The sequence below is a fragment of the Pristiophorus japonicus genome, chromosome 14 (genome assembly GCF_044704955.1).
Source record: "Pristiophorus japonicus isolate sPriJap1 chromosome 14, sPriJap1.hap1, whole genome shotgun sequence".
Taxonomy (NCBI): Eukaryota; Metazoa; Chordata; class Chondrichthyes; family Pristiophoridae; genus Pristiophorus; species Pristiophorus japonicus.
The window spans coordinates 107478457-107550545 of NC_091990.1; the positions used below are offsets into that span (position 1 = coordinate 107478457).

Sequence of the window (72089 nt, forward strand, 5' to 3'; positions counted from 1 at the left end):
GAGGGAGTGCTGCACTGTCGGAGGGGTAGTACTGAGGGAATGCTGCATTGTTGGAGGGGCAGTACTGAGTCAGTGCTGCACTGTCGGAGGGACAGTACTGAGGGAGTGCTGCACTTTCAGAAGGGCAGTACTGAGGGAGCGCTGCACTGTCGGAGGGTCAGTACTATGGGAGCGCTGCACTGTCGGAGGAGCAGTACTAAGGGAGCGCTCCACTGTGGGAGGGTCAGTACTAAGGGAGCGCTGCACTGTCGGAGGAGCAGTACTGAGGGAGCGCTGCACTGTCGGAGGGGCAGTACTGAGGGAGTGCTGCACTGTCGGAGGGGCAGTACTGAGGGAGTGCCGCAGTGTCAGTACTGAGGGAGTGCCGCAGTGTCAGAGGGGCAGTACTGAGGGAGTGCCGCAGTGTTGGAGGGGCAGTACTAAGGGAGCGCTGCAGTGTCGAAGGGGCAGTACTGAGGGAGTGCCGCACTATTGGAAGAACCGTCTTTTGGATGAGACGTTAAACTGAGGCTCCATCTGATCTCGCAGGTGGACATAAAACATAGAATCATAGAAAATAGATGCAGGAGTAGGCCATTCAATCCTTTGAGCCTGGTCCATCATTCAATAAGATCATGGCTGATCATTCACCTCAGTACCCCTTTCCTGCTTTCTTTCCATACCCCTTGATCAAGAAAGCAGGAATGGGGTACTGAAGTTGCATGTTCAGCCATGAACTCATTGAATGGCGGTGCAGGCTTGAAGGGCCGAATGGCCTACTCCTGCACCTATTTTCTATGTTTCTGTTTTTATGATCCCTTTAGCCATAAGGGCCATATCTAACTCCCTCTTGAATATAGGTAATCAGGAAGGCGAATGGAATGTTGGCCTTCATTGCAAGAGGGATGGAGTACAAAAGCAGGGAGGTCCTGCTGCAACAGTACAGGGTATTGGTGAGGCCGCACCTGGAGTACTGCGTGCAGTTTTGGTCACCTTACTTAAGGAAGGATATACTAGCTTTGGAGGGGGTACAGAGACGATTCACTAGGCTGATTCCGGAGATGAGGGGGTTACCTTATGATGATAGATTGAGTAGACTGGGTCTTTACTCGTTGGCGTTCAGAAGGATGAGGGGTGATCTTATAGAAACATTTAAAATAATGAAAGGGATAGACAAAATAGAGGCAGAGAGGTTGTTTCCACTGGTCGAGGAGACTAGAACTAGGGGGCACAGCCTCAAAATACGGGGGAGCCAATTTAAAACCGAGTTGAGAAGGAATTTCTTCTCCCAGAGGGTTGTGAATCTGTGGAATTCTTTGCCCAAGGAAGCAGTTGAGGCTAGCTCATTGAATGTATTCAAGTCACAGATAGATAGATTTTTAACCAATAAGGGAATTAAGGGTTATGGGGAGCGGGCGGGTAAGTGGAGCTGAGTCCACGGCCAGATCAGCCATGATCTTTTTGAATAGCGGAGCAGGCTAGAGGGGCTAGATGGTCTACTCTTGTTCCTAATTCTTATGTTCTTATACCCAATGAACTGGCATCTACAACTCTCTGCAGTAGGGAATTCTACAGGTTAACAACTCTCTGGGTGAAAAAGTTTCTCCTCATCTCAGTCCTAAATGGCTTACCCCTTATCCTTAGACTATGTCCCCTGGTTCTGGACTTCCCCAAGATCGGGAACATTCTTCCTGCATCTAACCTGTCCAGGCCCGTCAGAATTTTATATATTTCTATGGGATCCCCTCTCATCCTTCTAAACTCCAGTGAATACAGGCCCAGTCGATCCAGTCTCTCCTCATATGTCAGTCCTGCCATCCCGGGAATCAGTCCGGTGAACCTTCGCTGCACTCCCTCAATAGCAAGAACGTCCTTCCTCAGATTAGGAGACCAAAACTGAACACAATATTCCAGGTGAGGCCTCACCAAGGCCCTGTAAATGAACCCACGGCAGTATTTCACAGAAGAGCAGAGGAGTTATCCCCGGTGTCCTGGGCAAATATTTATCCCTCAATCAACACCACTAAAACAGATTGTCTGGTCATTGTCACATTGCTGTATGTGGGAGCTTGCTGTGCACAAATTGGCTGCCACGTTTTCCACATTACAACAGTGGCGACACTCCAAAAGTACTTCATTGGCTGTAAAGAGCTTTGAGGCGCCCGTTTGTTGTGAAAGGCGCTATAGAAATGCAAGTCTTTCTTTTCAAGTCTCTGGAGTGAACCCACGGCCTTCTGACTTGGAGGCGAGAGTGCTGCCCACTGAGCCACGGTTTAAATTTAGATGAAGTAATTTTCTCTCTCTCAGCAAGAACTTCTGTTAAAATATTTCAGTGGGTTTAATTATCTCTGCAATTGGCCTTGTAAGGTTGAATATTAGAAAACATAAAGAGCTGTGATTTCTGTGTTGTGTTTTGGGCTGTACTTGGTGGTCTTATAAACACCTCATAAACCAGGTCTTAAAATGTTCTGAACTGCAGTGAAATTTAAGCTGCAGCACATTTTACATCTGCGTCTCAAGTTTGTGAATGCAACTTCAACTGATTCATTTTAAAATTCCCACTGGGGAAATTAAAAATGAGAATTTGGGCTGAAGTAAATCTCTGTGTAAGTACACAAAGCGCTTCCCTCGGAAGTAGTGGAGTTTTTCACACTTTTCTTTCCTCGGTGCCATTTGGGAGCCACACTTCGTCCTGTAAAGTTAAATGCCAATGTCGCTTGAGAATGCGGCAAAATACTACCTGTAACGGTCCATGACACACATCCTAGCTGCCAAGCAGCGCACAGAAATTCAAACATTGCAGAACTCGGTTTCCTGCGAGCTTCCCCGGTGTCAGCAGACAGCTGCAGAAGTGTTAACTTTACAACTGAATCCAAAGCGGGAGAGGTGTGGGAGTACCAAGGAGGAAAATCGCCTCTGTGTCCTTCTCTCCGTAATGTGTGCACCTGGGAGTATGCCCACAGATTTGTGGAGCTGTTGCACACCCAGTGCGGAGGGGAGCGGGCAGGTCGGAGGGCCTCCTCGTAGGACTGCTCCTGGGCCTGGCCAAGGTGGCCATCAGCCAGTCAAGGCAGCGGGCGGTCGAGGGGGTCGTTCAGCCTGATTGCGTGCCTCTCTTCCGCGGTTACATCCGAGCCCGGGTATCCCTGGAGATGGAGCACGCGGTGTCCATCGGTACGCTCACGGCCTTCCGCGAGAGGTAGGACTGAAGTGCATCATAATCCCCGGCAACCAAATTTTAATTTGAGTTAAGTTTCTGTTAAAAGTTTTATTTGGAAATTTGTGGGTTCTAGTGCCCTTGCCAAAAAGGTGCACTTGATTTAAATTGTTGTAGAGCTGTTGAGTTGTGAGTGGCTTAGCCAGTCACGTGATGTTTACAAGGCTCAATAAAACCCCAGCCAGTTGGGTTCGGGGGATCCACGATGAGGCACCTGGTTGAGAGCCTGGTGGTTGAAGTGGTAATGTGTAGTGTGATTGTTAAACCTTTGTTAATAAACAGTGTAACTATTTGTAGTGCATTTTTTTGACAGACATGTGTCTGCCAAGCCCCGCCCCCTGTCAAGCTGCCCCCGCCCTGGTCCCAGCCCCGAATCATTCCCTCCACATGTTGCCGAGAAGCTGGACCTGAGGCCCGAGACTCCGCTCAGGTCCCGACTCTTTTCCCCTCTCCCTCCGATTCTCCCCCCCCCCAACTCTCCCCCCGACTCTCTCCCCCATGACTCTCTCTCCCCGACTCCCTCCCGATACCCTCCCCCCACACCACACCACCCCCCCGACTCTCTCCCCCCGCTCAGGCCCCAATTCTCTCCCCTTCGACTCTCTCCCCCCCTGACTCTCTCACCGCGACTCTCTCCCACCCGACTCCCCCCCCCCCCCCGATACTCTCTCCCCCCGCTCAGGCCCCGACTCTCTCCCCCTCGACTTTTTCCCCCACCCCGACTCTCTCCCACCGACGCCTCTCGGGGGGCCGAGAAGACCGGCAAGTGGCCAAGAGGGGGGTGATAGAATGAGACTGGGGGAGGGAGAGAGAGGGGCTGGGAGAGAGATGGCAAGAGGCTGGGGGAGAGACACTGTGGGAGAGTGTGAGACTGGGGGGGGGGGTGGGGGAGACTGGGGTGGGGAGGAGGAGAGACATGGAGGGGGGGATCAGAGGGGAGTGAGGGAACTCAGGGAAGACGGATTACATTCTTATAACCCCCTACAAGGGACATCGTTGGAGTGGATGATATCCAGAAGTCATGACACTGTCACTATTCACTTCATACCCAATAACCTGTTAACAATCTGTATACAATGCCTGCCCCATCTATGGTGGGGTGGGCAGGGGGGAGGGATGCACTTGGACTGGGGTAAGGCACTGTGGCTGGCCCTTGCTGTCTTCTAGGGAGCTCTGTCCTCCGTCGCTTCAGGAAGTCAAAGTGGATCGAGTTACAATTTGCAAAGTCAGTGAGACCTTGGGCTGGGCGGTTCCAGTTACACATTCCTGTGAAACTTCAGCGTGTGACTTATCCTCCAAGGGGACCAATTAGAAACAAAGAGTGGAGCATGGTGGCCATTTTGGCAGCACAAATAACCACATCCATTAATAAACTAACTAGTTCTTTATAGCAATGTGTTGCTATGCATTCTTAAGGAAGGATCCATGAAGCAAATAAATTACACCATCCAGTAACCTTTCCCTCTGATTCACCGAGCATCGTCTATTTGCAGCATGGAAATGCAACCTGTTGTAACAAGCGGATTGCGAGGGCGGGGAGATGTGGCAAGGCAGCCTAGTTAATGGGGTTGGTACTGGACTAGCTTGGGGTGGGTTCCAATCCCACCAGTAAATCTGGAAATGTGTGGACTGGCAACCGGAGAATGATTGTGAAACCTTGCCGGATTGTTGTTGTAAAGGAATGGTGTAAGACAGTTCCTTTCAGGATGTCGAAGGTTTAAGATTGTGACTCGAGAGTTGTAAGTGAGTCATTGACACCAATGCGGATTCGATGTAACTCAGCTTTATTGCGATGTCAGAGATCAAGGGTTACAATACAATGCCAAAACTAAAGAGTGGGGCCGAGTAGAGACCATAAAGGTAACCTGTGTGTGGAGGTGGAAGATGTGGATATGGTTCTTAATGTAAACTTTGCATCTCTTTTCACAAAAGAGAGGGGCGATGCAAACTTTGCAATGAGGGAGGAGGAGTGTGAAATATTAGATGAAATAAGCAGAGTGAGAGAGGAAGTATTAAGGGGTTTAGCAGCTTTGAAAGTGGATAAATCCTCAGGTCCAGATGAAATGTATACCAGGCTGTTAAGAGAAGCAAAGGAGTAAATAGCAGAGGCTCTGACAATCATTTTCCAATCGACTCTGGCTACAGATGTGGTGCCAGAGGACTGGACGATTGCTAACATTGTACACTTGTTTAAAAAGGGCGAAAAGGATAGACTGAGTAATTACAGGCCAGTCAGCATAACCTCGGTGGTGGGAAAATTATTGGAGAAAATTCTGAGGGACAGGATAAATCTTCATTTAGAAAGATATGGCTTAATCAAGGACAGTCAGCATGGATTTGTTAAGGGAAGGTCGTGTCTGATTAACTTGATTGAATTTTTTGAGGAGATAATAAGGAAGGTCGATGAGGACAGTGTGTACAATGTAGTGTATATGGATTTTAGCAAGGCTTTTGATAAGGTTCCACATGGCAGACTGGTCACGAAAGTAAACGCCCATGGGATCCAGGGCAAAGTGGTAAGGGGAGCCAAAATTGACTCAGAGGCAGGAAGCAAAGGGTGATGGTTGATGGGTGTTTTTGTGACTGCAAGGCTGTTTCCAGTGGGGTTCCGCTGGGCTCAGTGCTGGGTCCCTTGCTTTTTGTGGTATATATCAATGATTTAGACATGAATGTTGGGAGTATGATTAAGATGTTTGCACATACCAAAATTGTTTGTGTGGTTGATAATGAAGAAGAAAGCCGTAGGCTGCAGGAAGATATCAATGAATTGGTCAGGTGGGTAGAACAGTGGCAAACACAATTCAATACAGAGAAGTGTGAGGTAATGCATTTGGGAAGGGCTAACAAGGAAAGGGATACTGAGAAATGTAGAGGAACAATGGGACCTTGGAGGGCATGTTCACAGATCTCTGAAGGTAGCAGGATAGGTAGATATGGTGGTTAAGAAGGCATACAGAATACTTGCCTTTATTAGCCGAGGCATAGAATACAAGAGCAGGGAGGTTATGCTTGAACTGTATAAAACACTAGTTCGGCCACAGCTAGAGTACTGCTTGCAGTTCTGGTCAACACATTACAAGGAAGATGTGATTGCACTAGAGAGGGTACAGAGGAGATTTACCAGGATTTTAGCTATGAGGAAAGATTGGATAGGCTGGGTTTGTTTTCTTTGGAACAGAGGAGGCTGAGGGCAGACCTGATTGAGGTGTATAAAATTATGAGGGGCCTTGATAGAATGGATACGAAGGACCTGTTTCCCTTAGCACAGGGGTCAACAACCAGGTGACATTGATATAAAGTAATTGGTAGGAGGTTTAGAGGGGATTTGAGGGGAAATGTTTTCACCCAGAGAATGGTGGGGGTCTGCAACTCACTGCCTGAAAGGAGGGTAGAGGCAGAAACCCTCACATTTAAAATGTACTGGGACGTGCACCTGAAACGTCGTAATCTACAGGGCTACAGACCAAACGCTGGAAAGTGGGATTAGGCTGGATAGCTCTTGGTTGGCTGGCGTGGACATGATGGGCTGAAATGGCCTCCTTATGATTCTATAATTATGAGCTCAAGTCTCAGGAGTGGGACTTGAACCCACGACCTTACGACTGAGAGGCGAGGGTGCTGCCCACTGAGCCACGGCCAATATTTGGTTCCCGAATCCCACACTTGCTGTTAGTTGAGTGCACACACCAACTCCTCCCAATGGTCCAAAGAGTGTCCCAGAGAAACCGGGGAGTAAATTCCAAGCTCAGACAGAGAGACAGACAGAAGAACAAAAACCAACAGAGTAGCAAAGTAGTCTGTGCAATTCTCTTCGGCTTGATGGCCGTCAGCTTGGCTCGGTCAGTGGCCTCTGGGAGTGGTAGGTAGGTTGGAGCTCCATTCTTGGACTGGAGCCCGCCCACCCACACTCTGGCACCTGTCCTGGGGAGTTCGGCACTGGTGGGGAATGCCGATGTATGGTGCGAGACATTAACAACTTGTATTTACATAGCGCCTTTAACGTAGTAAAACGTCCCAAAGCGCTTCTCAGCGGTGTATTAAGAAAAGAAAAAATTTGACACCGAGCCACATAAAAAGAAATTAGCACAGGTGACCAAAAGCTTGGTCAAAGAGGTAGGTTTTAAGGAGCGTCTTGAAGGAGGAAAGAGAGGCGGAGAGGTTTAGGCAGGGATTTCCACAACTTGGATTCTAGGCAACAGAAGGCATGGCTACCAATGGTTGAGCGATTATAATCAGCGATGCACAAGAGGGCAGAATTAGAGGAGCGCAGACATCTCCGGGGGTTGTGGGCTGAAGGAGATTAGAGAGATAGGGAGGGGGCGAGGGCCGTGGAGGGATTTGTAAACAAGGATGAAAATGTTGAAATCGAGGCATTGCTTAACTGGGAGCCAATGTAGGTCAGCGAGCACAGGGGTGATGGGTAAGCGGGATTTAAGAACATAAGAAATAGGAGCAGTTGGCCATTTGGCCCCTCGAGCCTGCTTCGCCATTCAAGATCATGGCTGATCTGATCACGGGCTCAGTTCCACTTCCCTGCCCACTCCCCATAAACCTTTACTCCCTTATCGCTCAAAAATCTATCTCTGCCTTAAATATATTCAATGACCCATCCTCCACAGCTCCCTGGGGCAGAGAATTTCATATATTTACAACCCTCAGAGAAGCAATTCCTCCTCATCTCAGTTTTAAATGGGCGGCCCCTTATTCTGAGACTATGCCCCGAGTTTTAGTTTCTTTTAAGAGTGCAAATATCCTCTCTGCATCCACCTTGTCGAGCCCCCTCATTATCTTACGTTTCAATAAATCACCTCTCATTCTTCTGAACTCCAATGTGTATAAGCTCAACCTAGTGAACCTTCTCTGAACTGCCTCCAATGGAAGTATATCCTTCCTTAAATACGGAGACCAAAACTGTACACAGTACTCCAGGTGTGGCCTCACCAACACCCTGTACAGTTGTAGTAGGACTTCTCTGCTTTTATACTCTATCCCCTTACAATAAAGGCATTTGTCTTCCTGATTACTTGCTGTACCTGCATACTAACTGTTTGTGTTTTATGCACAAGGACCCCCAGGTCCTTCTGTACTGTGACTTGTTGCGAGTTAGGATGTGGGCAGCTGAGTTTTGGATCACCTCTAGTTTATGTAGGGTAGAATGTGGGAGGCCAGCCAGGAGAGCATTGCAGTGGTCAAGTCTAGAGATACCAAAAGCATGGATGAGGGTTTCAGCAGCAGATGAGCTGAGGGGGCGGCAGAGATAGGTGATGTTATGGAAGTGGGAATAGGTGTCTGTTGCCATGCTCAAAATAATATTAACCAATCTTTTATCAGGGCTGTTACTCAATGCTTCTTTGTGTGAATAATGAGCAGGTTAATAAGGCCATTAAAAATAGCAAACCTGGCACTGGGGTTTATTTCTAGAGGGAAAGAATTGAAAAGCAGAGAAGTAATGTTAAACCTGTATAGAACCTTGGTTAGACCACACTTGGAGTATTGTGAAGTTCTGATCTCCATATTATAAAAATATGGGGAAGGTTCAAAAAACAATAAATCTCTCAGTTCTGGTATAAATATCAGCAAAGATTGAACAGACTGGGGCTCTTTTCTCTTGATAAGCGAAAACTGAGGGGTGATCTGATAGATTATGAAAGGATTCAATAGGGTGGACGTAGAGAAGATGTTTCCACTTGTGGGGGAGACCAGAACTAGGGGCCTTAAATAAGATAGTCACTAATAAATCCAATTGGGAATTCAGGAGAAACTTCTTCACCCAGAGAGTGGTGAGAATGTGGAACTCACTGCCACAGGGAATGGTTGAGGTGAATAGTATCGATGCATTTAAGGGGAAGCCAGATACCAAGGAGAAAGGGATGGAAGGATATGCTGATGGGGTGAGATGAGGAGGCTGGTGTGGAGCAGAAACACCGGCACGGAGCAGCTGGGCCCAATGGCCTGTTTCTGTGCTGTAGATTGTGTGTAATTAGGAACATAGGAACAGGAGAAGGCCACTCTGCCCCTCGAGCCTGTCCCACCGTTTAATGAGATTGTGGCTGATCTGTGACCTAAACCCACCTTTGGCCCTGATCCCTTAATACCTTTGGTTAACAGAAAGCGATCAATTACAGATTTAAAATTAACAATTGATCTCACATCAATTGCTGTTTGCGGAAGAGCGTTCTAAACTTCTCCCGCCCTTTGTGTGTAAAAGTGTTTCCTAATTTCACTCCTGAAAGGTCTGGCTCTAATTTTTAGACTATGTGCCCCCTGGTCCTAGACTCCCCAACCAGCAGAAACAGTTTCTCTCGATCTACCCTGTCTGTTCCCCTTATTCTATGAATAAAACACCAGGGTAGTGCCCAATGTCACAACCGAGAGGTATTACTTTTATTGATTAATGCACCTGCTACACATACAAAAAAATAAAATTTTCATTTGTAAAAGCAGCAAATCGTTGTCAGAAACATGTCTTGCACTTGGAGACCTGGAGATGACAGGGTGGTTTCTGCGCTCAATACATGTCGGAACTGGATTGAGCCCTTCGATTAGCGGTAAAAACCGTGTTAATTCGCAGCAAAGGGAAGCTGCTGACACTCTGCGACACTACAAATATGACAAACCCTCCACTCGCGGTGTCTCAGTACGGCGATAAAGAGTGGGAACTCCAGACCGAATCATTAACACCGACCGGACAAAGTTACTCACTGCCCTCGTCACTACAGAGAGAAGTTACACAGAGTGAAGTGCCAAAGAGAACTACACATTTTTTTCCCCCCAATAGATTGTAAAAATAAATCCAACTATTAAGCTTCTAACTATTTCTTGCTTTCCCCATTGCACAGAGAGGTCGATTACAGAATGGGCACGGTGGGCGAGGGCTGTTCAAAGATGTTCATCAGATCTGGTTCCCTTCCGTCTCTGCCCTTGCCCTCCTGTGGGACGTCCCACTCGATGTCGTACGGTTCCAGATTTCCCTTGTCATAGAGGCTTCTTAGCGCATCCAACGCCGCGCTCTCGATAGCTCGCACCTCTTCCATCCCTGGCTCCGCCCAGTCGAAAGTCTCCCCGTCCCCAGGGTCTTCCCCGGCTACCAGACTGACGAACGGCAGGTTGCCCATTTCCACGTACTCGGGGGGGTCAGTGGTGACCTCACCCTGCTCTGCATCGGTGTCTTTACACACGGACATCAGGGCGTTACTGAGGGGGAGGGGTGGGGTTGGATGGAAAGAAGAAATATTTCAACAATCTCTCTGCGTAATATATACAAATGTAGCATATTATAAATCGACAGATACACAGACATAGTATCTGGTCCGGTGCACGACAATGTTCCCTGTAAGCTGCACTTTGTTTTTCGGATGAGATGTTAAACCGAGGCCCCGTCTGTCCCCTCGTGTGTTATATGTGCAGACTATAGATATACTCTCTGTGTAGTCACTGTATAGTTGCATAAGATGGAGACTTGTTTAACTGATGTACTATCAATAAGGTTTACACTGTGTATATACATGTTGGTACCACTAGAGGGTGCAACTGGTGGAGACCAGGGTTTCCTGCCCTGATGGCAGGGGCTGTATAAAAGGGTAGCCACCATGCGGCTGCCTCGCTCTGGAGTTACGAATAAAGGACCAAGGTCACTACAGTTTGAGTACAACACATTGCCTCGTGGAGTCATTCATAAGTACATTACAGACATAACAACTGGCGATGAGTCTACGGATTTTCACGCGATTATGGCTACCTTTGGCACACTAAAAGCCACCACAGTCAACCTGCAGAAGGCCATCAGCATCAGTCAGGCGTTCATAACCTCAACCTGCAGCACCAAGCAAATTATTCATCCTGTGGACTCAAACCTGGCAAGTACTGTAGACAGAATGGTGCCTTTCACAGGCAAGACTGTAGAACGTGGCTCTGCCCAGGGCAGAGAGCACAGACCTCAGGGTCCCAGAACTCAGAGTCCGCCGAGGGGTGCTAATCGAGTAGCACCATGCTGGTGTTGCAGAGGAAACCATAGGGCTCACCAGTGTCGGTTTGCTGAGTACGTATGCAAAGCCTGTACACGAAGGGCCACCTCCAGCGTATGTGTAAAAGAAATATGACTCACCATCTAGCAGAGGAGTCGGTAGATGACTTTGAATCCAGCAGGGAATATGATGATTTGGCCAGACAGGCAGCTCAGCCCCAAGAAGTATATGGAGTGTACACCTGCACCACCGATTGTCCTCCAGTGAAGATGGAAGTCGAGATAAACGGCGTTCCAGTCTTCATGGAAGTGGACACGGGAGCGAGCCAGTCAGTGATGAGCCAGGATGCCTTTGTGAGGCTATGGAACGAAAAATGACCTGAGCTGGTTCCAGTACAGGAAAAGTTGCGTACCTACACCAAGGAGCTGATCCCAGTCCTTGGTAGTGTGAATGTAAGTGCAATCCATAATGGCGTGGTGCACAAGTTATCTCTGTGGATTGTTGCAGGTGATGGTCCAACGCTACTAAGAAGGTGGATGGAGAAGATCCAGTGGAAATGGGAAGACCTCTTCACTCCAGCAATCGATGTCACCCGTGCTCAGAGGCAGAGCAAAACCTCACCTTCGCTTGGGCCAGGCACCAGAGAACAGACCAGTGTAGCTCCTGAGGCACAGACTGTCCATCATGACTGCATGGCAATGATCCAACCCGAACGACCTAAAAGTACCTTCCCGGCTCCAGTGGCAGGACTCCTGGCGAGGAAGATCGAATTCACAGCACTCTTCCAGCTTTTGTGGCAGAATCGTGGGAGTGAAGGATCAAGGCAGTCGACCTCGAGGACAGAGGAAAGATGGCGTCCCTGCTGCAGCGAGGTGCAGCATGGCTGAAAAAAGATGGCTGCGGCCATACCACGAGGTGCAACACTGAGGGACCAACATGTGGTGTCTAATAAAGGGGTAAAGTCAGCAGGGTTCTCTTAAAGGAGACCTGCAACCAACTGAACTTAGAGACATTGTATGCATGGCAATCAATGTAACGAACAGATTAAGATTGTGAACAAAATGTTGTTGAGAGATGTCGGTACTATTCCTAATGTAAAGGAAAAATGTTGTTGCGAGATGTCAGGAATAGAGTGTCCCCAAAAGTAGCAAGAACATAACATAAGAATTAGGAACAGGAGTAGGCCATCTAGCCCCTCGAGCCTGCTCCGCCATTCAACAAGATCATGGCTGATCTGGCCGTGGACTCAGTTCCACTTACCCGCCCGCTCCCCGTAACCCTTAATTCCCTTATTGGCTAAAAATCTATCTGTCTGTGATTTGAATACATTCAATGAGCTAGCCTCAACTGCTTCCTTGGGCAAAGAATTCCACAGATTCACAACCCTCTGGGAGAAGAAATTCCTTCTCAACTCGGTTTTAAATTGGCTCCCCCGTATTTTGAGGCTGTGCCCCCTAGTTCTAGTCTCCTCGACCAGTGGAAACAACCTCTCTGCCTCTATCTTGTCTATCCCTTTCATTATTTTAAATGTTTCTATAAAATCACCCCCTCATCCTTCTGAACTCCAACGAATAAAGACCCAGTCTACTCAATCTATCATCATAAGGTAACCCCCTCATCTCCGGAATCAGCCTAAGAATCGTCTCTGTACCCCCTCCAAAGCTAGTATATCCTTCCTTAAGTAAGGTGACCAAAACTGCACGCAGTACTCCAGGTGCGGCCTCACCAATACCCTGTACAGTTGCAGCAGGACCTCCCTGCTTTTGTACTCCATCCCTTTCGCAATGAAGGCCAACATTCCATTCGCCTTCCTGATTACCTGCTGCACCTGCAAACTAACCTTTTGGGATTCATGCACAAGGACCCCCAGCTCCCTCTGCACCGCAGCATGTTGTAATTTCTCCCCATTCAAATAATATTCCCTTTTACTGTTTTTTTTCCCCCCCCCAAGGTGGATGACCTCACATTTTCCGACATTGTATTCCATCTGCCAAACCTTAGCCCATTCGCTTAACCTATCTAAATCACAAGCGAGTGAATTCGGGAGGGTAAAGACGCTGATTCTGATGCCCTGCCCCAGGTGTCCCCACAAGTTATAGGCCAGCGACCTCAGGAGGGTGAAGGCACTGACCCTGATACCCTGCCCCAGGTCTATCCCACACTGCAGGCACCCGATAGCACTATTCGCCTCAGACCTGGAAACGAAAACAGCGCCAATACGCGCAGTCGGCCGCCGTTGCCTACCACCCGGGTGGAGACAGCACAGCCCCCAGACCCAGTCACTACCTCGGCCATGTACGGGAGCGAAAGGTCAGAACCAATGAGTTCCCCAAACAGGACCTAGAACAGCCGTTAGAGAGCAGGCAGAAGATTCTGCAGCCCTCAAAGGAGGACATGGAGGCCACACACATCTGTGGCTCTGCCCACCACTAGGCAACGGCAAAGGCCCCGAGTCCTGGCAAGGTGAGCGAACCTAGCCCACCCCGCGAGCAGGGGTTGCAGCGCCGCCATCAGACGACTAGGACCCGTCCGGTTGCTCTGGAACTAGCGTCCTCGCATACCTGTAGTGCTACCTCAGTACTGACCATGACTGAACCATGAATGCAATCTACCAATCCTGGCGTACAATCGTAAAATATAATGAATGTAAGTCATTGAACCAAGGTGTCACGATACAAACTACTTGCACTGTGTCTGATCCTGTATGTTAATGTAACGGGCCAGCTGCATGATCTCGCTGTGGTGGCGGGGGGCGGAATGGATGTATGTAGCCATGGACACACACATGGATCACACCCAGGACCCACTGGAACCTCCACTGCATCATCGAACCATCCAAACTGGTAACCACTACCCAACGTGTGGCAAAAGGACTTGGGGGTTAACAGGGAGAGAGCCAAGCCAAAGCACAGTCAAGGTGCAAGTCTGGGGAGAGCTAAGCCAGAGCACATAGTGCAAAGGTAATTGGCACAAAGGACTTTGGAGAGAATGTTATATATACAGACTATAGATATACTCTCTGTGTAGTCACTGTATAGTTGCCTAAGATGGAGACGTGTTTACCTGATGTACTATCAGTAAGGTTTACACTGTGTATATACTATGCTGGCACCACTCGAGGGTGCAACTGGTGGAGACCGGGGTTTCCTGCCCTGGTGGCAGGGGCTGTATAAAAGAGTAGCCACCATGCAGCTGTCTCAATCTGGAATTACGAATAAACAACCAAGGTCACTACAGTTTGAGTACAACACATTGCCTTGTGGAGTCATTCACAAGTACATTACAGACATAACAATGTAGATGTAAAAGTTCCCATGGCACTATTCCGAAGAGCAGGGAAGTTTTCGCCCAGACAGTGTGGCACTCCCTCAGTACTGCCCCTCCGCCAGTGCAGTGCTCCCTCAGTACTACCCCTCTGTCAGTGCAGCGCTCCCTCAGTACTGTCCCTCCGACAGTGCAACGCTCCCTCAGTATTGCCTTTCCGACAATGCAGCGCTCCCTCAGTACTGCCCCTCCGACAGGGCAGCACTCCCTCAGTACTGCCCCTCCGACAGGGCAGCGCTCCCTCAGTACTGCCCCTCCGACAGGGCAGCGCTCCCTCAGTACTGCCCCTCCGACAGGGTAGGGCTCCCTCAGTACTGCCCCTCCGACAGGGCGGGAATCCCTCAGTACTGCCCCTCCGACAGGGCGGGGCTCCCTCAGTACTGCCCCTCCGACAGGGCGGGGCTCCCTCAGTACTGCCCCTCCGACAGGGTGGGGCTCCCTCAGTACTGCACGATGGGTTTCATTCTAGATTTACGTGCTCAAGGCCCTGGAGCGGGACCTGAGCCCACGACCTTCTGACTCCGAGGCGAGACAGCCACCCCCTGAGCCACGGCTGACATGTTCTCTGAACAAAGTCCGAACCAATCCTGGATGCAGAACCACCTACCCGTGAGGTTGACATGTCAGCCCCTTGGAGCAGGGACAACGGTCTAAAGCTCCTTCTGGCTCCATCTCCCAAGTGATTAGATCCAACAGGCGGTGTGCGGGGTCATGGCAAGGTTGGCCCTTGTTGGGCAGCGGGGTGCACACAGGATACAAGAGATCTGAGCAAAATCAATGCAGACTTTGAGACAGGATGACAGTGAATGGAAAGTCAGGGATGATTACGGGCAACAGCTTATTTAACAAGTAGTCAAACCTTTCAACACAACTTTTAAATGGGACACTTTTTCACAATTTATCAGTGAAAGAAAATACATATTTGAGCAGAGCTCCCACGCCAGCTGGATGGTGGGCTGCTTTGTGAGGGCAAGCGCATTACAACATACAACATATTATTGGTGTTGGCCTGTCCCTTTAATTGCTGCAAGTTGACACAGCCTGAGGTCAATGAGAGTTTAATTGCTGCAAGTTAACACAGATTGAGATCAGAGTTTAAGTGCCATTTGGGGTCGGAACTTTATGAATTGCGAGATGCTTCTAAATTTCCATCTTCAGGTCCAGAAAACAAACAGCTTTAAATAGCTTTATTTCTCATATAATCACAGGCCAATTAATAGTCATACCTGGTAACCACAGGACCATTATCCGAGCTAAACCTGCACATTTGATGCTGTGCAATTTCTTAAACTGACACGTGCTACACCAGGCGACTATGCTCCCAGTGCCTTCGCAGTTTGAAGTCAGGCAGCAGGAGTGTGTGCGCGAGAGGGTTGAGCAGAAGCCTCTGGTTGCAGTGTACTCACAGGTGTGGAAGGCACAGCACAGATCTGCACTGCAGTCCCCTTGCTGCTCACAGATGGAGCCGGTTTCTCCTGTCACAGCGTTGGCTTTGCATTGTCCCCAGACACACCGATGAGCAGAGTAACATTCTCCATCGCGCGTGCAGTTCTAAGGAAATTCAGAACACATTGACGGCCAACACACAATTAGGAAGCTTCTAAAACAAAAGAACCATTGTTAATGTTCACGACAAATCAATAAAGAAGATTCAAACTTGTCTTTGTTCGTTATCGGGAGGTGATTGACACTGACGAGGCCACATTTATTTCCAAAGGAAACTAGACGAATACGAGAGAAGAGGGGTAGGGAGAGCTGCTGAAAGGCGGAGCTGAGGCAGATGGAATGGGAGGAGACTTGTGTGGTGTATAAACACCGGCACAGACAAAAGTTGGGCCAAACAGCCAGTTTCGGTTTAAAAAAAATTTGTACCTGGGATTGGGGAGTCGCTGGCGAGCCCAGCATTAATTGCCCATCCCTAATTGCCCTGGAGAAAGCGGTGGTGAATCGCTGCAGTCCGTGTGGTGAAAGTGCTCCCACAGTGCTGTTACGAAGGGTGTTCCAGGATTTTGACCCGGCGACGATGAAGGAACGGCTGATATATTTCCAAGTCAGAATGGTGTGTGACTTGGAGGGGAATGTGGAGGTGCTGGTGTTCCCATGCGCCTGCTGCCCTTGTCCTAGGTGGTAGAGGTCACGGGATTGAGAGGTGCTGCCAAGGAAGACTTGATCAGTTGCTGCAGTGAATCTTCTGTGCTGTATATTTTATGTAATATTGCCCTCCCTAGTGGATCCGAAGGCATTGATGAATCAACCATGTGGTGTGGAACTGGAGTCACGTGTAGGCCGAACCTGACCAGGGTGGGAAGTCCCTCTCTGATGGACATAGAAACATAGAAAATAGGTGCAGGAGTAGGCCATTCGGCCCTTCGAGCCTGCACCACCATTCAATATGATCATGGCTGATCATGCAACCTCAGTACCCATTCCTGATTTCTCTCCACACCCCTTGATCCCTTTAGCCGTAAGGGCCACACCTAATTCCTTTTTGAATATATCTAACGAACTGGCCTCAACAACTTTCTGTGGTAGAGAATTCCACAGGTTCACAATTCTCTGAGTGAACAAGTTTCTCCTTATTCTCAGTCCTAAATGGCTTACCCCTTACCCTTAGACTGTGACCCCTGGTTCTGGAGTTCCCTAACATCGGGAACATTCTTCCTACATCTAACCTGTCCAATACAGTTAGAATTTTATACGTTTCTATGAGATCCCCTCTCATTCTTCTAAATTCCAGTGAATATAAGTCTAGTCGATCCAGTCTTTCTTCATATATGTCAGTCCTGCCATCCCAGGAATCAGTCTCGTGAACCTTCGCTGCACTCCCTCAATAGCAAGAATGTCCTTCCTCATATCTGGAGACCAAAACTGTACACAATATTCAAGGTGTGGCCTCACCAAGGCCCTGTACAACTACAGTAAGACCTCCCTGCTCCTATACTCAAATCCCCTCGCTATAAGGCCAACATGCCATTTGCCTTCTTCACCCGCCTGCTGTACCTGCATGCCAACTTTCAATGACTGATGTACCATGACACCCAGGTCTCATTGCACCTCCCCTTTTCCTAATCTGGCACCATTCAGATAATAATCTGCCTTCCTGTTTTCACCACCAAAGTGGATAACCTCACATTTATACTGCATCTGCCATGCATTTGCCCACTCACCTAAACTGTCCAAGTCACTCTGCAGCCTCCTAGCATCCTCCTCACAGCTCACACTGCCACCCAGCTTAGTGTCATCAGCAAACTTGGAGATATTACATTCAATTCCTTCGTCTAAATCATGAATGTATATTGTAAATAGCTGGGGTCCCAGCACTGAACCTTGCGGTACCCCACTACTCACTGCCATTCTGAAAAGGACCCATTTATTTCTACTCTTTGCTTCCTGTCTGCCAACCAGTTCTCTATCCACGTCAATACATTAGCCCCAATACCATGTGCTTTAATTTTGAACACTAATCTTTTGCGTGGGATCTTGTCAAAAGCCTTTTGAAAGTCCAAATACACATCCACGGGTTCTCCCTTGTCCACTCTACTATTTACATCCTTAAAAAATTCTAGAAAATTTGTCAAGCATGATTTCCCCTTCATAAATCCATGCTGATTTGGACCAATCCTGTCACTGCTTTCCAAATGCTCTGCTATTACATCTTTAATAATTGATTCCACATTTTCCCCTCCACTGATGTCAGGCTAACCGGTCTATAATTCCCTGTTTACTCTCTCTCTCCTTTTTTAAAGTGGTGTTACATTAACTACCCTCCAATCCATAGAAACTGATCCAGAGTCGATAGAATGTTGGAAAATGACCACCAATGCATCCACTATTTCTAGGGCCACTTCCTTAAGTACTGTGGGATCCTCAGGCCCTGGGGATTTATCGGCCTTCAAATCACATCTATTTCCCTAACGCCATTTCCTGACTAATAAGGATTTCCTTCAGTTCCTCCTTCTCGCTAGACCCTCGGTCCCCTAGTATTTCCAGAAGGTTATTTGTGTCTTCCTTCGTGAAGACAGAACCAAAGTATTTGTTCAATTGGTCTGCCATTTCTTTGTGCCCTATTATAAATTCACCTGATTCTGACTGCAAGGGACCTACATTTGTCTTCACTAATCTTTTTCTCTTCACATATCTATTGAAGCCTTTGCAGTCAGTTTTTATATTCCCTGCAAGCTTCCTCTCATACTCTATTTCCCCCTCCTAATTAAACCCTTTGTCCTCCTCTGCTGAATTCTAAATTTCTCCCAGTCCTCAGATTTGCTGCTTTTTCTGGCCAATTTATATGCCTCTTCCTTGGATGTAACACTATCCCTAATTTCCCTTGTTAGCCACGGTTGAGCCACCTTCCCAGTTTTGTTTTTACGCCAGACAGGGATGTACAATTGTTGAAGTTCATCTATGTGATCTTTAAAAGTCTGCCAATGCCTACCCACCATCAACCCTTTAAGTATCATTCACCAGTCTATCCTAGCCAATTCACGTCTCATACCATCGAAGTTACCTTTCTTTAAGTTCAGGACCCTAGTCTTTGAATTAACTGTCACTCTCCATCTTAATGAAGAATTCTACCATATTATGGTCACTCTTCCCCAAGGGGCCTCGCACAAGATTGCTAATTAATCCTCGCTCATTACACATCACCCAGACTAGGATGGCCAGCTCTCTTGTTGGTTCCTCGACATATTGGTCTAGAAAACCATCCCTTATATACTCCAGGAAATCCTCCTCCACCGTATTGCTACCAGTTTGGTTAGCCCAATCAATATGTAGATTAAAGTCACCCATGATAATTACTGTACCTTTATTGCACACATCCCTAATTTCTTGTTTGATGCCATCCCCAACCTCACTACTACTGTTTGGTGGTCTGTACATAACTGCCACGAGCGTTTTCTGCCCTTTGGTGTTCCGCATACAGATTCCACATCATCCAAGCTATTCCTTACTATTGCGTTAATCTCCTCTTTAATCAGTAACACTACCTCACCTCCTTTTCCTTTCTGTCTATCCTTCCTGAATATTGAATACCCCTGGATGTCGAGTTCCCAGCCTTGGTCACCCTGGAGCCATATCTTCGTAATCCCAATTACATCATATCTATTAACAGCTATCTGCGCAGTTAATTCATCCACCTTATTACAAATGCTCCTCACATTGAGACACAGAGCCTTCAGACTTGTTTTTTTAACACTCTTTGCACTTTTAGAATTATGTTGTAATATGGCCCTTTTGATTTTTGCCCTCGATTTCTCTGCCCTCCACTTTTCCTTATCTCCTTTCTATCTTTTGCTTCTGCCCCCATTTTACTTCCCTCTGTCTCCCTGCATTGGTGAACACGTTGGGGTTTTTATGATAAACCACCAGCTGTAGCGAGTTAATTTCTGGTGCCAGATCGCCACTGATTGAACTCATTCACAACCTCGGATTACACGGTCAGTCCCAGACCACTGACCCAGTGTATCTGTCTGGTCTCTGCTCTCTCTCACACACTCAGCAAATTCAGGTTCATTTATTCCAGTCAGCTTTTATTGCACTCATAGAATCATAGAAATTTACAGCACGGAAGGAGGCCATTTGGCCCATCGTGTCTGTGCTGCCCAACAAAGCTACCCAGCCTAATCCCACTTTCCAGCTCTTGGTCCATAGCCCTGTAGGTTACGGCACTTAAGTGCACATCCAAGTACTTTTAAAATGTGACGAGGGTTTCTGCCTCTACCACCCTTTCAGGCAGTGAGTTCCAGACCCCCACCACCCTCTGGGTGAAGAAATTTCCCTCAAATCCCCTCTATACCTCCTACCAATTACTTTAAATCTATGCCCCCGGGTTGTTGACCCCTCTCCTAAGAGAAATAGGTCCTTCCTATTCACTCTATCCTGGCCCCTTATAATTGTATACACCTCAATCAGGTCCCCCCTCAGCCTCCTCTGTTCCAAAGAAAACAAACCCAACCTATCCAATCTTTCCTCATAGCTAAAATTCTCCAGTCCAGGCAACATCCTCATAATCTCCTCGTACCCTCTCCAGTGCAATCACATCTTTCCTGTAATGTGGTGACCAGAACTGCACGCAGTACTCCAGCTGTGGCCTATCTACTATTTAAGCATAACCTCCCTGCTCCCTGTATTGTATGCCTTGGCTAATAAACGCAATTATTCCGTATGCCTTCTTAATCACCTTATCTACTTTATGTATGGTCTACAGGGCTGCAGTGATACCCATCCTCCTGTATGGCTCAGAGAAGTGGACCATATACAGCAGACACCTCAAATTGCTGCAAAATACCACCAACAATGTTTCAGCAAGATCCTACAAATCCTTTGGAGGATAGACACACCAACGTCAGTGTTCGCGATCAGGCCAACATCCCCAGCATCGAAGCACTGACCACACTCGACCAGCTCCGTTGTGCAGGCCACACTGTCCGCATGCCCAACACAGGACTCCCAAAGCAAGCGCTCTACTTGGAACTCCTACACGGCAAGCGATCCCCAGCTGGGCAGGAGAAACGTTTCAAGGACACCCTTAAAGCCTCCTTGATAAAGTGCAACATCCCCACCAACACCTGGGAGTCCCTGGCCAAAGACCGCTCCAAGTGAAGGAAGAGCATCCGGGAGGGCGCTGAGCACCTCGAGTCTCGACACCTAGAGCATGCAGAAATGAAGCGTAAGCAGCGGAAGGAGCGTGTGGCAAACCAGTCCCACCCACCTTTTCCTTCAGCCACTGTCTGTTCCACCTGTGACCGTGACTGTAATTCCTGTATTGGACTGTACAGTCACCTGAGAACTCACTTTGAGTGGAAGCAAATCTTCCTCAATTTCTAAGGACTGCCGATGATGATGATGATAACCACCTTATCTCCGTGTACTGCTACCTTCAGGGATCTATGGACACGTATGCCACTCCTTATCTGGGCTACTTAGTGACTTCTAACATCAACATTACAAAATCTCATCACATCAAAATTAACAAGCCCAGGATAAACAGGCCATGTTCACAATTAATAATACTGCCAAACAGAAATGATGGACTCTGCAACAACTCTGGTGCCACCTACATGTGGATACCCTGATTTAGCAATGTGGGCTGGGGCTCATTCCTCTAGAAGACTGAGGGGAGATCTGATAGATTAAGAAAGGGTTCGATAGGGTTGACGTAGAGAAGATGTTTCCACTTGTGGGGGAGACCAGAACTAGGGGCCATAAATATAAGATCGTCACTGATAAATCCAATCGAAAGTTCAGGAGAAACTTCTTTACCTAGAGAGTGGTGAGAATGTGGAACTCGCTACCACAGGGAGAGGTTGAGATGAATAATCCCACAGATGGTAGCTTCGCACCATTGGCTCCTCAGCCAAGCACATACACCAAATGTCTGAACCTGCAGTTCCTCTCGTTCTGAGCAGGATTACTATTGCAACAACATGTCATCAGTCGGGTAAAACTAACCTGTCTCACAACCGTCTAAACCCAGCTCACATTCCCTATCAGTGGGTGAGCAATCTGACGCTTGGTGAATTCTGCGTCACAATGACAGGAAGAGCCGACATTGAAGGATCAAAAGCGACGTCGCTATGAACGCTTGGCCGCCACAAGCCAGTTATCTCTGTGGTAACTATTCTGACACCTCCTGCTTAAAACCCAAAAGGTCAGAAGGATCGTGAGGTCCCGCTTTCACGGTCTGTATTCATACTGAAAATCAAGATCAAATGAGCTTTTGCCCTTCTGCTCCACGGGAGGTTTCTGTCCTCCCTGAGCCCACCTTTGGACACCTGTGTTACGGTGTGACAGGTGTACCGCCCCAGTCAAAGTCCCCACCTGCCACTGTTCCCGGAACTGACTGCGGCCGGCCACCTCAGACCAGAAACGAGAGCTCCTCAGGGCTCGCCTCCCCGGGTAAGTGAAAAAACAATGGGCTCAATTTTCCCCAAGCCTGTTTTCTGGCGTGTTGCCAGAGTTACACCGCGTTTTCTAGGCCAGAAATGCGGCATAAATATTTTTCCAACGTTTCCCCGATCTATAAATCGAATTTGGAACCACGCAATGTGTCCAGTCGCCTCGGGGAGGTGGAGCCTGCTGTCTGCGCCGAAAAACGAAGCCTCGCCTTCTGCGCATGCGCGGGACAAAAAGTTACGTTTTTGACGTCGTTGCAATTGACACGCATGGGCAGTACAGCTCGGATTTGGCCACTGGCCATTTTTAACGAGCCAGTTGTGTGTGTGAGAGAAGGAGTGCTGTGTAAGCATTAAGTTAAGTACATTGTAAACTTTTGAATAAAATATATTTTACATTAAAACTGAATGTTCCATTAACAAAACTCAACCTTACGGACCTCTCGCTCCCTCCCCCTCCCCGGGCACCAAGCCTTCTGATCGGCTATCTCCACCACCCCTCCGACGGCTTGTTTTGTAGCCAAACCCTGAATCCCTAGCCCGTCCCGAGCCGCTTGCCTGTGCAGTCCAGCTCCAGCTCCCCAGAGTGCCTTGCCGGTACCAGCACACCCCCACCCCAGAGTGCCTTGCCGGTCCCTCGCTCCTAGCCCTGGCCGAAGGGCATGCCGGTGTCCCCCCCCCGCAGCCCGAGTGCCTTACTGGTCCCGGTCCCCCGCCCCAATCCCAGGCCGAATGCCCTCCTCCCTCCCAGTCTCCACACCTAACTATACCCAAAAGGCTTCCCCCACCCACTCTCTACCCCCCCACACCCCACTTCTCTCTCTCTCTCTCTCTCTCTCGCTGCTGCTACTGTCGGGGCATCTGCTGCACTTACCTGCGTCGATTTCTTTAACTCTCCAGAAGGTTTTTCTGCAGAGGCCACATTCGCTGGCCTAAGCAGAACTGGAGTAACTCTCAGCTGGCCAAACTTGGCTAAATGGCCAGAATTGGCGCGGGTGGCAGGTTACGCCTCCTTTGGCTGAAAAAAAAACTTATCTAAAAAAATTATAAATAGCTGGTGCAAATTGATTGGGGAAACTGTGGATTTTTTTAAACTTAGGCCAAAAAGCAGCCTGCTCCAAAAAAAACAGCGCTAATCACTGGGGAAAATTGAACCCTATAAGTGTAGTGGTATTTCACCAGCCTTCCACTTATTCTACACCTCTCCTGCCTCTTCACAGTGCCAGACTAGGGTCTTCTCTCCCCGCTATAAGAAATCGTGAATGGGAAGAAATAACGAGACCAAAAAGTCTCTTCAGATTGGTGTTAGAATTGAAGGATTCATTCCACGGTACAATAGCTAAAGTGACTTGAACAGCGTGAACATCAATAACTGATAGCAGGCAGCTCCAGACATCTGAAGGCCAAGAATGGCCTGTGTGACTCCGATCCTGGGAGGATAAATGTGAAGAGGAGGGTTTCACCCATGAGTTGAGACAAAGAACCCGACATATTACAGGTTAAATGGTCCTGTCCATATCCTACACCAGGCCCAACCCTAAAAAGAGAATAAAAGAAAGACCCAGAAGGTGTTTCAGGGCAGACGGTGAAGATAAGAACTGTTTGTGCCACCAACCGTCTGCTTGATCGGGACTAGTACCAGCTACTTGTCATGGTTGTACGTCTACTATTTCTATCCTGATTGTGTGTTGTATTTGATTATATTTGAACTACCGTTCCCTTTAATAAAATGCCTTATAACTTCCAAGACCCTTTGGGTATCTGCGTGTGACCGGTGATCCTAATCTTACACTGCTCATTCTGCCAAGCCCGTTCCCTTGGCTTCACTCGATAGTAGGCAAGGACAGTGGGAATCTCGTTCATCCATGGGACGGGTCCCATTGAATGAGTGTCTTCACGTGGCTCGTCCACAGGTCACGTCCCGCGAGAACGCACAGGCCATGGGAGGGTCCGGTTCACGGGTGCTGGGGAAGACTGGGTTGATCTATGATTGACAGTACAGGCGGCTTCCTGCTTCACCAAGCGTCCATTTCACCACCGAGATGGAGACACAGCCGAGTTACCGTGTCGTCTGGTTAGTGTTCCTTGAACCACCTGCTCACAGAGCCATACCCATAAGGCAAAGCCAGAGGCATGGAATACCTGGTGTGTTATGCTTGAACTGTATAAACCATTGGTTAGGCCACAGCTAGAGTATTGCGTGCAGTTCTGGTCACCACATATATGAAAGATATGATTGCACTGGAGAGGGCACAGAGGAGATTTACGAGGTTGCCTGGACTGGAGAATTTTAGCGATGAGGAAAGATTGGATAGGCTGGGGTTGTTTTCTTTGGAACAGAGAAGGCTAAGGGGAGACCTTATCGAGGTGTATAAAATTATGATGGGCCTGGATAGAGTGAATAGGAAGGACCTATTTCCCTTAGCAGAGGAGTCAACAACCAGGGGGCATAGATTTAAGGTAATTGGTAGGAGGTTTAGAGGGGATTTGAGGGGAAATCTCTTCACCCAGAGGGTGGTTGGGGTCTGGAACTCACTGCCTGAAAGGAGGGTAGAGGCAGAAACTCTCACCACATTTAAAAAGTACTTGGATGTGCACCTGAAGCGCCGTAACCTACAGGGCTACGGACCAAGAGCTGGAAAGTGGGATTAGGCTGGATAGCTCTTGTTCGGCCGGCATGGACACGATGGGCCGAAATGACCTACTTCCGTGCTGTAAATTTCTGTGATTCAATAATTATGTTGTTTTTGCTTGATTACTAATAATATTTCAGGTACAGTTCAATGATTAAAAAACAAAGTACAGTTAATCTCCGAGACCGATAATAAAACATGCCAGCACTATTTACAGAGATTGGTTCGTTTGTGAGCACAGACAATACACCAGTGATTACTGATCATTGAAGATCTGCAATATTGCCAGTGTAAGAGCAATAGTTAGTCATGATGTGTGTTTTGAGAAGGTCCTGTACCTCTCAGTTTAAGGTATTGCATTCGAGAGTTTTTATTCTGGAGCCATTTACCTCGAGCGCTCCATTATGAAGATTGACCAGCTCTTGGTCGTGTCGATGATTTAGGGTGTCAGATGCTTCTATTTCAGAGTCCTTTCCATCCAGGCATTCTCGAGCACCTTGTTGTTATCCTCATAGCAAACCTTCACATTTCACCGCCACCTCCTGCCCTTCTGCGAATATTATTTCAGGCTTCCAGTCTCCCAGTCCTACCTGCGACGTTCATCCGTATTTAGACATGCGCTCTTTCAATTTACTTAAGAACATAAGAAATAGGAGCAGGAGTAGGCCATACGGCCCCTCGAGCCTGCTCCGCCAATTAATACGATCATGGCTGATCTAATCACGGACTCAGGTCCACTTCCCCGCCCGCTCCCCATAACCCCTTATTCCCTTATCGGTTAAGAAACTGTCTATCTCTGTCTTAAATTTATTCAATGACCCAGCTTCCACAGCTCTCTGAGGCAGCGAATTCCACAAATTTATAACCCTCAGAAGAAATTCGTCCTCATCTCAGTTTTAAATGGGCGGTCCCTTATTCTAAGATTATGCCCCCTAGTTCTAGTCTTCCCTATCAGTGGAAACATCGTCTCTGCATCCACCTTGTCAAGCCCCCTCATAATCTTATACGTTTCGTTAAGATCACCTCTCATTCTTCTGAATTCCAGCGAGTAGAGGCCCAACCTCCTCAACCTTTCCTCATACGTCAACCCCCTCATCTCCAGAATCAACCTAGTGAACCTTCTCTGAACTGCCTCCAAACAAGTATATCCTTTTTTAAATATGGAAACCAAAGCTGTATGCAGTATTCCAGGTGTGGCCTCACCAATACCCTGTATAACTGTAGCAAGACTTCCCTGCTTTTATACTCCATCCCCTTTGCAATAAAAGTGAATATTCCATTGGCCTTCTTGATCACTTGCTGTACCTGCATACTATCCTTTTGTGTTTCATGCACAAGTACTCCCAGATCCCGCTGTACTGCAGCACTTTGCAATTTTTCTTCATTTAAATAATAACTTGCTCTTTGATTTTTTTTCTGCCAACATTTTCCAACATTATACTCCATCTGCCAAATTTTTGCCCACTCACTTAGCCTGTCTATATCCTTCGACATGTTTTGTGTGTCCTCCTCACACATTGCTTTTCGCCCATCTTTGTATCGTCAGCAAACTTGGAAGAAGGGACAGAGTGTAACGTAGCCAAGTCGTTAATGTAGATTGTAAATAGTTGGGGTCCCAGCACTGATCCCTGCGGCACCCCACTAGTTACTGGTTGCCAACCAGAGAATGAACTATTTATCCTGACTCTCTGTTCTCTGTTAGTTAGCCAATCCTCTATCCATGCTAATATATTACCCCCAACCCCGTGAACTTTTATCTTGTGCAGTAACCTTTTATGTGGCACCTTGTCAAATGCTTTCTGGAAGTCCAAATACACCACATCCACTGGTTCCCCCTTATCCACCCTGTTTCATTACATCCTCAAAGAATTCGTCAATTTGTCCAAAATGTTATTGCGCTTCTTGATTCTTGAATTCTTAACCGCGGGGCATTGTCCAGATCTGTGCGCTAGTATTTCGTTAGTCACTGAACATCTTCTACACACTTTTGCCACATTTCTGCTAGGATACAGATTACACCTCAGTAATAAACCCATACTGAACTGGGACTGTTTGGGGTTGTGAAATATATGGGTCCACGAGTTGGACGTCATGTCATTCCTATAGTATTGGATTCCGGAGTATAGGCATTGGAGGTTCGGCGAATTCCCATTTCCTCCAGTCTGTCAATCTGTTTTGGGGTTTATTTGAACCTTTTGCGGCATTGGGTGCCAGGTCTAACAGCCGGTTCTGCTGCAGACACCTACTGGGCAATTTCACACCAAATTCTTTTAAATATAGCTGGCAGTGGTCTCGCTCCCCCAGCTAGATGGAGTGAGAACCACCTCCTCCTCCCCACTGCATCGAATATTCTGCTCATCCTCGATTCTAATGGTGCAGCAGGCAGTCTGGGTCTATCACTGCCTGCGATGGCCTGGGGCTGAGTGGGTTTGAGGAAGTCCTCAACCTCCGCGGGCCTTCAGGTTCCCGAGCCTCATTATATTATGCCGATTATCTTCGCCATGGTATTGGATTGATGCCCTGATGATTGCATCGTTGGGTTCCTCTTGGGATTCGCGTTTCACTATTACTGCGGACAGTTTTTTCACCTCCAATTTATGCTGCCCAAAGCCTGTTTCCTTGGTCTTTGAGTAGAGTATTCCATCAGTAGCACCGGCAGGGACATGCCATTTCTCCTTTCCTAATCTCTCCGAATTGATCCAGTTAAGTGAGTGTATTTTAAGATACCTCGGTTAGAACAAGGTGATAACATATGCACGGAATCATGTGTGTTTTTTAGGATTTCGAGCTTCTGGGTTGGCTCAAGCTCGACCTCCTTCAGACTCGCTATCCACAAACTGAGCTTTGCAGACCACTTGTCCTCCGCCACTTCTGCCCACGGGTCTATTCGAGCTCCGAGATATTTCTCCAATTCCCCTGGTGGGCTTGCGTTGATCTTCCAATTATACCTTACATTATATAGGAATGTCTTCCTGGTGCAACTGAAATGGAAGCTAGCTGTTTTCTTAATATTTATATTGAGACATATATAATGACATATAGGTTTGCAGCCATTCCAAAGTATGAATTGATTGAAGTTCAATAATTGATCATCGTTACCCCCAGATTTGCTCTTTCTAGAGAAGGATAAACGGCTCCTTCGTGATGTTGAACAACAGGGGTGAAAAAGTCTTGCCTTGCTTGACTCCCCTCCTGATAAGGATCGGGACTGTGGAGGTTCTAACCCTCTCTATAATAACCACAACAACTTGTATTTATATAGCGCCTTTAACATGGTGAAACGTCCCAAGGCGCGTCACAGGAGTATTGTGAGATAAAGATTTGACATCGAGCCGCATAAGAAGAAGTTAGGGCAGGTGACCAAAAGCTTGGTAGGTTTTAAGGAGCGTCTTGAAGGAGAAAAGAGAGGTAGAGTGGCGGAGAGGTTTAGGGAGGGAGTTCCAGAGCTTGGGGCCCAGGCAGCTGAAGGCATGGCCACCAATGGTAGAGTGATTATAATCAAGGATGCTCAAGAGGACAGAATTAGAGGAGCGCAGATATCTCAGGGGGGTTGTGGGGCTGGAGGAGATTACAGAGATAGGGAGGGGCGAGGCCATGAAGGGATTTGAAAATACAGATGAGAATTTTGAAATCGAGGCATTGCTTAACCGGGAGCCAATGTCGGTCAGCGAGCACAGGGGTGGTGGGTGAGCAGGATTGGTGCGAGTTAGGACACGGGGGGATCACCTCTAGTTTACATAGTGTAGAATTTGAGAGGCCAGCCAGGATTGCGTTGGAATAGTCAAGTCTAGAGGTAACAAAGGCACGGATGAGAGCTTCAGTAGCGGATGAGCTGAGGCAAGGGCGGAGACGGGCGATGTTACGGAGGAGGAAATAGGCGCTCTTAGTTACGCTGCGGATATGTGGTCGAAAGTTCATTTCAGGGTCAAATATGACATCAAGGTTGCGAACAGTCTGGTTCAGCCTCAGACAGAAGTTGGGGAAAGGGATGGAGTTGGTGGTTAGGTAAAGGAGTTTGTGGCGGGGGCCGAAAACAATGGCTTCGGTCTTCCCAATATTCAACAGGAGAAAATTTCTGCTCATCCAGAACTGGATGTCGGACAAGCAGTCTGATAATTTAGAGACCGTGGAGGGGTCGAGGAAGTGGCGGTGAGGTAGAGCTGAGGAGAGGGGTTTAAAAAGGCAGTTAGCAGTGGAGAATAGAAGCCGGGGTTTATCGTTACATTCCAGAACCAGTTGTCCACCATATCCGTTCCAAGTCTGCGTCCCTTGGACTTAAGGGAGCGAAGATCAGGGTCATACCAGGGGGAACGCCCAGGGTGAGAGAGAGTAATGGTTTTAACAGGGACTAGGGCAGCAATGGTGGTGGTGAGGGTGTGATTGAGCAGATCGGTAGCTGCAGAGATGACATGGTGAATGGAGGGCCAAAGGCTGGGCAGTTGGGAGTTGATATTTGCAGTTGTAAGAGAGTCGGGAGAAAGTTTGTTCCAGGGGCGGACACAGAAGGAGGTAGGGTTGGGGGTGGGGCTGAGTGGAAGGGGATGTGGGTGGAGAGCGATATGAGGAAATGGTCAGAGATGGCCTTATCTACGATTGACATGATGGGAGTAGCGAGGCCATGAGAGATATCAAGGTCACAGGGGCTGCCTGTGAATATGGGTTGGTGCATTTACATGGAGTGAAAGATTAAAGGAGGACAGGAGGCTAGTGAGCTCAGAGGACACAGTCGTGGTGCCAGTATAGAGAGACTCCACAAGGTGAATGAACCTCCTCAGTACTCCCATCCTCTTTAGACCTGTTGATAGCATCTTATGTCCACAAAGACTATTGCTAAATCCTTCCTGTTGCTCTTGCCACTCTTTAGATCTTCAAAACACATGAGGGAGAAAGGAATAGAAGGATATGGTGATGGAATGAAGAGGGGTGGGAGGTGGCTCGTGTGGAGCATAAACACCGGCACAGCCCTGTTGGGCCGAATGGCCTGTTTCTGTGCTGTATACCCAGTGGAATCCATTAGTAGCATGTTCAGAGCGATGGAATTTAATAAGTTTCACCGATACCCTGAAGCGATCGAAACAAAAAAAAAGCAAAAAAAAACCTGGAAATCAGAATCAACAAATAGGAAAGTGCAGAAGGTCTCGGGAGTTCAGTCGGCCCCTGAGGTGTGAGCAGACGGGTTCTCCAAACAGGTCAAGGCCCCTGTTCCTTCGCCGCAGAATCTGACAGAGCTGCTCAGCGTTTTCCACCATTTTGTGCACTTGTGGTCAAAGGCGAGGGAATCTGATAGAGGAACAGGCTTGCCCAAGGTAAACGGAAACAAGATATTGCCGCCGTTCACTGGGATATGATACAGTGCTTACGTTACTGGACCGGTAATCCAGAGAACACGCATTGAGAATTTGATTTCAATTTTAACAAATCTGGAAGTAAAAGTGACCACGAAGTCATCAGATTATCGTAAAACCCAGCTGGTTCACTAATGTCCTTTCGGGAAGGAAATCTGCTGCCCTTACCCAGTCTGGCCTATATGGGACTCTAGTCCTACACTAACGTGGTTGACCCTTAGCTGCCCTGTCTCGCTGAGCCACTTCACTCAGTATCAAACCCACTTCCAATGGTTCAAGGCTGCGGCTCACCACCACTTTTCTCAGGGCAACTAGGGATGGGCAATAAATGCCAGCCTTGCCAGCGACGCCCACATCCTGAGAATGAATCAAGAACCACGATGATGGACAGTACTTGCCTCTTCCCGTGCTCTCCGGCGAAGGCACTTGGATTCCGACATGTCTACCTGGCAGAAATGGTGCTTGGTGCAATCCTCATCAACGATACATTCCTGCAGGAACACAATTCCATTAACTGTGACATTAGTTAACTGCAGCCACACAGACACACCCTTCCTACCGTTTATAGCCCAGGAATCACTGATAATAGCAGAACATGCTGTGTTGCTAAGACAACAACAATCTGCATTTATATAGCTCTTTTAATGTAGTAAAACGTCCCAAGGCGCTTCACAGGAGCGATTATCAAACAGAATTTGACACCGAGCCACATAAAGGAGATATTAGGGCAGATAACCAAAAGCTTGGTCAAAGAGGCAGGTTTTAAGGAGAAAAGAGAGGTAGAGAGGCGGAGAGGTTTAGGGAGGGAATTCCAGAACTTGGGGCCTAGGCAGCTGAAGACACGACCGCCAATGGTGGAGCGATTAAAATCAGGGATGCACAAGAGGCCAGAATTGGAGGAGTGCAGACTTCTCGGGGGGTTGTAGGGCTGGAGGAGGTGACAGAGATAGGGACGGGTCTAGGGGCTGGAGGAGATTACAGAGATAGGGAGGGGTGTAGGGGCTGGAGGAGGTTACAGAGATAGGGAGGGGTGTAGGGTCTGGAGGAGGTTACAGAGATAGGGAGGGGCGAGGCCACAGAGGGATTTGAACACGATGAGAATTTTAAAATCGAGGCGTTGCCGGACCAGACACCAATGTAGGTCAGCGAGCACAGGGGGTGATGGGTGAGCAGGACATGGTACGAGTTAGGACACGGGCAGCTGACTTTGGGAGTAGTTCATGTTTATCAAGGGTGGAAGATGTGAGGCCGGCCAGGAGCACGTTGGAATGTTAAGTATATAGAGGATAAAGTTGCAGTTTTAAATTAAACATTTGTGTGTGTATATAAATATCTATTACAGGCTTGCACAGGGGTGTGCACACAGAACCAGTGAAATAATTAGACCACAGTCAGAGGGATGATGAATTTTCAAAATGCACAGTGAGTTTACAGAAGACAGCAGTAAATTAAACTTGGTGAAACGTATGAGAGTCAGCACTCCCTCGGGTACAAAGCTTTCATAGACTGAGGCAAAACATTATCCCACAGGTCACAACATTGGCTAAAGACACAATTTGGTCATTCAGTTTATTAACTGGGTTACCGACAGGATTTTGCCTACAAATGGAAGCTGTTCCACACTAACAATTCAGCTGGTGTTTGGTGTGGAACCGATTCCCCCCCAGACCCCCCCAGTCGCTTCAATCTCAGTATCGCACTTGGCTCAGCCTCGACCACTCTTAGAATGAACTTGCATTTATTAAACCACCTTTCACGTCATCACAGCCGATAGATTCACTTTGAAGTCACTGTGGCTTAGTAGGCAAACACAACAACCAATTTACGCACAGCAAACTACCTCAAACAACAATGGGTGAAATGACCAGGTGATCTGTTTTAGTGATGTTGGTTGAGAGATTAGATATTGGCCCCTTGGACAACAGGGAGAACTCCCCTGCTCTTCTTCAAGATAGTGCTGTAGGGCTTTTTATGTCCAGCTGAATAACCACCACTGGCGAGAGCGGGTAATTACTATGTTTAGTTTACACAGGCAGTTACCAATACAAGAACATAAGAAATAGGAGCAGGAGCTGGCCATTGGGCCCCTGGAGCCTGCTCTGCCATTCAATGAGATCATGGCTGATCTTCAACCTCAACTCCACTTTCCTGCACTGTCCCCATATCCCTTGGTTCCCTTAATATTCAAAAATCTATCGATCTCAGCCTTGAATATGATAAGTGGCAGCAGAGGCCTCTGAGTTAGGTGGTGGTGGGTTCAAGTCCCACTCGAGACTTGAGCACAAAAATCTTGGCTGACACTCCCAGTGCAGTGCTGAAGGAGGGGGCAGTACTGAGGAAGTGCTGCACTGTCAGAGGGGTAGTACCGAGGGAGCAGAGGAAGTGCTGCACTGTCGGAGGGGCAGTACTGAGGGAGCGCTGCACTGTCAGAGGGGTAGTACCGAGGGAGCAGAGGAAGTGCTGCACTGTCGGAGGGGCAGTACTGAGGAAGCGCTGCACTGTCAGAGGGGTAGTACCGAGGGAGCAGAGGAAGTGCTGCACTGTCGGAGGGGCAGTACTGAGGGAGCGCTGCACTGTCGGAGGGGCAGTACTGAGGGAGCGCCGCACTGTCGGAGGAGTAGTACCGAGGGAGCAGAGGAAGTGCTGCACTGTCGGAGGGGCAGTACTGAGGAAGCGCTGCACTGTCGGAGGGGTAGTACCGAGGGAGCAGAGGAAGTGCTGCACTGTCGGAGGGGCAGTACTACTGATGGAGCGCTTACATTACATCAGCGACTACAGCCCAGAAAGTACTTCATTGACTATAAAGTGCTTTGGGGGATTTCCTTAGGTTGTGAAAGACGCTGTAGGAAATGTAATGTATGAAATGTGGCAGTCAATTTGCGCACAGCAAGACATCACGAGGTGTCACCGGCAGGAATACGTCCAACCGGAGTTTGCGACCCTGCAGCAGGCACCCCCCCCCCCAAGCAAACACCATCCCCCGACACCATCCCCCCAGCGACAGCACAGACTCACAGCCCAGTCAATGCATTCTTGTGGTGAAGAAAAGCATCAAAGAATTGGCAGCATTGCATGGAAGCCTAATCCTACATGCCTTAAAATTTGAAACTACAAAAAAAACTGGCATTTCCCCAGCACAGAAAAATCCTGACTGCTTCACCCTCCCGTCAAACATGTAGTTAGAGATCAAAATCTTCCTGCTGTTAAATTTTGTGTGTGTGTCTGTGTGTCTGTGTGTGTGAAAATTGGCTGCCACGTTTTCCTACATTACAACAGTGACTACACTCAAATTACTTCATTGGCTGTAAAGCGCTTTCAGACGTCCAGTGGTCATGAAAGGCGCTGTATAAATTCAAGTCTATGTCTTTTTCTGTGTGTGTACATGTGTGTCCGTGTCCCAGTGTCCGTGTTCCAGTGTTTGTGTCTCCGTGCATGTGTCAGTGGATTCTGACACAAAGTTGTGATTAATGTAACAATAGAGCTCACTTAAAGCATACTCCAGATCTGAATTGTCCATTTTTCATCAGACCAGAATCTAGGATACTCATATACACATCACCGCCTCAGATTACCGGACTCATTGTCACCGCCTCAGATTTTGGACATTAGGGAGCCTGAATTGCCCCCGTTAGTGTGGGACACCAATGATTTATCGCCCGGGACGGGGCGGCGGAAATGACGCAGCCTGAATTGCCTCCAGGTTGCCGCGGCGATAGCAGGCTTTGGCCACGCCGCTTACTCTCCACCCCGGGGTAGCGGTGCACCTGGTGATGATGTCATCACCGCGCTTGCCAACCCCTTATTGCCCCGCGGGACAAGAGATTGGCACGGGACGATGCCAGCGACAGCTTCGCGGGGCGTGCATCTTCCTGGCCGGGGTGCCCCGGCCGCCCTTAAAAGGGAGGGCCTTACTCCGCGGCCACCATCTTTTTTGTTGTCGGCCAACTTTGCAGTCGGCCCGACAATGGCGGTCGCTGGTTTGGCCGGACCGTCAAACGGCCAAAACCCTCCCGCGGTGGCCCAGTGGGTGCCACGAAAGCGGCTGCAGAGTTCGCAGCGGCCTTCCCCTTTAAAAGAACGGGGAGAGACGCTGTGACGCGTTTGTGCGACGCTGAACCTTGAGCCCCACTAACGCAGTGTCACCACCCCGCGGAGATGAATCAGTTACCGCCCCACACATTTTCTTCAGCCAAGGACCCCAATTCAGCGACCCCTCTCGCCTGGCGCTAATATTCATTCAATTCGAATTGTGCGCCCCAGACAGGGGCAATTTTGCCCCAAGGTAATTTTTCTGTGCACTGATTTCAATATTGCATCATCTTGCTAAGAGGCCAAGCGCAGCTCAACAATACTCATTTTATCAGAAATCATATTAGCTCCTCTGGAAATACTGGCAGCAATCAGGTGACACGTTACGCCACGTAATGGACAAGGTATTATTCTGCTACATACCAAGAGCTGTACCCATTAAAGCCGCAAGGTTTAATTGCTATTAGGCACCATCCTGAAGTAAAGTAGAGACGAGTACTGTCCACTGTCAAGGCTGGGTCATTGAATATATTTAAGGTAGAGATAGACAGATTTTTGAACGATAAGGGAGTCAAGGGTTATGGGGAGCGGGCAGGGAAGTGGAGTTGAGGCCAAGATCAGATCAACCATGATCTTATTGAATGGCAGAGCAGGCTCGAGGGGCCGAATAGCCAACTCCTGCTCCTATTTCTTGAGTTCCTATGTTCTCAGTGCATCCCAAGGTCATTTCGAAGCCAGAATACCCCTGGGGAGCATCACTAGTCACTTCCTGACAATCTCCACTCTCTCTCCTACCTCCCAACCAATTTCAAAGATTGAAGGATTCCTACAAATTCCATGCACTCACATAGTGTAATGTAGCACATGACTTGCTGTGCTCTCACTTTTGTGAGGAAGCTTCTGGAACTCCATATAAACAAAAAAAGCCCTGGTTCGACCACACCTGGAGCACTGAGAGCAGTTCTGGGCCCCACACCTTAGGAAGGATATATTGGCCTTGGAGGGAGAGCAGCATAGGTTTACCAGAATGTTAGCCGGACTTCAAGGGTTAAGTTACAAGAAGAGATTACACATTCTAGGGATGTATTCCCCAGAATTCAGAAGGTTAAGGGGTGATCTGATCGGTTTTCAAGATATTAAGGGAACAGATTGGGTAGATCGAGAGAAACTATTTCCGCTGGTTGGGGAGTGTCATGTATGTACATTCTGTTTGTAGCCACCAGATGGTGTCATTGTTGGAGGCCACTGAGCAGCACGCATATGGTGCTGCTCTGGTATAAAAGGCCAGCCACTTTGAGAGTCAGGCACTTTTGGGCCTAAATAAAAAGAGAGCCAAGGTTGTATCTTTCTTAGTTAAACAGTACTCAGTTTGAACCTTTACTGCATACATGACAGGGAGTCTACGACGAAGGGGCATCGTCTAACCAAAGGTATTCAGGGATACGGGGAAAAGGCGGGTATATAGAGTTAGATCACAGATCAACCACAATCTCATTGAGTGATGGAACAGACTCGAAGGGCTAAATAGCCTACTCCTATTCCTACATTCCTATAACATCATGGGCTAACTTATTCGTGACTGCCACAAAATAAAACGAGATTAGTCAGACACGTCCTATCTTTAACAAATCCATGCTGGCTTTAGCTCAAATTTTCTCATGTGCTCAGTTCCTCTGCCTTTCATGACACATTCTAGCAACTTCCCACAACTGACGTTATTTCAAGACTTGCATTTCTATAGCGCCTTTCATGACCTTATGTCGTCCCAAAGCACTTTACAGCCAATGAAGTACTTTTAAATTGTAGTCACTGTTGTGATGTGGGAAATGCAGCAGCTTATTTGTGCACAGCAAGCTCCCACAAACAGCAATGTGTTAATGACTAGATAATCTGTTTCTTGTGATGCTGATTGGGGGATAAATATTGGCCCCAGGACACTGGGGATAACTCCCCTGCTCTTCTTCGAAATAGTGCCATGGGATCTTTTACATCCATCTGAGAGAGCAGACGGGGCCTCGGTTTAACGCCGCATCCAAAAGATGGCACCTCTGGCAGTGCAGCACTCCCTCAACACTGCACTGGGTGTGTCAGCCTGGATTTGTGTGTTCAAGTCTGGGACTTGAACCCACTACCTGCTGACTCAGAGGCGAGAGAGAGTGCTCCCTACTGAGCCACAGCTGGCACAAGAGAGTACATTTTCAGGACGGTTTTGTGGTGAGTGCAGTACTTTTTCTATTTCAGCTGATGCTCCCTCTCCAGTTCCTGGAAAAATAATCTGTGGTCTTTCATGGTACATTTCTTTTGTCAGCGTTTTATTCTACTTGATAGTTTGGAGATTGATTGCCTGGAGGCTGAGATTCCCCAGTTTGATGTGGGGACTACACCGCAGCAGCCAGAAGGATGAGACACCCAGCCAGTCGGTCTAGACGGGAACTGAAAGTCAGCTCCCTGAGAATTCTGCACAAACGCTCCTCAACAAATGCTTCCACGTGCCTTACACTTGAGCCAACCCATTGTTGGATGCTATTGGAATAAAAACAGAAAGCGCTGGATGTACTTTTCCAGCAGGTCCCTCGGGATATATTTGCTGTTTTTACAATTCTAAAAAGGGACTGCTTCACCTTGCACAGGCCAGTCGAACCAGGGGACACATCCTGTACATGAAGGGAGGTCATTTCAAAACTCATCAGTGTAAACTGTCAGCTGTGGCTCAGTGTGCAGCACTCCCTCGCCTCGGAGTCAGAAAGTCCCACTCCAGACACTTGAGCACAAAAATCTAAGCTGACACTCCAGTGTAGTTCGGATGAGTCATCAAACCGAAGCCCTGTCTGTTCTCTCAGATAGAAGTAAAAGATCTCATGGCACTATTTCAAAGAAGAGCAGGAGAGATCTCCCCGGTGTCCTGGGGCCAATATTTACCCTCAATCAACATAACAAAAACAGATTATCTGGTCATTATCACATTGCTGTTTGTGGGAGCTTGCTTTGCACAAATTGTCTGCTGCATTTCCTACAACAGTGACTACACTTCAAAATGTACTTCAATGGCTGTAAAGTGCTTTGGGACATCCGGTGGTCGTGAAAGGCGCTGTATAAATTCAAGCCTTTCTTTTTCTCCCAAACATCATCATTGGGCGAATGTCCAGACTATGTCTTTGTCGACTGTACGATGTGCGTACACAGCCATGTATAAAGTTTAAATAGAGAGTGGTCTATCCTCGATTGCCGCTGACACTAAGTTTGGAGGCACTGTGAGTTGGCAGCAGTGGGAAGGGTTAATCTGCACCATTTCCTTCCAGTGATGTGTGGCAGTGTCCAAGCCTCTGCTATGGGTGGTGCTTTATTGCCGTTCACTGCTCATGCAACGGGTATACTTTGATCATTCTCCCGTTCTGTGGATCTGATTTCACGTCACCAAATCGAGAAGTCGAATGTGCACGACCTTCCCCCCTTTCATTGGCTCCAGACTCTAATCAAAGGGCTGGAGTAAGAAATAAAGAAAGCCTTGCATTTATATAGCGCCTTTCACGACCACCGGATGTCTCAAATCGCTTCACAGCCAATGAAGTACTTTTGGAGTGTAGTCACTGTTTTAGTGGGGGAAACGCGGCAGCCAATTTGCGCATAGCAAGCTCCTACAAACAGCAATGTGATAATGATCAGATAATCCGTTTTTGTTACGTTGATTGAGGGATAAATATTGGCCCAGGACACCGGGCAGACGGGGCTTCGGTTTAACGTCTCATTCAAAAGACGGCACGTCTGACAGTGCAGCGCTCCCTCAGCACTGCACTGAAGTGTCAGCCTAGATTTTTGTGCTCAAGTCCCTAGAGTGGGACTTGAACCCACAACCTTTTAACTCAGAGGGGAGTGTGCTGCCTACTGAGCCACAGCTGACACTATGGTGAGATGGGAAGCAATGTGTTGAAGACGGCTGTTTTGGATTTGCAGCGGACAACTTAAATGCAGTTTGGCTTTGGCCAGACGGAGATGGAAGCAGGAAGTAACCGAGGGATGTCGACAGATTAAGTGAGCGGGCAAAACAACAGCAGACGGAGTTCACTGTGGAGAGGGCCAGGGTCAACCACTCGGGGCTCGAGTGCTGGGTTTGGTTTGATTCTGTGCTGGGTTTGAAAAAGACTTGCATTTATATAGCCCCTTTCACCACCTCAGGACATCCCAAAAGCATTTTGTAGCCAATGATGCACTTTTAGAATGTAGTCACTGTTGTAATGTAGGAAACCTGGCAGCATATTTGTGCACAGCAAGCTCCCGCAAACAGAAATATGATGATGTTTTAGTGATGTTGGTTGAGGGATAAATACTGGCCCAGGACACCGGGGAGAACTCCCCCGCTCTTCTTCGAAACAGTGGCCCAAGTTGTATCTTACTGGCCCGTATGTGGACTGCGGTGTCTCGGGGAGATAATGGAGGTCCCTTCAAGATCCTCAGTGACTCTGGATCAACTTATTATCCTTTCCCCTCCCCACTTCGTCATCATCAGTACAGTCTTTTGATGCGCACAAGCCATTATTTACATTCACTGTTTCCACTCTGAGTCAGAAGGTTGTGGATACAAGTCCCACTCCAGAGACTGGAGTACAAAAATCTAGGCTGACAATCCCACTACGGTTCTGACGGAGCACCGCACTGTCGGAGGAGCACTACTTGAGGGAGCATTGCACTGTCGGAGGTGTCGTCTTTTGGATGAGTCGTGAAACCGAAGCCCTGACTGCCGTATCAGGTGGAAATAAAAGTTCCCACGAAACTGTTTTGAAGAGCAGGGGAGTTATCCCCTTTAGCCTGGGGCCAATATTTGTCCCTCGTCAACACAACAAAAAAAAAGATTATTGGTTCATTATCACGTTGCTGTTTATGGGATCTTGCTGTGCGCAAATTGGCTGCCGCACTTCCCACATTACCACAGTGATTACACTCCAAAAAGTACGTAATTGCCCATAGAGCCCTTTTGGGACGGCCTGAGGTTGTGAATTGTGCTATACAAGTACAAGTTCTTCCTTCTGATCATTTACAAGTGAATTTTAACTATTTCCCCTAACAGACTACAAACTGTGTGAGCTCCCACTGTGGTCCCTGCCCCCACACTGAGCGTGATGCATCGTCTCACAGTGCGAACATTCAGGAGCAAGGAAGCTTCCAACATTTTATTGCTCAACCCGAACACTTTCAGCCCGGCTGTGAGCGATGCTGTCCGACCTCGTCCTTGTGCTGCCCAAGTCTGGAAAATATGACTCAAGTCACCATGGTTTCCTTGCAAAAATAAAGCAAAAAGGCAGCAGCAAGCCAACTGGCGAAGGCACGTCAGCGACCACGGAAACCATCAAACCTATGCTGCATTCCTGGCTCCAGCTTCAGACCCTATGGTGTCTGAAAGCAGCCATCTCCAGCGCTTTGATTTAGGGTTAAAGACTTGCATTTCTATAGCGCCTTTCACAACCTCAGGATGTCCCAAAAGCACTTTACATCCAATTAAATACTTTTTGAAATGTAATAACTGTCATAATGTAGGAAACGCGGCAGCCAATTTGCACACAGCAAGCTCCCACAAGTAGCAATGTGATAATGAACAGATGATATGTTTTTAGGGATGTTGGTTGAGGGATAAATATCGGCCCCAGGACACCAGGGATAACTGCTCTTCTTCGAAATAGTGGCCATGGGATCTTTTATGTTCAACCAAGGGTAGACAAGGCCTCAGTTTAACGTCTCATCCGAAAGACAGCACCTCCGACAGTGCGGCACTCCCTCAGCACTGCCCCTCCGACAGTGCGGCGCTCCTTCAGTACTGCCCCTCCGACAGTGTGGCGCTCCTTCAGTACTGCCCCTCCGACAGTGCGGCACTCCCTCAGCACTGCCCCTCCGACAGTGTGGCGCTCCTTCAGTACTGCCCCTCCGACAGTGCGGCGCCCCTCCGACAGTGCGGCACTCCCTCAGCACTGCCCCTCCGACAGTGCGGCGCTCTCTCAGCACTGCCCCTCCGACAGTGCGGCACTCCCTCAGCATTGCCCCTCCGACAGTGCGGCGCTCGCTCAGCACTGCACTGGGAGTGTCAACCTGGATTTTATGCTCAACTCTCTGGAGTGGGACTTGAACCAACAACCTTCTCACCCAGAGTGCTAATAATTGGAAACACACTGAATGTGAATAACGGATTGTGCACATCAATAGGCTGGTGATAGCAAGGAGGAAATGAAACAGGTGATAAACTGTTTCCGAGTCACTGAGGATCCTGAAGGGATTTGCTGCAGCTCCCTGAGCCACGCCGCCCACTGATGGGCCAGTGAGATACCACGTTGGTTGGGCTGTCCTCTTCGTACATGTCGCGAGGACGGAACGATAAATGAAAGCTATTGGGGCCATCAAGTGTCCGTCGGCAGGGGAAAGAACATGTTGCATTTAGCTGTGGAATGTATCGAAAGCCTTGCCAACCCAGGGTCAGTATTGGGACCACTGCTCTTTCTGATATATATTAATGACCTGCACTTAGGTAAACAGGGCATCATTTTAAAATTTGCAGATGACACGAAACTCAGAAGTGTAGTAAACGGTGACGAGGGATAGGAACAGACTTCAGGAGGACAGAGACAGACTGGTGAAACATGGCTGATATAGCGGACAAAAATTAAAACAACTTGTATTTATATAGCGCTTTCAACATAGTATAACATCCCATGCGCTTCACAAAAGTATAATAAGACAAAAATTTGACACCGAGTATCATGAGGAGATATTAGGACAGGTGACCAAAAGCTGGGTCAAAGAGGTAGTTTTTAAGGAGCGTTTTAAAGGAGGAGAGTGGGGGAGAGAGGTGAAGATGTTTAGGGAGGAAGTTCCAGAGTTTAGGTGCCAGGCAACAGAAGGCACGGCCACCAATGGTTGAGCGATTATAATCAGGGATGCTCAAGGACAGAATTAGAGGAGTGCAGACATGTCGGGGGGTTGTGGGGCTGGAGGGAGGCCAGCCAGGAGTGCGTTGGAATAGTCAAGTGTGGAGGTAACAAAGGCACGGATAGGGTTTCAGCAGCAGATGAGCTGAGGCAGGGGCGGAGACAAGCGATGTTACGGAGGTGGAAATAGGCGGTTTTCGTTATAGAAACATACATAGAAACATAGAAAATAGGTGCAGGAGTAGGCCATTCGGCCCTTCTAGCCTGCACCGCCATTCAATGAGTTCATGGCTGAACATTCAACTTCAGTACCCCATTCCTGCTTTCTCGCCATACCCCTTGATCCCCCTAGTAGTAAGGACCTCATCCAACTCCTTTTTGAATATATTTAGTGAATTGGCCTCAACAACTTTCTGTGGTAGAGAATTCCACAGGTTCACCACTCTCTGGGTGAAGAAGTTCCTCCGCATCTCGGTCCTAAATGGCTTACCCCTTATCCTTAGACTGTGACCTCTGGTTCTGGACTTCCCCAACATTGGGAACATTCTTCCTGCATCTAACCTGTCTAACCCCGTCAGAATTTTGAATGTTTCTATGAGGTCCCCTCTCATTCTTCTGAACTCCAGTGAATACAAGCCCAGTTGATCCAGTCTTTCTTGATAGGTCAGTCCCGCCATCCCGGGAATCAGTCTGGTGAACCTTCGCTGCACTCCCTCAATAGCAAGAATGTCCTTCCTCAGGTTAGGAGACCAAAACTGTACACAATACTCCAGGTGTGGCCTCACCAATGACCTGTACAACTGTAGCAACACCTCCCTGCCCCTGTACTCAAATCCCCTTGCTATGAAGGCCAACATGCCATTTGCTTTCTTAACCGCCTGCTGCACCTGCATGCCAACCTTCAATGACTGATGTACCATGACACCCAGGTCTCTTTGCACCTCCCCTTTTCCTAATCTGTCACCATTCAGATAATAGTCTGTCTCTCTGTTTTTATCACCAAAGTGGATAACCTCACATTTATCCACATTATACTTCATCTGCCATGCATTTGCCCACTCACCTAACCTATCCAAGTCGCTCTGCAGCCTCACAGCATCCTCCTCGCAGCTCACACTGCCACTCAACTTAGTGTCATCCGCAAATTTGGAGATACTACATTTAATTCCCTCATCTAAGTCATTAATGTACAGCGTAAACAGCTGGGGCCCCAGCACAGAATCTTGCGGTACCCCACTAGTCACTGCCTGCCATTCTGAAAAGTACCCATTTACTCCTACTCTTTGCTTCCTGTCTGACAACCAGTTCTCAATCCATGTCAGTACACTACCCCCAATCCCATGTGCTCTAACTTTACACATCAATCTCTTGTGTGGGACCTTGTCGAACGCCTTCTGAAAGTCCAAATATACCACATCAACCGGTTCTCCCTTATCCACTCTACTGGAAACATCCTCAAAAAATTCCAGAAGATTTGTCAAGCATGATTTCCCTTTCACAAATCCATGCTGACTTGGACCTATCATGTCACCTCTTTCCAAATGCACTGCTATGACATCCTTAATAATTGATTCCATCATTTTACCCACTACCGATGTCAGGCTGACCGGTCTATAATTCCCTGTTTTCTCTCTCCCTCCTTTTTTAAAAAGTGGGGTTACATTGGCTACCCTCCACTCCATAGGAACTGATCCAGAGTCAATGGAATGTTGGAAAATGACTGTCAACGCATCCACTATTTCCAAGGCCACCTCCTTAAGTACTCTGGGATGCAGTCCATCAGGCCCTGGGGATTTATCGGCCTTCAATCCCATCAATTTCCCCAACACAATTTCCCGGCTAATAAGGATTTCCCTCAGTTCCTCCTCCTTACTAGACCCCCCGACCCCTTTTATAACCGGAAGGTTGTTCGTGTCCTCCTTCGTGAATACCGAACCAAAGTACTTGTTCAATTGGTCCGCCATTTCTTTGTTCCCCGTTATGACTTCCCCTGATTCTGACTGCAGGGGACCTACGTTTGTCTTTACTAACCTTTTTCTCTTTACATATCTATAGAAACTTTTGCAATCCGTCTTAATGTTCCCTGCAAGCTTCTTCTCATACTCCATTTTCCCTGCCCTAATCAAACCCTTTGTCCTCCTCTGCTGAGTTCTAAATTTCTCCCAGTCCCCAGGTTCGCTGCTATTTCTGGCCAATTTGTATGCCACTTCCTTGGCTTTAATACGATCCCTGATTTCCCTTGATAGCCACGGTTGAGCCACCTTCCCTTTTTTATTTCTATGCCAGACAGGAATGTACAATTGTTGTAGTTCATCCATGCGGTCTCTAAATGTCTGCCATTGCCCATCCACAGTCAACCCCTTAAGTATCATTCGCCAATCCATCCCAGCCAATTCACGCCTCATACCTTCAAAGTTAGCCTTCTTTAAGTTCTGGACCATGGTCTCTGAATTAACTGTTTCATTCTCCATCCCAATGCAGAATTCCACCATATTATGGTCACTCTTCCCCAAGGGGCCTCGCACAACGAGATTGCTAATTAATCCTGTCTCATTACATAACATCCAGTTATGCCGTGGATATGTGGCCAGAAGCTCATTTCAGGGTCAAATATGACACCAAGGTTGCAAACAGTCTGGTTCAGCCTCAGACAGATGTTGGGGAGAGGGATGGAGTTAGTGGCTAAGGAACGGAGTTTGTGGTGGGGACAGAAGACAATGACTTCGGTCTTCCCAATATTTAATTGGAGGAAATTTCTGCTCGATGTCGGGCATGCAGTCCGACAATTTAGATACCAAGCAGGGGCCGAGAGAAGTGGTGGTGAAGTAGAGCTGGGTGCTATCAGTGTGCGTGTGGAAATGCCGTGTTTTGCAGAAAACAAGCAGACAGCGGAAGGAGCGTGCGGCAAACCAGACTCCCCACCCACCCTTTCCTTTAACCACTGTCTGCCCCACCTTTGACAGAGACTGTAATTCCCATATTGGACTGTACAGTCACCTGAGAACTCACTTTAGGAGTGAAAGCAAGTCTTGATTTCGAGGGACTGCCTATGATGATGATGATGTTTTGAGATGATGTCGCCAAGGGGCAAGATGTAGATGAGAAACAGGTAGGGGGCAAGTATAGATAACACAGAAGTGAGAAGTGATACATTTTGGTGGGAAGTATGAGGAGAGACAAGATAAACTAAATAGTACAATTCTAAAGGGGGTGCAGGAACAGAGAGACCTGGGCCGGGGGAGGCGGGGGGGTGATGTACACAAATCTTTGAAAATGGCAGGACAAGTTGAGAAGGCTGTTAAAAAAGCATACGGGATTCCTTGGCTTTATAAATAGGGCACAGAATACAAAAGCAAGGAAGTTATGAACCTTTATAAATCACTGATTACTCCAGTTAGGGCCCAGTGTGTCCAATTCTGGGCTCCACACTTTAGGAAGGATGTGAAGAACATTTACCGGAATGGTTCCCGGGATGAGGGACTTCAGTTATGTGGGGAGACTGGACAAGCTGGGGTTGTTCTCCTTGGAGCAGAGAATCGACAGGTGTTCAAAATCACGAGGGGTTTTGATACAGTAAATAACGAAGAACAGTTTCCAGTGGTTGAACACTTGGTAACCAGAGGGACACAGATTTAATATAAATCGACAAAAGAACCGCAGCGGGGAGATGAGGATAATTATTTTACGTAGCGAGTTGTTGTGATCTGGAACGCGCTGCCTGAAAGGGCGGTGGGAGCAGAGTCAACAGTAACTTCAAAAGGGAATTGGATAAATACTTGAAAAGGAGATATTTTTTGCAGGGCGGTGGGGAAAGAGCAGGGGGAGTGGGACCAGTTGGATTGCTCTCTCACAGAGCCGGCACAGACACGATGGGCTGAATGGCCTTCCTCTGTGCTACACTATTCTACACTTCTGCCGCTGTGCCTCAAATCGCCACAACTGGTGCAAAAGGAGATCTTTCTGAGGAGGGGAAATTAGCTCTCATCAGCAGTGCTTCACTGCCGAATCCAGCAACTGGAAACCAAGGCTGTCCCAACAGCTCCGACCCTTCACAGCTGGAAATTCACAGCGATCAGCTTACCTTCTGGATCTCCTGCCCACGTTGGGCAGAGGGGTTTCCTGCCCCGAATTGCCCCTTGGATCTGTTGCGGTAATTGTCGGACAGTCGGTCCAGATCGCGCGACATCCTCCCTTGCTTCAACGCCATCTGCAGTCACATTTAGAAAACAACCATTTTCTTTAGAAACATAGAAATTTAAAGCGCAGAAGGAGGCCATTTCAGTCCATTATGTCCGCGCCGGCCGACAAAGAGCCGCACGGCCCTCGGTCAGCAGCCCTGAAGGTTACATATAAACCTATGAACAATGAACAATGGCGGAAAGGTAAAGAGCATCCGGCCCAACCAGAGCGCGGACACAAAACTGCAACACCCCTTGCACCGCAACATTCTACACTCCACCCCACATGGAGCCATGTGATCTCCTGGGAGAGGCAAAAACCAGATAAAAACCCAGGCCAATTGGGGGGAAAAAATCTGGGAAAATTCCTCTCCGACCCATCCAGGCGATCGAAACTAGTCCAGGAGGTCGCCCTGGCTGTATTTGATTCCCTGCAGTAATTACCATCGTATCTGTACCAGCCAACAAGAGGTCATCCAGTCTAATCCCATTTTCCAGCTCTAGGTCCGTAACCCTGTAGGTTACGGCACTTTAAGTGCCCATCTAAGCACCTTTTAAATGTAGTGAGGGTTTCTGCCTCTACCACCCATCCAGACAGTGAGTTCCAGACCCCCACAACCCTCTGAGTGAAGAAGTTTCCCCTCAATTCCCCACTGAACCTTTCACCAACCACCCGAAAACTATGCTCACTCGTAATTGACCCCTCCACCAAGGGAAATAGGACCTTGCTATCCACTATATCCAGGCCCCTCAAAATTTTGTACAGCTCAATGAGGTCTCCCCTCAGCCTCCTCTGTTCCAATGAGTCGATCAAAGATCAATGGACATGTTAGGCATGAGGGACAGGCACTACAGACTTGTATTTCCGAGTTTAGAAGGTGGACAGATCTTGTTGATTCTTTGGCTCTGGAGCAGCTTTCCATGTTGAATGTATAAATCCTGGAACTCCCTCCCTAACAGCACTGTGGGAGCACCTTCACCACTCGGACTGCAGCGGTTCAAGGCGGCGGCTCACCACCACCTTCTCAAGGGCAATAAATGCTGGCCCTGCCAGTGACACCCACATCCCCCGAACGAATAAAAAATAAATACCAGTTATTTTCAACAACAACAACAACTTGTATTTATATAGCACCTTTGATGTAGTGAAACGTCCCAAAGTGCTTCACAGGAGCGATGATCAAACAAGATCCGACACTGAGCCACATAAGGAGATATTAGATCAGCTTGGTCACAGGGGTAGGGTTTAAGGAGCGTCTTAAAGGAGGAAAAAGAGGTAGAGAGAGACGGAGAGGTTTAGGGAGGGAGTTCTAGAGCTTAGCTTTTGGCAGACAAAGGCACGGCCATCAATGGTGGAGCGATTAAAATCGGAGGTGCGCAAGACGCCAGAACTAAGAGGAGCGCAGAGATCGCGGAGGGATCTTGGGTATAACTTGTCTGAAAATCGAAAGAATGAATCCTTAATAAATCTTAAGCCAAATTCAAAACTGCTGTTACACTCAAGTTTAGAAAATTGGGGGATGATCTGATCGAGTTGTTTAAAATGATAAAGTGATATGATAGGGTAGATAGGGAGAACTATTTCCTCTGGTTGGGGGGGGGGGGGGGGGGGGGGGAGTCCAGAACAAGGGGGTTAGCTTAACATCTGTAGTATGGAAAATGCTTGAAGCTATCATTAAGGAAGAAATAGCGGGACACCTCGATAGGAATAGTGCAATCAAGGAGACGCAACATGGATTCATGAAGGGGAAATCATGTTTAACTAATTTACTGGAATTCTTTGAGGATATAACGAGCATGGTGGATAGAGGTGTACCGATGGATGTGGTGTATTTAGATTTCCAAAAGGCATTCGATAAGATGCCACACAAAAGGTTACTGCAGAAGATAAAGGTACACGGAGTCAGAGGAAATGTATTAGCATGGATCGACAATTGGCTGGCTAACAGAAAGCAGAGAGTCGGGATAAATGGGTCCTTTTCAGGTTGGAAATCGGTGGTTAGTGGTGTGCCACAGGGATCGGTGCTGGGACCACAACTGTTTACAATATACATGGAAGACCTGGAAGAGGGGACAGAGTGCAGTGTAACAAAATTTTCAGATGACACAAAGATTAGTGGGAAAGCGGGTTGTGTAGCGGACACAAAGAGGCTACTAAAAGATTTAGATAGGTTAAGCGAATGGGCTAAGGTTTGGCAGATGGAATACAATGTCGGAAAATGTGAGGTCATCCACCTTGGGGGGAAAAAAAAAAAACAGTAAAAGGGATTATTTGAATGGGGAGAAATTACATGATGCAGTGCAGAGGGACCTGGGGGTCCTTGTGCATGAATCCCAAAAAGTTAGTTTGCAGGTGCAGCAGGTAATCAGGAAGGCGAATGGAATGTTGGCCTTCATTGCGAGAGGGATGGAGTACAAAAGCAGGGAGGTCCTGCTGCAACTTTACAGGGTATTGGTGAGGCCGCACCTGGAGTACTGCGTGCAGTTTTGGTCACCTTACTTAAGGAAGGATATACTAGCTTTGGAGTGGGTACAGAGACGATTCACTAGGCTGATTCCGGAGATGAGGGGGTTACCTTATGATGATAGATTGAGTAGACTGGGTCTTTACTCGTTGGAGTTCAGAAGGATGAGAGGTGATCATATAGAAACATTTAAAATAATGAAAGGGATAGACAAGATAGAGGCAGAGAGGTTGTTTCCACTGGTCAGGGAGACTAGAACTAGGGGACACAGCACGGGGGAGCCAATTTAAAACCGAGTTGAGAAATAATTTCTTCTCCCAGAGGGTTGTGAATCTGTGGAATTCTCTGCCATGGGAAGCAGTTGAGGCTAGCTCATTGAATGTATTCAAATCACAGATAGATTTTTAACCAATAAAGGAATTAAGGGTTATGGGGAGCGGGCGGGTAACTGGAGCCGAGTCCACGGCCAGATCAGCCATGATCTTGTTGAATGGCGGAGCAGGCTCGAGGGGCTAGATGGCCTACCCCTGTTCCATGTTCTTATGTTCTTATGCATCACCTTAAAATTAGAGCCAGGCCGTTCAGGGGCGATGTCAGGAAGCATTTCTTCACACAAAGGGCAGTGGGAATCTGGAACTTTCTCCCCCAAAAAAGCTGTTGAAGCTGGGGCTCAATTGGAGCTTCCAAGACCAACACTGATCGATTTTTGTTGGGTAAGGGTATCAAGGGATACAGAACAAAGGTGGGTAAATGGAGTTGAGGTACAGATCAACCATGATCTGACTGAATGACGGAACAGGTTGGAGGGGCCTCCTTCTGTTCCTATGAATGGCTGATTTTCAGTAAATCAACAAGCATTAGCTGCACCACAAGGGGTTAACTAATATTAACGTGAAAAAGTCTCCTCGAGTCACAAGTCTGAAGAGCATGGATTCTTTAACTGTGGGGACACATGGTGACCACCCATGGTATCGGTCATGTATTTGAATAAAGAGTCTGACCAGATACTGTGAGCTCAAATTAAAGTGTGACCGTAGTCCTTTATTACAGATCTCAGAGTGCCTCTCCAGCCTGTGAGGCCTCCTTAAGTACAGGTTCTCCCAAGGGATTGTGGGATCCCTTGGGACTCCAGGGGATAAGCCCTCTGGTGGTTAAACAAGGTATTTACAGGTTTACATATATAACACTATCAGCTCCACTGAGCTTCCAGTCAGATGAATAAACGTATTCAATGCAGCAACCTCAATATAGCTAATGGGGAAAAAAAAGGTTTTGATAATTAAAGCAAAAATTGACTCGTGGATCCCTCACAATTTTGCTCATAGATAGCGTGGGATCTGCAGTACAGACAGTTGTGATGTTCAGCTACTAACCTGCCTCTCCCTTTCAAGACTGTAATTCAAGCGGATCACAACAGCGTCCTGCCTTGCTATCGATCCTGTGGGCAGATTCCCCAAAGGCAGTGAACAAAAGCAGTTAGCAGTGGTGGAAAAGGAAAAATATGAGATGAGGACAAAGAGAAGGGTTGGGCAGTGAGTGAGGTGTCATCAGACAGCCCATCATTCCTAATCTCAGAGAACCTTCCCATCTGTGCTCTCACAAATCCCCAGAAGCTATCCTATGACCAGTATTTCGAAGAACAGCAGGGAGTTATCCCGGTGTCCTGGAACCAATATTTATCCCTCAATCAACTTCACTATCTAGTCATTATCACACTGCTGTCTGTGGGAGCTTGCTGTACACAAATTGGCTGCCACGTTTCCCTACATTACAACAGTGTCTACACTTCAAATGTACTTCATTGGCTGTGAAGTCTGTGGATGTACTGAGGCATGAAAGGCGCTATATAAATGCAAGTTCTTTTTTTTCTTTCATTAAGTACATCATCTTGACTAACTGTACATGGTGAATGGAGTTCACTCCTCGCTCTGGTCCCCCGCAGTGTGAAATTTCTTCCAGGATACTTTGGCTGCCTGCCTGGAGTTTCAGGAAGTGCTCTGTTGTAAAGATGTCTTTGTGCACATTAGCATTCCTGACTGACGTGACCTGCGTTAACTTTTTTTCCACCTCCTGTGTTTGATTGTACAGTTTGCAGATTACATTTGATAATAGCCCGCCCAGTTTTAAAATGACTATTTTTTACATCAAATTTACAGCACAGAAACAGGTCTTTTGACCCAGCAGGTCCGTGCCGGTGTTTCTGCTCCACACCAGCCTCCTCCCACCACTCTTCATCTCGTCCCATCAATGTAACCCTCTATTCCTTTCTCCCTCATGTGTTTATCCAGCTTCCCCTCGAATGCATCGATACTATTCGCTTCAACCACTCCCTGTGGCAGCAAGTTCCACATTCTCACCATTCTCTGGGCAAAGAAGTTTCTCCTGAATTCCCTGTTGGATTTATCAGTGACTATCTTATATTGATGGCTCCTGGTTCTGGTCTCCTCCACAAGTGGAAACATCTCTCTGTATCCACCCTATCGAATTCCTCGATCAGGTCACCCCTCAGCCTTCCCTTTTCTACAGAAAAGAGCCCCAGACTGTTCAATCTTTTCCAATAGGTATAACCTCTCAGCTCTAGTATCACCCTTGCAAATCTTTTTTGCGTCTTACCCAGTGCCTCTATATCCTTGTTGTAAAATGGAGACCAGAACTGTTTACAGTAACTCTAAGTTTGGTCGAACTAAGGTTCGATAAAAGTTTAGCATAACTTCTTTGCTTTTCAATGAGATCCCTCTGGAAATGAACCCCAGTGCTTAGTTTGCTTTTTTTATGCCCTTATTAACCCGCATTGCTACTTTTAGTGATTTGTGTATCTGGACCCCCAGGTCCCTCTGTTCCTCCACCCCATTTAGATACTTATAAGAACATAAGAAATAGGAGCAGGAGTAGGCCAAACGGCCCCTCGAGCCTACTCCGCCATTTAATACGATCATGGCCGATCCGATCATGCACTCAGGTCCACTTCCCCGCCCGCTCCCCATAACCCCTTATTCCCTTATCGGTTAAGAAACTGTCTATCTCTGTCTTAAATTTATTCAATGACCCAGCTTCCACAGCTCTCTGAAGCAGTGAATTCCACAGATTTACAACCCTCAGAAGAAATTCCTCCTCATCTCAGTTTTAAATGGTCAGCCCCTTATTCTAAGATTATGCTCCCTAGTTCTAGTCTCCCCTATCAGTGGAAACATCCACCTTGTCAAGCCCCTTCGTAGTCTTATATGTTTCAATAAGATCAACTCTCATTCTTCTGAATTCCAATGAGTAGAGACCCAACCTACTCAACCCTTCCTCATAGGTCAACCCCCCCCCCCTCATCTCTGGAATCAACCTAGTGAACCTTCTCTGAAATGCCTCCAAAGCAAGTATAACCTTTTTTAAATATGGAAACCAAAACTGTATGCCGTATTCAAGGTGTGGCCTCATCAATACCCTGTATTACTGTAGCAAGACTTCCCTGCTTTTATACTCCATCCCCCTTGCAATAAAGGCCAAGATTCCATTGGCTTTCCTGATCACTTGCTGTACCTGCTTATGAACCTTTTGTGTTTCATGCACCAGGACCCCCAGGTCCCGCTGTACTGCAGCACTTTGCAATTTTTCTCCATTTAAATAATAACTTGCTCTTTGATTTTTTTTTTCTGCCAAAGTGCATAACCTCACACTTTCCAATATTATACTCCATTTGCCAAATTTTTGCCCACTCACTTAGCCCATGTCCTTTTGCATGTTTTATTGTGTCCTCCTCACACATTGCTTTTCCTCCCATCTTTGTATTGTCAGCAAACTTGGCTACATTACATTCGGTCCCTTCATCCAAGTCGTTAATATAGATTATAAATAAATAGTTGGAGTCCCAGCACTGATCTCTGCGGCACCTCACTAGCTACTGGTTGCCAACCCGAGAATGAACCATTTATCCAGACTCTGTTTTCTGTTAGTTAGCCAATCCTCTACCCATGCTAATATATTACCTCCAACCCAATGAACTTTTATCTTTTCCAAGCCAATGAAGTACTTTTGAAGTGTGGCCTCTTTTTTCTTCCTGCCAAAATTTAATAAGCTCATGCTTATCAATATTGAAATTAATTTGCATTATAGAAAGGATCAGCCCTGTGAGACAGTGAAATGATTCACCTCTGCAGGAACCGCCACAGGCAGATACCAATACTGATTCAAGCCGCTCGTTACAATGATGGTCCGGACTGACAGCTAATGCTCCCTGATTTCAACTGCATCATCGATGCGGCTGGACGATCCAGCAGAGCCGACAGCAAACTGGACACCACATCCAAACTCCTGATGGATGTGATAAAAGACGCCAAGCTGTGTGACGTCTTCAGCCACCCTGCAGATGGAGCACCGCGCAGTCATACCTGGTCGAGACCAGACAGGTCCGTCCGTTCCAGAATAGACTTCCTGTTTGTGTCCCACATGCTCAAGGTCAGATCCACTGATGTCACACACGGTGTTCTTCTCTGACCACTGCCTCCTACTGGCCAACTGCCTCCCACAGGAAGACCAGAAAGTTGGTAGGGGGATATGGAAGCTCAACGTGAAACTCAATGTTGACCCCGGAAAACATTGAGGAACTCAAGAGGGATTACAAAGGTTGGAGAACCGTAAAACCCCACTGTGATTCCCCGATGCACTTGTGGGAAATAATCAAGACAAACATCAAGAGGTTCTTTATCCTCAAAAAGTGTTCAGGAGGCGAGAGGGAGACAGAGGGAATTGTCCCAACTCCAGAAGAGTATGCAAAATCTGCTCCTGCTGCAGTCGATGGGAGTCGATGTCGCGGAGGAACTCCAAGAGATGAAGGGCCAGCAAGCCTCGCTCTTTGCCTAAGAGTCCTCCAAAATCATTTTCCGCTCCAGAGTCCGCTCCGTCGAGCAGGATGAGACGTGTTCACGTTTCTTCTTCCAAAAGGTACACAGGGGGAGCTCTGTGATCACCAGCCTAAAGGAAGAAGATGGTTCTGTGATGTCCTCACAGCCCGACATGCTGAGGATCAGCAAATCCTTCTAGACCGGGCTGTACGACGTCAAGCCCACAAACCGCGCGGCCTCCCTGTCTTTCCTGTCGTCTATCTCAGAGGTCTTAGACGACAGCGAGCGGGAGAGTCTGGAACACCCGTTAACTCTGGACGAGATGACAAAGGCAGTCTGGTCCCTCGCGACGAGAAGAACTCCCGGAAGCGATGGCTTACCGGTCGAGTTGTATTCGGCTCTGTGGAACTGGATGGGCCCAGACCTGCTGGAAGTGTGCGGGGGTATGCTTCTGGCCGGCAGCATGTCAGAATCAATGAGGAAAGGCATCATCACCCTCATCTACAAGCAGAAGGGGGAGAGGGAGGAAATCCAAAACTGGCAGCCCATTTCGCTGTTCAATGTGGACTACAAGATCCTGTTGAAGGTCATTGAAAAAAGGGTCAAGTCTGCTCTGGAGCTGGTGATCCACCCGGACCAGACCTACACTGTCCCCGGCAGGAAGATCTCTGAAAGCCTCGCGCTACTCAGGGATACGATTGCCTATGTGCGGGACAGGAGGGTGGATACCTGTTTAATCAGCTTGGACCAGGAGAAGGCCTTTGACAGGATAATCACACACGTACCTGATGGACATGCTCTCCAAGATGTGGTTTGGGGAGGGTCTCCGCAATTGGATCCAACTGCTCCACACAGACATCAGTAGCACAGTTCTAATCAACGGGTGGGAAACTGAAAGCTTTCCGATCAGGTCTGGAGTCAGGCAAGGCTGTCCCCTCTCCTCTGTCTTGTTTGTGTGCTGTATCGAGCCCTTTGCCGAGTCCATCAGGAAGGATGCGGACAATTAGGGGGGGGTGACAATCCCAGGCAGCAGAGGCGCTCAGGTCAAGACCTCCCTGTACATGGATGACATCACCATCTTTTGCTTGGATCCGCAGTCGGTCCGCGGATTGCTCACAATCTGCGACCGGTTTGTACTGGCCTCGGGAGCGAAGGTAAATCTTTGGAAGCTGGTTCGACCGATCCTTTATTCCCTTCACCGTGAAGTCAGATTACCTGAAGGTTTTGGGAATATGGTTCGGAGCGAACGGGGCATGCGTCAAAGACTGAAAGGCGCGTATCGCTGAAGCCAAACAGAAACTGGGATGGTGGAAGCTGCGCTTACTCTCCATTGCAGGAAAGAACCTGGTCATCAGGAGTGAGGTGCTCTCGCTGTTGTTGTACGTGGCACAGGTCTGGCCCATACCCCGCTCCTGTGCCATGGTAGTCACCCGAGCCGTCTTCCACTTCATCTGGAGATCGAAAATGGACCGTGTCCGCAGAGACACAATGTACAAATCTCTGGGCAAGGGGGCAAAGGACATTCCGAACGTGGCCCTCATCCTGATGGCCACCTTTGTGTGCGGCTGCATCAAGCTGTGCAAAGACCGTTCGTACGCAAACGGCAAGTGTCAGTACGTGCTGAGATTCTATCTGTCCCCGGTGTTGCAAAGGATGGGTCTGGCCAGGCTGCCGCGGAACGCTCCGAGCAGTTGGACCATGCCTCAGCACCTGTCCTTCGTGGAAAAGTTTTTCAAGAAAAACACTTTTGACCACAAGGCCATAAAGCAGTGGTCGGCACGCAAGGTTCTGGACGCCCTACAAAAGAAGGAGATGATGGATCCTGTTGGATGGTTCCTCAAGCAAACTGTCGAACTCGTTTGGCAGAATGTCTCATCGCCAGAGCTTTCACACAAGCACCAAGACATAGTTTGGTTGGCGGTGAGAAGGGCCCTACCCATCAGATCCTTTATGCACAGCCGGGGTTTCAGAGACACGGCACTCTGCCCCCGAGTTGGCTGCGGTGCGGACGAGACTGTCATCCATCTCCTTCAAGATTGCCCCTTTGCAAGGCAGGTCTGGAAGGAGATGCAGTGGTTGCTGTCGAGGTTCATCCCAAGCAGCTCCGTAACATGGGACTCTGTGCTCTACGGACTGTTCCCAGGGACACACACCGAGACAGACATCATCTGCTGCTGGCGGGCCATCAACTCGGTGAAAGACGCACTTTGGTCTTGCCGACACTTGCTGGTCTTCCAGAGCAATGAGATATCCACGTCTGCGTGTTGCACACTGGCGCAATCCAAGATCCAGGAGTACGTGCTGAGGGACGCACTAAAATTGGTGCAGTCGCTGCAAAGGCACGATGGGGAAGGGCCACAGGTTAAGGCCCTTCCGCCACGGTAGACCCGGGGGCTGGAATCAGTATAAAACTCCCCTCGGGCTGCAATGGTAAACCTTTGTATACATAGAGCACCATGATCTGAAAACACCTATGCAGTGCCATGTATAATGCAAGTTCAGCAACTGTTTAGTAATGTATGTTGTAAAAAAATATAACTGTACCCTCACCCGTTCCATGTACTGTATAGTGCCACATGTAATGTCATTTGATGACTGTATTACAATGTATCCTGGATTGTACTGAATTGTACCCTGAAATGAAAAAGGCAAGCAAATGTATTGAACGGAACTGCCGTCAGCATCCAAATGTATTGTATGGAATTGCTGACCGCATCCAAATGTACTGAACGGCCTTCCAATGTATCGTGCAAATTTTTATATGAATAAAGTATATATTTTGAAATAAAAAAAGCTAATGCTCCCTGCAGACGGGATCCGAGGAAGATTGCACCATTATTTATAACAACAACCTTATCTGCACTCTGTAAACGCAGCAGCTATTTCAATTTCCAAAGCAGCCAGAATGTTATCACTGGATTCAGCTAATCACGGGCTGCATCAAAACAGAAGCGTTTAAATAGAACATTCAGGCACCAGTGTGATTAATTCCAATCATCTCTGCTCAACGATGAATGATGCGAGGCCCATACATTCAATCTAGAATTCTAGTCTTGCCTTCTGTCAGCCACGGCTCAGTGGGTGGAACTCTTGTCTCTGAGTCAGAATGTTGTGGGTTCAAGTCCCACTCCAGGAACTTGAGCACAAAAATCAAGGCTGACACTCAGTGCAGTACTGGGGGAGCGCTGCGCTGTCGGAGATGCTGTCTTTCAGATGAGACGTTAAACCAAGGCCCCCGTTTTCCCCATCAGGTGACATACAAGATCGCATGCCACTATTTCAAAGTGTTGGAGAGGGAGTGCTGCACTGTCGGAGGTGCCGTCTTTCAGATGAGACGTTAAACTAAAGCCCGTCTGCCCTCTCAGGTGGACATAAAAGATCCCATGGCACTATTTCAAAGAAGAGCAGGGGAGTTCTACCCAGTGTCCTGGGTCCAATATTTAATCCCTCAATCAACAGAACAAAAAACAGATTATCTGGTCATTTTAATATTGCTCTTTGTGGGAGTTGCTGTGCACAAATTGGCTGCCGCGTTTCCCACATTACAACAGTGACTACACTCCAAAAGTACTTAATTGGCTGTAAAGCGATTTGAGTCATCCGGTGGTCATGAAGGGGGCTATATAAATGCAAGTCTTTCTTTGTGAATAAACACAATACTCAACTGAGACACTGGACGGAGGAGATCTGATCCTATAATCGTGAAGTTTCCTCTATTAGTCATTTCTTAATCCCCAATTCATAAATAGCTGTAATTACTTGAAAGTTTAAAGGCATGTTGATAAAACAATATTAAAAATAATAGAATCTGCGGTTTTAGAAACAGCAGCATACAGCACAGGAGTTATGATTACCAAGACCACTATCTCTGTAACCTCCTGCAGCCCTACAACCCCCACACTTCCGAGATCTCATGGTTCCTCTAATTCTGGCCTCTTGCGCATCCCCGATTTGAATCGCTCCACCATCGGAGGCCGTGCCTTCAGCTGCCAGGGCCCCAAGCTCTGGAATTCCCTCCCTAAACCTCTCCACCTCTCTCTCCTCCTTTAAGATGCTCCTTAAAACCTACCTCTTGGTCACCTGTCCTAATATCTCCTTATGTGGCTCGGTGTCAAATCTCGTTCGATAATCACTCCTGTGAAGCACTTTGAGATGTTAAAGGCCCTATATAAATGCAAGTTGTTGTTATCTAGTGCAATCCTGCCCACTTTATCTCAAATCCGTTTATGTCGCAACCCTATTTATGTCGACAAAAGATAGTGTTGTACCTCTTTGCACATTAATGCCAAATACTTGTGATGTATGTCAATGGCGTGCTTAATTCAACCCATCTTTAAAGTCCCTAACCGGATTAAAGTCCTTCTTTTTTGCCTCGTGTCGACCGGCCCTTATCTTCACGTTGCGATGAGTAAACCAATGAGGAGTCGTCGATGCTCTCTAGTTACTGTCGCTTCATATTTTGGGTAGTGTCGTCTGTTCACCTGTGAGCAGAGGCGGGAGATGCCTTCTGCTGCAGCTCCCAGGTTGGGTATAGTTCACTGCTTCTGTTACTGGATTACTTATCCTGAGACCGCAATTAAAATCCCACCATAAGAAGTGAAAGGCTTGCATTTCTATAGCACCTTTCACAACCTCAGGACATCCCAACACGCTTTACAGACAGATAAGTGCATTTGAAGTGTAGTCACTGTTACAATGTGGGAAACGCAGCAGCCAATTTGCTCACAGTGAGCTCCCACAAACAGCAATGTGATAATGACCAGATAATCTGTTTTTGTTATGTTGATTGAGGAATAAATATTGGCCTCAGGACACTGGGGATGACTCCCTGCTCTTCTTCAAAATAGTGCCATAGGATCTTTTACGTCCACTTGAGGGGGCAGACAGGGCCTCATTTTAACGTCTCATCCAAAAGACGGCACCTCCGACAGTGCAGTGCTCCCTCAGTACTGCCCCTCCGACAGTGCAGTGCTCCCTCAGTACTGCCCCTCCGACAGTGCGGCACTAGATAGAGTGGATAGGAAGGACCTATTTCTCTTAGCAGAGCAGTCAATAACCAGGGGGCATAGATTTAAAGTAACTGGTAGAAGGATTAGAGGGGAGTCAAGAACCTTTTACAGGGTGGTGGGGGTCCGGAACTCACTGCCTGAAAGGGTGGAACCCTCGCCACATTTAAAAAATATTTCAGGGCTCCGGACCAAGAGCTAGAAAGTGAGATTAGGCTGGGTAGCTCTTTGGCGACCGGCACGGACATGATGGGCCGAATGGCCTCCTTCTGTGCTGCAAATTTCTAAGTTTCTATGAAAAACTTGCACCAATTCCCCTACAATCCCCATACACTCAACAAAAAGTAGACTTGTTTAGGAGAAAGGCAAAACATCAAAGATTATTGAGCACACAGCAAGGACCAACATTGATTTGAACTTTCATTCAGTTTATCTTTGACCTAATCCTACCTAATCCTGTCAGTCCTGCATCAACGATTTCTAATGAATTTAACAATTAAAACTTGAGGCACAACTCCAGATTTATTAACTGCCTGAAATAGACGGAATTTATGGGGGGTTATTTACATAAAATGCACCGACAGGTTACAATCGAATTCAATTACAAGATGCATCTCAGCACAGGCAGAACTAGTTTATTGATCTGACGGGTGCAATTGAGAAATTGCAAAGGTACAGATATAAATTCTGCAACCACGAAAGTGCGATTTCATTGTTCAAGGGTGCCTTTGCATCTCTGCAGGCCGACAGCCAGCGGAGACAGACAGCATTAAAGGGGTTTACCTCTCGAGCTGCTCCTTGCAGCTTGAGCTGCGTGTCCTCCATCAGCTCCTCCACCTCTCGGAACATCTCCCGAAGGCTGGCTTTGCCCAAACTTGCAGCATCAGCATCTCCCCATGGCAGGTCCCTGGTGAAAGGAGGGGTGCAGCGGGCAGAGGCTGCAATGAGGAGGAGAGGGAGGATGCATGAGCTGGGCATTGTCGCTGTGCTGCGGTTACAGAGACGCGGTGCAATGCTCAGTGCTCGCAAGCGCCGGCTCCAGCCCGAATCCCCGGGACTCCGCCAGCTTCCGGGTTCGCGGCCCCGCTCCCCCCTCCGGCTCCGCCAATCAGCGAGATAAGGAGGGGCGGGGCTCGGGCTGCGCGCCACGTGCCTCACCAGGCCGGGAGGTGCGAGGAGGCAAAATATCCCCAAATGCAAAGTTTGCAGCAGATTGCAGAAACATTCAGGGTGAGGGTAACAGGCAGAGAGTTTGCAAAAATATGCAGAGTTTGCAGAACTACGCAGGGAGTTTGCAGCAAAGTGCTGACTGATAGCAAATACATGCAGCGTGTTAGAACATAAGAAATAGGAGCAGGAGTAGGCCATTTGGCCCCTCGAACCTGCTCTGCCATTTAATAAGATCATGGCTGATCTGATCATGGGCTCAGCTCCACTTCCCTGCCCGCTCCCCATAACCCTTTACTCCCTTATCACTCAAAAAATCTGTCTATCTCCTCCTTAAATATATTCAAATTATCCAGCCTCCACAGCTCTCTGGAGCAGAGAATGCCACAGATTTACAACCCTCAGAGAAGAAATTCCTCCTCATCTCAGTCTTAAATGGGCGGGCCCTTATTCTGAAACTATATCCCCTAGTTTTAGTTTCCCCTATGAGTGGAAATATCCTCTCAGCATCCACCTTGTCAAGTCCCCTCAATATCATACACATTTCTTAAGTAACATGCTGGGAGTTTGCAGCAAAGTGCTGACTGATAGCAGTAGCATGTAGCGTGTTAGTAATATGCAGAGAGTTTGCAGTAAACATGCAGAAAGCTCGCAGTCACAAGCAAGGTGTTTGCAGCGACTCGCATCAAGTTTGCAGTAAAGTGCAGCACAGGAATTTAGAAACAACATGAAGGGGGTTTGCAAAAACAATGAAAGAGTTTGCAGAAATAAACAGAGTTTGCAGTAAAGACATCAGTTGTAGGAAAGATGCGAGAATTTATTATTAAGAACGTGGTAACAGGGACTGAGAAAATAATAATAGAATTGGCAGAGTCAACACAGATTTATAAAAGGAAAATCACGTTTGACGAATCTGTTATGAGGTTGTAACTAGCAGAATAGATAAGAGGGAACCAGTGGATGTGGTGTATTTGAATTATCAGAAGGCATTCGATAAGGTGCCATAATAATAAGGTTAGTAAACAATTAGGGCTCATGGGATTGGGGGAAATATACTAGCATGGATTGAGGATTGGTTAACGGACAGAAAATAGAGAGTAGGAATAAACGGGTAATTTTCGGGTTGGCAGACTGTAACTAGTGGGGTGCCGCATGGATAGGTGCTTAGGCCTCAGATATTCACAACATATATCAATGATTTGGACCAGGGGACCAAATGTAATATATACAAGTTTGCTGATGATACAAAGTTAGGTGGGAATGTAGGTTGTGAGGAGGATGTAAAGAGGCTTCAAGGGGATATAGACAGGCTAAGTGAGTGGGCAAGAACATGGCAAATGGAATATAATGTGGAGAAATGTGAAGTTATCCACTTTGGTAGGAAAAATAGAAAAGCAGAGTATGTTTTAAATGGTGAGATATTGGAAAATGTTAGTGTTCAGAGCGACCTGGATGTCCTTGTACACGAATCACTGAACATGCGGGTATAGCAAGCAATTAAGAAAGCAAATGGTATGTTGGCCTTTATTACAAAAGGATTTGAGTATAAGAGTAAAGATGCATCACTGCAATTATATAGGACGATGGTGAGGCCGCACCTAGAGTATTGTGTACAGTTTTGGTCTCCTTACCTAAGGAAGGATATACTTGCCATAAAGGGAGTGCAAGGAAGCTTCACTAAGACTGATTCCTGGGATGGGGGGATTGTCCTAAGAGGAGAGATTGAGTAGACTAATCCTATATTCTCTAGAGAATGAGAGGTGATCTCATTGAAACATACAAAATTCTTACAAGGCTTGAGAGGGTAGATGGTTAGGGTGTCTAGAACCAGGGGTCACAGTCTCAGAATAAGGTAGCGGCCATTTAGGACTGAGATGAGGATAAATTTCTTCATTCACAACGTGGTGAATCTTTGGAACTCTCTACCCCAGATGGCTGTGGAGGCTCAGTCGTTGAGAACATTCAAGATAGAGATCGATATATTTTTGGATAGTAAGAGAATTAGAGGATATGGGGAGAGTGCAGGAAAGTGGAGTTGAGGTAGAAGATCAGCCATGATCTCATTGAATGGTGGAGCAGGCTCGAGGGGCTGAATGGCCGACTCCTGCTCCTAGTTCTTATGTTCTTATGTTGGGTATATTGAAGGCTGAGATAGATAGATTTTTGGAGTCTAGAGGAATGAAGAGACATGAGGATAATGCAAGAAACTGGAGTTGAGGTTGAAGATCAGCTCTGATCTTATTGAATGGTGGAGCAGGCCCGAGAGGCCGAATGGCCCATTCCTGTTCCTAATTCATATGTTCTTATGTTATGCAGGATCTTTGCAGAAACACACAGTGAGTTTGCAGAAACCTGCAGGGGATGCGTTATTTATCTCCTTTTTTCAAAAATCTCCTCAGCTCCCTCGTCTTTGAAAAATCCCTTTGATTCCCCATCCAAGCCTTTCTGTTATGAATTATGCTCCTATAAGTGGTCTGAGCATCTTAATGTTACGGGAGTTGACCCGCACTGCCCTTGTGTGACAGCATAAATAATATTAACATCCCCACGTGATCTGAATCAGTCATCCATGTCATTCATACGTGTGTTTCCTCAATCTCTCCAAAGGCAGACTGGACCAGTCCAAGTTTGGTTCAAGTTGCTTTATTCCATAGTGCAGAGAGATGTACAGATCAATAGATACTATCCGGGACCCTTTGTTCAAACACTATATCTGACTTCACGTAATGCAACAAGAACCTAGAAAACACAGTGCCACCCCTACATCAATGAATCTTCTTAGTTAAACAGAATAATTCACTCTCCACCAGTCCATCAGTCAACAACAACACCCTGCACTTATATAGCACCTAGTTAAACACGTCCCAACGCACTTCACAGAAGCAAGTTTGACACAGAATCACATTAGGAGATATTGGGACAGGTGACCAAAAGCTTGGTCAAAGAGGTAGGTTTTAAGCAGTGTCTTAAAGGAGGAGAGAGAGGCGGAGAGGGTTAGAGAGAACATTTCAGGGTAGAACTACTCCCTCTGAGGCCCTCTGTTTGACTGTCTGTGCAGTTTCCACTTTCCAAAAACACATCTCTCTTCCTTGATATGATATATTCTTACGACATCACTAACAAACACACTCTACAAAATGGCTCCAACATGACCCTTTATTGTTATACATCAGTAGTTGCATTACCAGAGTAGTCCACTAGGTAGAGGAGTAGTCCAATAGAGGGAGCTACATTACACTTCTCCCTCCTTATTGAAGAAGTAATCATAACAAAATAATCATTGTACATAACTTACAAGGTTATACACAACAAAATGGGCTAGATTTTCCACTTTTGTGCAGATTGCCCAAAAATGGGCATTATTTCCGGCATGGGCAATAAATATGGGTTTTCAGATTGCCGGATTGTCACCCATTTTCAAAGCCCCTAGTTTCCATTTTTAAAAATGGGCGTTACCGCAAGCGATCTGAAATGGGCGTTAGCGTTAAATCTCTCTGACCTTCTGACGTAAAGTGTCGCCGTCCTTAGCAATAGTGACACTCGTTTCCCACGATTCAGGAGGTCAGGGGTCATCATTACATGCGCATAAGAGGAGACAGAGAGAGAGGGAGCAGAGAGGGACTGAAGGCATGGCTGGGTGTGGTGTGGCTGCTTTGGGAGGTAGGAGGGAGAGTGCTGAGCTTTATACCAAATTGTGAGAAAAAAGTTAGTTGTTACCAGCCAGATATTTTGTCTAATTTGGTGCCTATAATGGAGGGAGTGGAAGAGGCGACACAGCACGCTGTGGAGACTGACGCTGGCGAGAGCAGTGAGCTGGGAGGGGAACAAATGGGAGGACGAAAGAGAGCAGTGGGAAGCCCACCCCAAAGGCCTACCAGAAGATATGAGCCGAGATAGTCGAGGTGGCCTCGTCGGCGACCGTCGAGGTGCATGAGGGCAACCAATGCCGCAAGCGATGGAACGACCTTGTCGGATCCACCAGAGTAAGTATTACATTTATTTACATGTACTTATATATTTAAATAATTTGATTTGTAAGAGTCATGAGTGACTGTAATCAAATGTGAGGTCTTTCACTTTTACCGGGAATGTTATACTCAAAGCCTGTGGTCACGGTGTACGTCTTTAGGTAAAGAATGATAATTATCATAATAATCATGATTACATCTGTCGGTTATGTGTTATATCAGTCTCTGTGACAGTACCTAGCAATGATATCATGCAATGATCTCATGCCATGTTATCCTATTGTTACCTTTTACAGAAGAAGCTTTCGAGGAATAGGGCCAAGCAGAGGCGAACGGGTGGGGGGCCACCAGTCATCATCAACCTCACTGACATGGAGGAGCGGATGCTCTCACCCACCCCAGGTTGGTCACGCAGGCAGCGGCAGAACCTGAAGTGATGCCATATGAGTAAAGTATACACCATTGCATGATGTAAAGTCAATAGATGCCACACCCACTCATATCTGAACAATAATATATGATAGATGATTGCTAAAAGTGTCCTCTAAATAATGCTGGCCTCATGAGAATCGTTGCAATGCAGAATGTGTTGATGGTCATGAAATATGATGTCTGTGATGATTTTGATAGCTGTGCTGCTTTTGTCGTACATATGCTATGTGTAGTGCTAGACTCACATTGTAACCCTAGCGCCCCCTTCTCCTCTAATAACCTTATTTGTGTTTTGCAGCTCAGCCAGCAGCATGTCCCAAGACAAGACCACCGAGCCCAGCAGGTGGGGGCGCGGGGCCGGACTTGTCGGACAATCCTACATCTGGTGCTGAGGAGCTCCGATTCTCGCCCATCAATCTGCTGGGTCCGTTCTCAATGGATGACAGCGGGGACTTTGTCACCAAGCATCCAGCATTGACCTTGTGGTTGACTGGTAAACATGTCAGATACAGCGCTCTGGCGCAGGATGTGAGTCTCATCGATGCTGCCTGGAAATTTGGCATTCACTGCCATAATTATCTGGTTGTGGTTGACAACGAGTTGGACCTTCAGGGAGTGAAATCGTTTTTGGTTGTGAAAAACCTCTGCGTCCTGAGAAGGTAGCCGCATGGTGATGTGTGTACACTGTATTGCTCCTTGCACCTTGGGGAAGTTAGCAATTTAGTAGAATCCTAGAGCCTTTCAGTCTGAGTCTCCATAGTCATAGGGAAGCTAATAAAGAACATCCTACGTGCGTACAGGGCCTCCGTGATCTGTCTAATACCAGCAATGTGTGGCATGCTGAGATATAGCGCAAATGTTGCCTGTGGAGGCCTGAAAGAAACAGGACGCATGGACCTTGACCTCGACGGACAGTGAGGTCCTGAAGGCGATAGCAGGCTGCAGATCTGCCCTGCTGAGCTGGTATATCTTACTGAGAACCACTTTGTGGAAGCGCAGTCTCCGAAGGCAGCTGTTCTCAGATAAGTCGAGGTAACACCGCTTCTCCCTGTAAGTGTGGGTGGTGTATGGTCTGGTCCTCCTCATCAGTCTGACACGTCTTAGATTGGGCACATAATGCTGTGGATTAGGCATTGTGCCATTTGCACTCTGCAACATTTGCGTTGTAATCGATGCAGGCTGAGAAATGGCTGGTCCCATTCCAATAACTATAAGTATAATGCCGATTGTTCACAAGCAATAAAGTTCCCCAGTAAGGCACCGAAGGTAAAATCCAATCATCCACAGTATGATATGATTTCTGTTCAGATGGTCACATCACCTGAAAAGAACTCCAGAGTACATCCAAACTCCCACGAAGTTGAAGCAGCCTTTTCAATGAAGCGACCTGCGATTTACAAAATGGTGTCCACACCGCTGTGATTAGTTCAGATCAGTCCAACTTTTTCACAGTGATTTTTTCAGCGAGCGAGATTGTGGGTGATGTGTGTGCGAGGTGCTGAAAGTGACGCTGGGCGGTATACTGGGCAAATGTGATATTTACGACCAAAAAAAGTGGGCGGTCAGTATTATTGAATCTCGGCATTAATTACGTACCAAAAGTAATGCTGGGTGATACTATGGGCGTTGGGTTCGCCCATTCTGAAGATTCCGCCCAAAAAAAGTAGGCGGGCGGTATTATTTTTTCTCGGCGTTACGTACATGCCGAAAGTAACGCTCAGCGATAAGTGACCAAGAAATGGGCTTCAGTTTCCATTTTGTGCCTAAATCGGCGACATATGAGTGTTACACCTCATTTCAGCCTTAAAATGGATGTTAAGTGGGCGGTATACATGCAAAAATAATGGAAAATCTAGCCCATGGACTTATTTTGCCATATTTACAAATTAAACATGACCACTGGTTTTCTGTTTCGAAGACAATACCTTCGCTCTCGAACAAAACTTTCCAAACTTGGTGTTGAACTTCGACTCATTCTCGGCTGAGCCTGAGAAAAGTTTTTCTCCAAGGGTAACCCTTTATCTACATTTGAACTCTCTACAACTTCAGACAGTTTGTCTGCCTGACTCAGACTCAGATTTAATCCTGACATTCTCTTGGGCTTGTTTCTAGTTCATCTGATGTACGATTTGCTACAGGTACTCTACTTGACTATCTGACTCATCAGAAATAATTGAATCATCCCAACTTTCAACTTCTTCCACATATGTAGGTAAAATATGATCAATGTGAACAAACCTAACCTGTCCATGATCAAATATCTTGACCAAATATGTGCGAGGGCCACATATCTTCACCACTCTTCCTGGTAACTACTTTGAACATTTATGGTGATGGTTCTTCACTCTAACCTTCTGATTCAATTTCACACTTCTCTCTTTTACACTATCATGATTCTCTTTCTGTCTTAATTGTTTCTCTTCTACTGACTGTGCCAAGTTTGGTTTTAACAACGAGAACCTGGTTCATGGCTGTCATTTGAGAAACAACTCTGCTGATGTTCTGCCAGTAGTTGTATGAGGAGTGCTACGATAAGTAATTAGAAAATTTGTCAGTTTGTGGTCTAACAACAACTGCTGTTTCCTTGGATTTGGATCCAACATTTTCTTGATGAGGACACATTTGTACTGTACGCTCTGCTGCACCATTTGAAACAAGGTGGTACGGTGGAACTTTGGTATGTTTCACATCGTTTCTGCTCGTGAACTGTGCAAATTCTTCTGAACAAAATTGTGGCCTATTATCAGACACAATTGCTTCTGGGAGGCCATATGAAGAAAACAATCTTCGCATATTGTCTAATGTTTTACTAGTTATTTTTCGCATCAGAAACACCTCTACCCACTTTGATTGATTATCAATCACAATGAACAATTGTCCTTCTAACTCAGCAAAATCTATATGTATCCTTTGCCACATCCTGAGAGGCCATTTCCATGGCTGCAATGGTACTGATGGTGATTTCTTGTTCACCAATTGACATAGAAACATAGAAAATAGGTGTAGGAGCAGGCCATTCGGCCCTTCAAGCCTGCACCACCATTCAATAAGATGATGGCTGATCATTCACCTCAATACCCCTTTCCTGCTTTCTCTCCATACCCCTTGATCCCTTTAGCCATAAGGGCCATATCTAACTCCCTCTTGAATATATTTAACAAACTGGCATCAACAACTCTCTGCAGCAGAGAATTCCACAGGTTAAAACTCTCTGAGTGAAGAAGTTTCTCCTCATCTCAGTCCTAAATGGCTTACCCCTTAGCCTTAGACTATGACCCCTGGTTCTGAACTTCTCCAACATCAGGAACATTCTTCCTGCATCTAACCTGTCCAGTCCCGCCTGAATTTTATATGTTTCTCTGAGATCCCCTCTATTCTTCTAAATTCCAGTGAATACAGGCCCAGACGATCCAGCCTCTCCTCATATGTCAGTCCTGCCATCCCGGGAATCAGTCTGGTGAACCTTCACTGCACTCCCTCAATAGCAAGAATGTCCTTCCTCAGATTAGGAGACCAAAACTGAACACAATATTCCAGGTGAGGCCTCACCAAGGCCCTGTACAACTGCAGTAAGACCTCCCTGCTCCTATACTCAAATCCCCTAGCTATGAAGGCCAACATGCCATTTGCTTCTTCACCGTCTGCTTTATCTACATGCAAACTTTCAATGTCTGATGTACCATGACACCCAGGTCTCGTTGCCCCTCCCTTTTTCCTAATCTGCCGCCATTCAGATAATATTCTGCCTTCACGTTTTTGCCACCAAAGTGGATAACCTCACATTTATCCACATGTTGTACTAACGATGTACTCCATGGGCTAGACTTTCCACTTTGCTCGCTAGCGCCCAAAAGATGTTCCAGCCTTAGCGTTGTTTCAGCCTTCATGATCGCTGGACCATCGCCTATTTTTTGGATAGTGACTTTCGGCTCAGCGATAGCCCAGCGATGTGACATCGCCCTGCGATAGCGCAGTGATGGTGAATGCAAAAGCTTCCCTAACAACTGACTTCTGCGCGTGTGTTTTTTTTGGTGGGCATGTTTTCCCACGTTTTGGGAGGTCAGGGATCATCCACACATGTGCAGAAGGGGGAGAGAGATCAAGAAAGGATAGAGAGACAGAGATCGGGAGAGAGGAGCAAGGCAGAGACAGAGAGGAGAGAGAAAAGAGAGAGACGGATAGAAAGAGAGATAAAGAATATGTCTGACACTGAAGAAAGTGTTACAGATGTGGAGACGGGGAGGAAGAGGTCCAAATCCTTTTCGGATGAGGCGAACGAGGCCCTCGTAACGGAGGTCCACTCCCGGTGGACACAAGCACTGGAACAGCCTTGTGGCTTCAGCAAGAGTAAGTACGATTTTATATGATAATGATGCAAATTCTAAGTATAATTTTAATTATAATAGCCAATCTCCTGGATTGAATATAAGCTTGTTATTCTAACATATATAAGATATATCATCCCCACTAAGAACTGCACATGGCTATGACCCTGTGCCCTTTTTAAGTATCTCTGGCTGCTGTCACTTACACAGGGACCCAGAATGGACTGGGGGAGAGCTGCCTTTGCTCACTGTCTGGCCTGGGACAATTTTGGACATTAGCTACTGTCATTGCCGAGTTCAATGTAGATTTTTTTCGAGAGAGATGTTTGTGTCAAGCATTAGCTCCTAACATACCGATCTTTGTTATAACCGTGCATCAAATATGGACACAAACCCAATTAGCATATAACGTTGGAAACTATTGTCTATAAATGATATAACCTAGTCAAGTAGCTTATGCCATGCTCTTTGTGTAAAGTCCTGACCCTGCAGTACAGACTTACACGAGGCACATGCTGAAGTCAAGGTCACTCTGGACCTGCACCTTTATTTCACAGCTCTCGAGTGCCACACTTGCCTGAGACCTGCCTTTATACATCTGTGTGGAACAGGTATCCAGTGTCTCCTGCAAGTGCACCCCTGGTGGTAAGGTAAGCTTGTGGTTACAGGTCATATCTGGTTACAGTCATGTTTGCATGGTAAGATACAGTTATATACAGTAGTGTGAGATACATGACATCACCCTTCCCCAAGGTCTTATTGTCTTTATAGATTCAGTCTCTCAAGGTGGTCTACGCTCTCGCGTGGAGCGTCTTAGTTGTGGTTCAGTTGTTTGCCTTGGTGCCTGTTTTTCTTTCGGTGTGATTGCTGCTATCTCGCCTGGGCTGTCTGTTTCGTTCAATATGATTGCTGGTATCTCGCCTGGGCTGTCTTTTGAGACTGCCCTTTCCTCAGGTTGTTCCCTCTGTCTGTCCACCAGGTGTGGTGTGAGTTCCACATTGTAGTCTGCCTCTGGTTCTGCAGTGTTGTTGGTGAATCTACTTTTTACTTGATCTACATGCCTCCGGCAGGTTTGGCCTTTGTCCATTTGTACAACCAGTAGCCTGTTTCCTTCCTTGTCTGTTACTGTCCCTGCAAGCCATTTGGGAACCCTGCCATAGTTTAGCACAAAAACTTTGTCCCCTATCTCATTCTACCTCCCCCTCGAATTTCGGTCATGTTACTCAGTTAGCTTCCGGCGCTTTGCCTCAACAATTTCATGTATGTCTGGGAGGATTAACGAGAGCCTAGTCTTTAAGGTCCGTTTCATCAATAGTTGCGCGGGGGGAACCCCAGTCAACGAATGCGGACGAGATCTGTATGCCAGCAGCAGTCGCGACAGGCGGCTCTGCAGCGTGGGACCTTGGATTTTAAGCATGCCTTGTTTAACGATTTGTACTGCTCGCTCTGCCTGGCCATTGGAAGCTGGCTTGAACGGTGCCATCTTAACGTGATTTATGCAGTGGTCAACTATAAAATCTTGAAATTCTGCGCTGGTGAAGCACGGACCATTATCACTGACCAATATGTTAGGAATTCCGTGCTTTGCAAACATGGTTCTGAGGCTCTCCACAGTGGTGGAGGTGGTGCTCGAGTTTAAAATGGTGCACTCGATCCACTTTGAAAATGCATCAACGACCACGAGGAACATTTTGCCCATGAATGGGCCCGCATAGTCTACATGCACCCGCGACCACAGTTTGGTGGGCCAGGGCCAGGGACTTAGGGGGGCCTCCCAGGGGGCATTACTGAGTTGGGCACAAATGGTGCACCGCCGGACACAGAGCTCCAAGTCCGCGTCAATGCCAGGCTATCAGACGTGGGATCTGGCTGTGGCCTTCACAAGGACGATCCCCGGGTGCTCGCAGTGGAATTCCCAGACAAACGCCTCTCTGCCTCGCAAGGGCATAACTACTCGGCTGCCCCACATCAGGCAGTCCGCCTGTAGTAATAGTTCATGCATACGCTTATGGGAAGGTTTGATCTCCTTGGGGCAGGCATCGCGAGCCTTTGCCCAGTCACCAGTTAAGACACATCTTTTGACTAAGGATAACGTGGGGTCGCTGGTCATCCAGGCTCTGATTTGGCGAGCCGTCATGGGTGAACCTGTGGATTCAAAGGCATTGATTGCCATGACCATCTCACAGTCCTGTTCGTCGGACCCTTCCGTAGTCGCCAGGGGTAGCTTGCTAAGCGCGTCGGCACAGTTGTCTGTGCCTGGTCTGTGCCATATTATGTAGTCGTAAGCCGTCAGCATGAGTGCCCACCGCCGAATGCGCGCCGAGGCGTTGGCGTTTATTGCCTTGCACTCGGATAGCAGGGACGTGAGGAGTTTGTGGTCGGTTTCTAACGCGAACTTGGCCCAGAAAAGGTATTGGTGCATCTTTTTGACACCGTACAGGCACGCGAGCGCCTCCTTCTCAACCATACCGTACCCGCGCTCCGCCCGCGAAAGTGACCTGGAGGCATAAGCAATGGGTTGTAATTTACCCGCATCATTGACATGCTGTAAAACGCACCCGACACCGTACGCTGACGCATCACATGTAAGAACTAGCTTTTTACCTGGGTCAAAAAAGCCTAAAACACTGTTGGAACATAGAAGGTTGCGTGCCTTATTGAAGGCGCGTTCTTGGGCGTCCCCCCAAAACCAATCGCACCCCTTTCTGAGTAGCATGTGGAGAGGCTCCAGCAGCGTGCTCAAGTTCTGCATAAAGTTCCCAAAGTAATTGAGTAGCCCGAGAAAGGCGCACAGTTCCGAGACATTCTGGTGCCTGGGTGCCAGACGAATTGCTTCGGTTTTGGATTCTGTTGGGCGGATTCCATCAGCGGTAATCCTTCTGCCCAAAAATTCAACCTCGGGCGCGAGAAACAGACACTTGGATTTCTTAACTCTTAGGCCTACCCGATCCAATCGACTTTGTACTTCCTCCAAATTGTGGAGATGGGAGCCGGTGTCCCTGCCCGTGATGAATATGTCATCTTGAAACACAACCGTCCCCGGGATGGACTTGAGCAGACTCTCCATGTTGCGCTGGAATATAGCAGCTGCCGACCAGATGCCGAATGGCCATCGATTGTACATAAAGAGGCCTCGATGTGTGTTGATGGTGGTGAGTAGCTTAGACTCTTCGGTCAGTTCTTGCGTCATATACACAGATGTGAGATCTAGTTTCGAGAAAAGCTTTCCTCCAACCAATGTGGCAAATAGGTCCTCCACTCTGGGCAGCGGGTATTGGTCCTGTAGGGAGATTCTGTTTATGGTAGACTTGTAATCGCTACAGATTCGTACAGATCCATCAGGCTTCATGACAGGGATGATGGGACTTGCCCAGTCGCTAAATTTCACGGGTGAGATAATGCGTTCCTGCAGAAGCTGGTCCAGTTCGTGTTCAATCTTTTCCCTCATCACATAAGGCACAGCTCTAGTCTTGTGATGGACTGGTCTGGCATCCTGTGTAATGTAGATTTTAACTTTAGCCCCTTTGAAGGTGCCCACACCTGGCTGAAAGAGATGTTCAAAATGACTTAGAACTGTTGAGCAGGAGGTCCGTTCCTCTGACGACATGGCGTGAACATCATCCCATTTCCAATTTAGTTTTGCCAGCCAGCTTCTCCCCAACAGTACTGGGAGATCTCCGGGGACAATCCACAAGGGAAGTCGGTTCACCGTCCCTTTGTGTGTGACTGAGAGCATGGCACTGTCAAGGACTGGGACGATTTCTTTGGTATAGTTCCTTAGTTTGGTAACGATCCTTGTGAGTTTTGGTCTGTTGCTTTTGTGCGGCCACAGCTGTTCAAATTGTTGAACGCTCATGAGAGATTGACTAGCTCCCGTGTCCAGTTCCATGTTGACGGGTATCCCATTGAGTAAGACCCTCATCATTATTGGAGGCATCTTGTTGTAAGAACAGTGGACATTGATCGTGTTGACCCGCTGTACCTCGGTGTCCCGGGCACTGTCCCCACCGTCTTTTGGTCCGCTTTCCGACCCTTCCGATTCGTATACCAGCCGAGCTGCTGTTTTACTGCACATGCGAGCCAGATGCCCTGTATAGTTGCAGTTTCTGAAATCGACACCCCCTTGTTGAGTGCCTTCCCCCACATCTCCAGCACAGACCGCTTCCATTGTTTCTGAAGGATGAGCTGCATCTGGCTGATCTCTCTTGAGCTTCTCTGTTATTGATTGCTCGCATTGTGGGTTGATGAGGTGTGAACGGCCGTTCATGTGGCCGTTGATGGCTTCTGGCACCACTGCCTGCTGTTGAAGGCCTGCTCTCCTGCCTTTGTCTGTGTGTGGGGGTAGCAGATTGTTTTATGCTTTGAATCCCTTGTTCCGATGTTTCATTAGCTGTCGTACCCGCAGTATAGATCAACCTCGTTTCT

At 47.5% G+C, this 72089-nt stretch overlaps 1 protein-coding gene across 1 annotated transcript; it reads right to left on the reverse strand.

The window, feature by feature from the left end:
* Positions 1-9567: 9567 nt before the first annotated feature.
* LOC139279462 (dickkopf-related protein 3-like) lies at positions 9568-58851 on the reverse strand. The gene is made up of 6 exons (XM_070898590.1): positions 58556-58851; positions 45376-45501; positions 30756-30848; positions 15891-16035; positions 15092-15248; positions 9568-10390 (listed from the first exon to the last, which is right to left on the reverse strand). The coding sequence occupies exons 1-6, from the start codon at positions 58748-58750 to the stop codon at positions 10045-10047; spliced, it is 1062 nt and encodes a 353-aa protein (XP_070754691.1). The 5' UTR covers positions 58751-58851; the 3' UTR covers positions 9568-10044.
* Between the last annotated feature and the right edge of the window lie 13238 nt (positions 58852-72089).

Bases quoted from the DNA above. Each gene is read 5' to 3' on its own strand.
- LOC139279462 (XM_070898590.1), bottom strand. From the start codon at position 58,750: ATGCCCAGCTCATGCATCCTCCCTCTCCTCCTCATTGCAGCCTCTGCC. The intron at 45,502-58,555 runs GTAAACCCCTTT...ATGTGACTGCAG, and splicing joins TGCAAGGAGCAGCTCGAGAG to ATGGCGTTGAAGCAAGGGAG. The intron at 15,249-15,890 runs GTGAGTACACTG...GATTTTGCTCAG, and splicing joins GTGCTGTGCCTTCCACACCT to ATCTCTTGTATCCTGTGTGC.